Genomic DNA, 72089 nt, shown 5'->3' on the forward strand with positions numbered 1-72089 from the left:
ATAAATCCATTATAAATTTACAAACTATAGTTATTTCTCTTTATGTTAGAAAATAATATACATCTTTGCTTGAGCAAAATCTCCACCTTTGACAAAAACAAAAAAACAAAATTAGTTATTGTCAGATAAAAAAATACTCTTCCACTGGTAGTTACTTAATGTCATTAAAAATATTAAAATTACCATGATGAGAAAAACATGAAAAATCATGTAGCTGATAGCATTATCTTTACACTCTTCTTCTCATGCTGTAATCATAAAACAAAAATTTAATAAATAAAACTAAAAAATATCGTAATAAATAATTAATCAAAGAAATTCACCTTTTGATTTTTCTTTATACCTCAATTTCATTGAGTGCATCCATGTGTGGCTGAAAAAGAAATGTTGTGAAAAATTGCTACTATGATTGTGTGATATAAGTCCTCATGTAGCCAAGCACTCTTGAAACACTCATTCTTAAGTCTAGGCTAGTACCTAATAAGTTATTATAAATCCTTGTGAAGCTCTAGGCTTGTGTAGTCTACTTTGCTACTAGAAACCCCTTTAATGGTCAGGATTATGTGCCTAGTTTGTGATTGTAAATCTAAGTGAAGATGAATTTTTGTAAGTTAGTTGTTGTTGTCAATTTAGTGGCATGAACGCCCAACACCCCCCCAAGATTTCTCCTTCATTGGACCTAATAGATTGTACCAGCTCCATTTTTCTCTTGCCTACTACTCACTTCCCTTCGTTAAAAGTTGAATGCATGTTGAGTCCTTTTTAAGAAAAAATGTTAGTGGAAGCATTACTATTCCTATTGTTAACTAATTGTGGTAACAAAAATATACTCAAAGATAAAGCACTTAAATAATAAAGGAATAAGCTAAGACCCCTAGTTGATTCCCCCTTTAGATCTAATTGCATTAAGAGATTTTAAAGCTAATTATGAACATATAAACACCATAAAATAACTTAACACAAGGATTTAATGCCTCAAGAATCATCTTACCATAAATATGAAATTGACAATAATCCAATTGTGAAAAGATGCACCCTTTAAACAAAGTTTATTGTGACCATATTGAGTTGAAACCTCTCATTATCACCTCATTTGTCATGGACATAAAGCTTCTTTGTGCCTCCATGATGAGATTTCTCCCAAATCTTGTCTTTTAAATATTGACATAGTCATGCTCCTCACATTTTGCTTCCAATAAGAACTTATTACGCTTAACTTTTGTGATTTTACTAGAACTCATATGCAAATTTTGGTTTACTTCCTCTTGGCCACAGCTATGCGTGCCTCTTTTAATTAGTTTTTATGTGAACATAATCTTCTCTTTCCACAAGCACTTTTAAATAGTTTTGGATTTTCTTAATTTGGTCCACTTACCCAAGGGTGCCTATATCACCAAGACATATAACATATCAAGTGAGACGTATTGGATATATGGTATCGTAGAGCCCTGAAATATGATACATGTCTGATAAAGTGCAACACATGGTGCATACAGTATGTATCAGATCGAAAATTATTTGATATGTTACCTGATACCAATATATACTATCTTACCCACTATGTCAATTTTTTGTTGTTTCCTTTTTGTAGCATCATATCTTGGCAAAAAAAAAAAAAACACATTTCCCATACTTATGGTATTCTTGTTTGACGTTAGTTACACAAAATAATTGTGCATCAATTAGTAATGACAAACTTTATTTTGTGGCTGCTCTTTCCAACCTTATCCAATTGTTTAAGGCACAAGAAATGGAAAATTGCCATAAAGCTTAAAATTAGTATCTTCAAACAAATTTATCCAGATGACATTTCTTCATAAATTGTTACATAAACCATTTTTATGTTGTTCTTATTTTTAATTTATTATTTTATTATTATGTTAGATCCTGATACTTTAATTGTTGAATCTTAAGATTTCCCAAATCAAGTAGCAATTCTTGAACTTCTTGCTAAACTTTTTCCTTTGGTTTAAATTTATGGAAACATTTGTAACTGTTAGAAAAAAATATGAAAAAATAAAAATACAAAAGTCTTTATCCACATAGAGATATTTTTCTCTTGAATGCCATCTATTCGAAATAATGAAATGAAAAAGTTAAAAAGCCCCTTATTTCTCCTACAATAGGTATCATTGAATATCAAAGCATTTTTCCACATGAACTGGTGTTGAGACTAATCATAGGTGGTAGTTGTGATTGGCATTTGTAGAGCCTTTGAAACAAAAGGCAATGATTAATCTCATTAACGGGATTCATTCATAATTAATCCTTAAGTGAACAAATGGATAAATTATTTCCTTCTAATGCAGTTGAAATATGTATAATTTTTTTTCCAAAAACAAGCCTTTGAATATATTTTTGCAATTTTTTGTCCTAAAAATAGATTGACTAACACAATACTTTTTTTGTTATTTCAGGTCACAAACATCGGTGCATAACAAACAAAAGGTCACTCAATGTACTTTCAGCATAAACGAATCTTCACTCAGAAGAAAGACAGCATTACCAAGCTACCAGAAAATATTATTCACCATATACCCTCTTCTCTTCCATTGAAGTGTGCAATGAAGACTTCAATTCTATCTAGGCAGTGGATCAAAATGTGGAAACCCTTATGGATATACACAACTATTATAGACTTCGATGAGGAATTCACAAACAATTTAAAGAAGACACATTATGTACAAGTTGTCCACCAACTTTTACAGCTTCATACTCTAGACAAGGTTAAGAAGTTTCATATGTTCTTTTCTCCCGGTGACATGTATTCATCGAATCTCAGAGAGTGGATTGAGTTTGTCAAAGTTAGAGTTGGAGAGCTTGTGCTTGATTTGAATGGAAATGTAAGGCACTCCAACTCGACAAATGATGATGATATCAAGTGGGGGATGAATAAATTCAGAATGCCAAACTCTTTGTTCTCTTGTCTATCAATATCATCTCTCGACTTAACTTGGTGCATACTAGAGCCTCCACATGATTTAAAGGGTTACAAAGCCCTAAAAAGTGTTCCTCTCTATGGTGTGACAATTAATGGTGTTCAATTAGGTGAGATAATTCTTGGTTCCCCTCTTCTTGAGGACTTAACTATCAGTTACTATGACTCCCTAATGTCAATAAAGATTGACCATCTTCAATTGAAGAGATTAACACTAGAGTCATGTTTTGATATTGAAGAGATGGAGATAAGAACGCCAAACCTGAAGAATCTTCAGTACAAGGGTCAAGTTTGTGACAAGCCTATTTTCATTGATGTCTCCTCCATAAATGAAGCTACCCTACTGCTCAACCACGATGACCTTGACTACAAGTTGCCTCTCTGGCAGAATTTCTTGACGAAGCTTTCACATGTAAGCTCCCTAGAAGTTAAAGTCACAAGTACTCATCCGGTACGTTTCCATCTGCCCATTTCTGTTTTTGTAAAAATACATATTCTGGTTTGGTCAACCTGACTAGTTCCTCGTCTGTGATACTCCTTGCTGAAGGGTCATGTGACAACGTTCTTTTACATATTTGGAGTTGATCAAGCTAAGCTTTTCAGTTACACCCTCTTGTCCTTTTCTCCTTCAGAAAAAAAGATCTATATACAGGTGAACTTTATAAATGTCCTAGGCATGTAATCATATAATTTTGTTCCTATTTTTTGACTTCCTATTTCCACTAGCAACACATAAGAGGAGATAAATTTGGTTGTTTTCTTAAGTGGAACCCCTCATTGGCTGCTTGCTCAATTTATCACTTTTTTCTCAACCGAACACTGGAGTCATACCCGTAATACAGAAGTAGTCAATGGAGTCATCATTTTTCATTCGTTTATCAGATATCTAGATACAACGATATCACTGAATGTCATGTCACCAAGATGACTTCTGGTGCATTAGTCATGCAAATGTTTTACATTTTGTGGTAGCTAGAGCCTTCTTGAAATTTTTTTCTAGTGCCGGCATAAAGGAATCTGACCCTTTAGTATTTAACGAAGGAGAGAATTTTTCTCAAAACTGGGATAGTGAAAATCTCTACCTCTTCGTCACTCTTGCCTGATTGTGTGCATATGGTAAGTTGCAACTCTATTGTATGGTGACTACAATGTTTATGTTGTTAAATCCTCTTGAAGTTAACTATTTTTTTAATTATGCAATGCACTTTTCTTATATTCCCAGGTCCTCCAAGAACATAAAAAATAGAAATTGTCATTGGTCAAACTACTGAAGCACGGGCACTTATCTTCTAAAGGTGAAATGCATTCCTTGGACTTCTATTAAATTTAGTTCACTTGTTTTGCTATTTTTTTTGTAGATGCAGGATCACTTCCTTTTGTTGAGTTCTATTGGATTGAGAAAGTATAGATCTTCACCTTTTGTTTTGAACATGCTTTTATCGCTGGTTTCAATGATGGGAAATAGTTGAGCAGATTTCGCTTCTCCTTGTTTCAGATCTCTTCGAGATCTACTGAAAATAGAATTTGAATCTGCATTTGGGTTTTCTTTCTCTCGTCTATTTAAATCTAACTTATGTATTAAATTTTGGTTAAATCAGACTTTGTTCTCTTAAATCAAGGAGATAACGAGGAAGTAAAGATGCCATGCTGAGTTGACTTGATTGTTCTTTCTTTCTCACAGTGGAAAAAATTTTGTAGCTTTCTAGTGTGTTTGTTGCTCTATTGGCCATCATGAAGAAGAAAAGGCATCAGAGAATAAGAGGAAACAAGCTCATAATTCTATTCATCGGGTGAATGACATAGAATAGAATTTCATGGCGGGGAACAAAAAATTTAGGACCATTATTTGGTTAGTTTTTTATGTTTTTATCAGTAATTTTAGCATTCATTATTCAATCGTTTTTAGCATCAGGATCATTTTTAGGTGTTTGTAAGCAATTTATGTATTTATTACTCAAGCAATTCTGTTTTGAATCTACTTGGGTTATGATACACACATATCTCTTTTTAATAAAAAGAGACATTTTTTCCATTAAAGTCCACTATTTGAAGATTTGGTTATTTTTTAAAACCATAAGTTTTCATTTTCTTCAACAACAAGTAAAACAAATTGATGAGTCACATAGATCCAAGTTAGATTTTAATCATTTGAAGAAAAAAAAAGGTTAGAATTTCAAAAAAGGGTTATTTATGTATTTATATGATTTCATGATTTTTAATATTATATTTATTTAATAACTTACAGAGAAATTAAATATTATAAAAGTAACATTTAATTATGGGGGTATTTTGGTACTTTTATGATAATTTTTATTTGATATATTTAATTAAATATAAAACCTTATTTTAAATTTTTTATTATTAATTAAGTAGGATATAAACTATTTAACTTAAAAGTATTTTATTAGTAAATTATTTTTTTACTTTCTATTATATTTTTAAAGGGCATTCTAACACACACAAAATTATTTTCTAGTGTACTTTCACTTGAGCACATTAACACAAAAGAGTGCATTCTCTAAAGAACCCTAGATTTCGCTCTCTCTCTCTCTCTCTCTCTCTCTCTCTTTCCCTAAGGACCTGTATGGAACCCACATAAAAAAAAGAAAATAAAATAAAAGGAGAGAGAAAATTATTTTATGTTGTTTGGTAGCAAGGAATTTGTTGAAGAGAAGATATGGAAGCCTCTTACATGACTCTCACTATAAGAAGTCTTACAAATCAAAAATTTATTATGAAGGAGATCTCATAGAAGAGTTTCAGTTTAAAGGTGTTTTAGTAATATTAGTCTTCTATTTATGTTGAGTTATTTAATTAAGCTAGGACTTATCTTTAAGTGTTAGAGTTTTGGTGTAATTGGGACAAGAGTAATTTAATTGTAATTAGACTCTACTACTTTCCTCTATTATAAATAGGGGTTTATGTAATCTGATTAGCCAAAACTTATGCTGACAAAAACATATGGGATAGTTATATTGTGCACATATGTGGCCGATTCTTCAGTGTTATCCGCAATGAAAATAGTTGATGCTCCCACCTTCTAAGCACTCCTAACTTTCAGTGCAAAGTAGCAATCTTTAAGATCATAAACAAGAAAAAAGAACAATTATGAAGAAGATAAGGAGAATTCAATAAAAAAATACTGAAGTGAAGCACCTGCATACTTTCTAGGATGGCCCTGGTCTTTCCCCGGAAGGAGATGCCAAAAATGATCAAAGTCTTCACAACCCTATTGATTAACGTTCGCCTGGCAGTGTCATGATTCCCCTTCATACTTTCAGGAGGAGGTCACTCTTTAAGCTGGTTCCCGGCACCGGAAACAAGAACAAGTATAGGAAGACAAGAAAGCAGCGCCAAATCTCACGGCTACCTCAAGGAGGAAATAGATAGTGATTACACTGGTGGATGATTGATGTGACAATCGTGGTCCTTTCCCATTTTTAAATCTCTTTACTGTATACCTTCCAATGGCGTTGGGTCATCTACAAAGATGCAAAAATGTTAATCACCGAGAACAACCTCTTCCACTCTTTAAGCTGGTTCCCTTTACTGTATACTACTGACTTTTACTTTATATCTTGGGGTCAAGTCATTTTGGATAAGCCTTGGACCCAACTTTACAAACTCGATTCTCTATAGTCATTATCTCGTCAAACTGAAATTGCAACTCGGTTCTACGATTTTTTCATTATCTCTTTCGTTTCTTTCAAGATCCAAAATCAATCTGATTTTATGTTATCTCTCAGATTTTCACTCAACTCTCGTTTTGCTTAAGAGGCTGACGTGGTGAGAGGAGGGGTTACGATGTTGGTGAACTCCGATTTCCTCTCGACCTCATTCTTTTGGTATATAGATAGATCTAGATACATAAATAGATATAAATATAGATGAGGTGAGCCGTAGTTACGACTAAGACATGTAAAATACCTCAGATAGGAAGTAGTGCATCATCTCTTCAATGCAACAAACAAACCTGTTGAGGGGACAAGTTATGGAATAAATATTAATCCTAGAGAACATTCATTACTATACACTGAAAACGAAAGCAGTGAAGATTGATCATCCTCGGATGAAGAGATGGAGATAAGTAAGCCGAACCTGAAGAGATTTGGGTACAAGGGCCAAGTTTGTGACAAGTCCACTTTCAACGACATCCCTTCCTTGGATGAAGCTACTGTGACGCACACCCTTGACCTTGACTTCTACTTCGAACTATCCAGGGATGTAGTCCACTTGAACTCAAGTTTTTGCAGAGAAAATACATTGACTAACATAATATTTTTTTTGTTCTTTCATATCACAAATAGCAGTGCATAATAGACAAAAAGTTAGTCAATGGACTTTCAGCATAAGAGAACCTTCATTGAGAAGACTGACAGTATCATCAAGCTACCAAAAAATATTATTCACCAATTACTCTCTTTTCTTCCATTGAAGTGTTCAGAGATGACATCAATTCAATGGAGGCAATGGATAAACATGTGGAAACCCCTATTGATTTATAACACTATTATAGACTTGATGAGGGTAGAGTTTCTGACCAGCCAATTTTCAAAGATCCCCTCCTTGAATGAAGTTACCATGATGCTCATCCTTGACCTCGTCATCTTCTTCGATCTATCCAAGGATGTAGACCTCTTGAACTCAAAATTTTCAAATTGAATGCTCAACCCATTCAGCTACTACCTTGAACCATCATGTTTGTCAAATCGAATGCTCAACCCAACCAGTTCAGCATCTAGACTGGTTGGGTAGTGCATTTCAATTTGAAAAACTGGATAGTTCAACTTGTCAATATCTTAGGTAATGACGGAGCTCCAGTAAAATTCTTGTTAGGACTCCGTAGTGTTTACCTGTGATAAGCAAGCAAACGAACTTAAATAGAGTTCAAATGATTTAAGAAAACACCATTAAAGAAAAAAACAAAGAAAGATTCAAATAGAAATGGAGAGAGCATCAGAATTGCACATTGTAAATAGACGAACCAATGAGAAAAGGCTTACAAATGGATCGATTGTAGTATAGCAATGTTGTTCCTCATCTTTGCAGCAATTCTTTACAAAAATGCAAAAGAAGAAGAAGAAGAAGATGAAAGTAAAGACAAAACACTCTTGATTATTTGTCCCTACTCTCATCGCTCTTAAGTCTTTCCTGCTTTATATAACTCTTGGTTACACATTTCTGACCATAACAAACAACGCAGTCATTGAATGCGCTTGTAAAATTTGGTGTAACAAACCTGAAAATTAGCTATAACTTGTAAGACACCAGGAAATTGGTTGTCACAAACCTAAAGACGGGGCTTGAAAGATGTTGTTGACTTAGTAACCATTTCAGGAAGGAAACAAAAATTTAATGGCATAGAACCGAACCTGACCCTTTCGTCCTATCGTAATTGGACTAGGTAAGATTAGGTCCGGTTCGATGCTTACAAAGTCATGTGAAAAAACTCAGTTATAGCAGTTAAACAAACTGTCGATTTATATCTAATGAGACAATCAAGTATGCTATCGTGCATTGCATTGCCCATTACCGTTCGATCACAACTAACTTCCTCCAATGGTTGTTTCTTATTAGAAATATTTTAACAATTCCATTACAAAATTGCCACGGAATATAAAAGTTAAGATAAACCCTGACACTAGTAACTCTCCTAGCTCTTTCCCAACAAAACACTTGATGGCTTTTTCTATTTCTCTATAAAAATCAATATGACCAATTGTGGTCCGAATGATAGGTTCCCGAGGATTATTATAAATTAATTAATCAAGTTATAGTATTCTATTGTTATATGATAAGTTATAGCTTAAATACATATAACGTTTGTGTTTTTTGAATCCTATTAATGATCATTTAATAATAGCCAAGTCTTTAATTTATATATTTTAATAACTACCTAAAAATTATTTTGTAACATTGAGATAAGAATAACTCATCTATGAGATAATAATGTAATTATGTAATAAATTATAGTTAATAATTGATATCAACTAATTACTTGATCGATAACTCAACTAATTACTACGCAAGTCATATTACATTAACATGACTTGATCAATTTATAATGTGCATCAATATGATCATCCAAATTAATATAATTTCACTAATTAATAATTTAAATCTTAAATGAATTAGTTATGTTTAGTTTAGAGTTTAATTTTTATAATTTTTAAAGTATTTCCATCAATATACAAAGAATTTATGTGTATTTCACTAATTAATTTTATTTTTGATTTTAAGCAAATCTATAGTAAAAGTTTTTATCAAAATTATTATATATAAGGATAATTTAAAATTTTTAATAATATCAAATAAATAACTTAATTTAACTATATTAATTAATTTTTATATTATGTTAACTGAATTAACTTGATTGATCAGTTAATTATTTTTAATTAATTTAACTTAAATATTTCAATTAAATAAATTTTTTATAATACTACAAATAAATAATAATAATAATTATTGAAAATTTATAATTCTAATGCTTTTTGTTTTATTTATTTCATTGATAAAAATCTTATCTTGTTTCACATAAAAGCACTATTATAGTGGATTAAAGACTTATATAGCACTATGTTGGTAATAAGAGGAATTGTTAAATATAAAAAATGAGAATAGTGGATATTTTTTATTTTTTCCTAAATATTTCTTAGATAAATTAATTCATTGAGAATAGTATATATTTCACAAAGATTTTTAATTTCAACAGTAATAAGTATTTTTTTATTTTAATTTCCCTTACTTTTTCTTGTTGAAATTATTTCACGAAGAATAGCATATATTTTTAAGAGATTTTTAAAATTTTCAAATAATAAGTTTATATTTTTTTTCTCTAACTTATTCTTGAGGAATTATTTTGTTGAGAATAGTATATATTTCACGTTGATTTTTTAATTACTTTGAGAATAAGTGAATATTTTTATTTTTAATCTCCCCTCTTATTCTTGACTAAATAATTTTTCCAAAAATAGTAAAAAATTTTTATTAAAATTAGAATTTATTCGAGAGTAAGTGAATTATTTTTCTTTTTTCCTAACTTATTATTGACAGGATAGTTTCGACTAGAATATCTTGGTGATTTTTTAAATTTCATAGAGAATTATTGGTTCTCGCCATTTAGTGGGAATATTTTTCTCCACGACATTCAAATTTCATTGAGAAATATATATTTATCTCGAAAAAAATTATTTCATGGAGAAGAAAAAACATTGAGACACATCAATTTTCTTGTAGCATAAGAAGTTAGATCAACTCAATTGAAGATGGCTATGAACTACTTCTGACAAGCACACTCCTACTTAGATTTCATGATTTGAATGTAAGTTGAATTATGTCTAAACTTGTAGCTTTTGCATGAAGACTTGTTTACTTGAATGGGACACAATCATGTTTAAGCGAAGGGAGTAAAAAGTATATAATCAGAAAAGAATAAATCATTTTATATATTGTGTTGGTCCCAAGATCCCCATTAAGATAATTTTGATGACAATAAACAATTGAATTACTAATGATGTGTGTCAAGTATGAGGCGCATAAAAAAAACCCTTTAAAAAAAAATTTCTAGCAGCATATTCATTCGATCCACCATGGCCCATTTCAACGATCCATAGAAAAGGGAAGAAATTTCCTCATACAAGAAAGCACACCATCAACATCTAGTAGCACCATTTGACTAAAAAACAAAGGAAGAATCATTTTTTTTTTTTTTGGACACAACTAGTCCCAAAAAAAGGCAAGAAGAATAGCATGAGCAAAAGGAGATGACCATATAGGAAGAAATAAAAATTGAAGTGTCAACAGTTGAAGGAGTCAAACCCATCTATAAAAGTCAAGCATAATAAGTGAAAAAGATGAAAGCCTAGAATGAAAATACAAAATTAAGCAGTCAAGCATGTGATGAATCGGAGCACGAAGAGTTGACCCCTATGGAAGGAGTTGACCTCATGTCATGATGGAGTGAGCAAAACCATAGTGGGAGGAGTTGATCATTGTAATGAAGTGCATATAGCAAGAGTCGACAACATGGAAGGAGTTGATCCCACCTGAGTAAAAAATGGCAAAAAGGATTTGGCTCTATGCAATAAAAAGCTCTGAAATACAAAAAAATAAATTCAATGGACCCTTATAGTGTGCAAAAGAAAGAGGAGTTGAACTCTGGGGTGGAGAGGATTCAAACTGTGGAGGATTCGACTACAGAATCAAGCTATTAGAAGAAAATTTGTGAAGGCCATGTTCTAGCAATTTCATTTCCTGAATATCGGGTCCAAATCAAAAAAATTTAGGTTTCCAAATTATGTAAGTAACCTATAATATGTTCGGTAGTAAAAATAGGAACTATTGATTTTTTTTCATAATTTTTAGACCTTTGTTTTCACCTTCTTTTGCTAAATGTTGAAGAATTTGTTCTTTAACCCAAACTCTCCTCTAATGAAATTCTCTCTTCTCACAGTGAAAACCAAACCTCCTAATCTCTTGCACATGATTTAAGAAGTTTTTACCTCCTCCAAAGCTTAAAAGGTTGATAGTTTTCTTTATTGAGCTAAGAAATTATGTGTTGTTCGATTAAATACTTAAATCTCAGTTAGTTAAACATGTGCTAAGGGATTTTAAGACCATATTTGATTCAACCATTGCATTGTGAGTAGTTTTGTTATTGACAACCATTTGAAATTAGTTTTACAACCTCCTCGATTTTCATATCATATTAATGCATGCTTATATGTTATTTTGTTGGGGTTTTTGAAATAGCTTTTACTAAGTATTGAAACTTTGGAATTGAATTCGAAATCTAAGTATTTACATTTATATACTTCGAGATATATCAATGATAATTAGTCGAGTACAATGAACTAGTGCTAAGTACACTTTAAAAAATCATTCACTATAATTTATAATACTACTTATGGGCTATTGTTTGAAATTTATTATTTTTGAGTTGAATTGTTTACGTCCTGCAACTTGAAAAGCCAATCCCATATTTAAATTGAGCCAATCTTTCAAATGAACACATATTTTGCTGCCTATATTTTCAAATAAAATCATAAATGACTACTACGAGTTGTTTTCATTTTAAAATCAAGTTACTAAGGACTATTTTAAGCTACTAATTACATTGGATAGATTTACATATTTGTTTGTACCAAGATTAATAAAAAATTTCTATTGGGAGATAATTAATATCGTGTTACATTGTAACAAAGTAGTACTCCTTAGGTAAGACCATCCTCACCCCAAATTTATTCAGGAAAAAAAATTGTGGCTGAAGAATTGAAGGTGGGAAGTTGTGTTTGCAGTTGTTCGAGTCATAAAACCCCGTGTAGGTAGGTGATGCTGAAAATCTCTTTGTGGGACTAGATTGGTGTGCCTAGTGAGTTGTTGAAAATCTATGTGCTTGTCTACCTAGGCAATTGATGAAAGGAAATCAACATATAGAAAAAACTTTTAAAAATGTTTAGCAAGCAAGAGCCTGAGATTTTACTTGCAGTTTTAATGCCCGCGAAGAGTGAATTAAGCATAGCAAAAAAAAAAAAAAAAAAAAAGGAAAGAAAAAACTCAAAAAATGGGTTGGTCATTAAAAATTATAATAATGTGAAATAATATATATATATATATGTTTCTCAAAATCACCAACATAAGTTTTTCTACACTATCAAAATAATAAAAATCTACAAAAACAAAAATCAGAGTAAACAAAAAAATAGACCAAGGAAATGTGTCCCCCTCCCAAGTCTTGGAAGTCATATCTCCATTCAGAAGAGGGGGTGTTACGGTCCCGGATCTGACACATGGATTCGTAGGAGGAAGAAGAGAAAAATGAAGATCAAGGCAAAGAGAAGCTTGAAAACCCTTAGTTCTTTGAGGAGAACACACACCCCTGAGCTCGTTGAGGAGAACTCAAAACCCTTGTTTACTATAAATCAATGCTTACCTTTCTCATTACTCTTCCCCTTAAATAGGGTTCACCCTTACAAGGTTTAAGATAAAATACTACAAAAATACCCCTATAAATAAAATATTCCTAAAATACCCATGTGGCCTACTAATTTTTTAACAAGCATAAAATAAAGTAAATTAAAGAAAAATAATTAAAATAATATTTTTATTGCGTGAATAACAAGGGCAAGGCTGTCCTTCCCTAGGTAAAATCCCTATACCCTCCCAATACCATATCGAAGAGAAAGAAGGACAGAGAGAGAGAGAGAGAGAGAGAGAGAGAGATTATTTTTGGAGTATATATATATATAAAGAGAGAGAGAGAGAGAGAGAGAGAGAGAGAGAGAGAGAGAGAGAGAGAGAGAGAATTGTTTTTGTATTATTGATATAATTTCTAATAACTCTGATACCAATTTGTCTGGGGGGTACTATAATTCTTCTATAGGAATAGGTTGACAATACAATACAAATACAGAAAAATAGGGACAAGTTGATTATAACTATGGCTAAAGCAAAAGAAAGGAATAACATAAACTGGTATTACGAAGGGGTTTCTTAATGAAAGATTGATTATAACTATGGCTAAAGTAAATGAAATAACTAACATAAGAAAACAGGCTATATTCTGAAGGCTTATCCTATATAAAAAATCTTATACAGAATTGCTAAATATAGATAAATTTTTGCACACAAAATTATAAATCAAACTATAAACAGAATAAGCATACAAAATATAAAGGAAGTTCGTGGCGTTGTGACAATCAGGAACGGTCCTTGTCTTTCAATGCAGTGGGATCTGTCAGAGCTACTAGCCCTCACCCAATAGTTTCTAACCAAACAAAATATTTTTTTCTTTTAACAAACTATCAAAGCCGTAAGAATTAAAAGACTAACAATAATGATTAAACAACAAAAAGTAGTATCATAAATAAAAATAAAACCAGAGAGGAAAAATAGTAGATGTGAAATTTCCTAAAGGTACATCCTATACCTTTATTGTTTGAAAACTTATCTTTCTTTTTTCAGGTATAGAGAACCCAAGACATGACGACTTGTATGGTTTCCTAGCAATTTTGCTTCTGCCATGAGCTCCGCATTTTTTTTCCCACCAACAAAGCCCTGACGCCTCCTTTGGCTAAACGGGCGAATATATGGGACATAGGACCATGAAACATCAAAGGATCACCATAATGCTTTTACGTCATGCAGGGGATTGACTCCAGATTAGAGAAAGAAATTATGGATTCAAACAGACAGAGGTTGAGGAGTTCCCTTTAGGAAAACCCCTAAGTAAATAAAATTACTATTTTAAAAATAAGAAATTACTGGGAAACACAGTTGATGTAGGAATTATGCAGGGGATTTAGAGGAAGAGAAAGAAGCCATGGGTTTAGAGAGCAAGGTGTGCATGAACCGGGGTTTTTCATTCATATCTTCTATAACTTAAAATTGGGTATTTATAGACAAACATTTGCCGACATAGAATATATAGAGATTGTCATCCGGGTGCTCATGGGGCCCCATCGTCAATGACTTATCTCATAATCTTTACAAGTGTGCGGCTAAGGTTAAACAAAACCCAAAAACGAAAAATACAAACTTTTTACAAAGTCAAAAACAAGGTGTTAGGAAACCAGGGGCATCTTCAAACCATCATGAGCTGGAAAACTTATCTTCTCAAACCATGTGCTAAAACAGTGGGCTGGAAACTTTTATCTCAAACCATATGATGAAACCATGGGATGGAAAACCATGTGCTGAAACCGTGGGCTGAATTTTTTTTCTTCTCAAATAGGATCATGTCTATCTTTATTTTGTGTCGAAGATAGTCTTTTCATTTGTCTTTTCTAGATAATCTTCTCAGTATCCATTATCTTGAATAATAGTCTAAGTATCCATTATCTTTTTCTTTTGTAGATAATCTTCTTAGTACTTTTGTCTTGCTATTTCCCATCTAAAGTGGTCAAATTGAGTATAGCTTCTTATTCAAAGTCATAGTCTTCGTCTTCTTCATGTGAATAACACTAAAGAATCTGAGTACCAGTAGATCTAGATTTACTAGATATTTCAGATTATTGTTTCTCATAACCTTGTTCTTTAAGATATTCTTGAGAATATTCTTTTATTATCTTTTTAATATCTTCTGGATTTGTCTGCTGCTTGTCTTTCTTCTTTTCTTCTGACATTTTGGGCAAATGTCCAGCCATCAACGAATTTGATGTGTCTTAACCAACTACCGTTTGAGCTGGACTAGCTTGTGAATTATCCTCACTAGTAGGTATCTGGGTAGAAAAAGTACCTGTTAATCTTGCCTTGAGTTGTTTGTTTTCTTCTTCAATGGTGTATATGTATTTTTTCAGAAAATCATTCTTTTCCTGGAGTAACCTTCTCTTTTCATTTAGTCTTTGTATGGTCTTAGATAGGTTTCACAGTGATCACAAAAAAACAATTCTTCTAGTATCTTTGGCAATCCCATAAGATATTGTTTTAAATGCAATCGGTACCCTAGCAAGTAAAATAGAGCAAAATGTAATTTATGTTTTATAGAAGCTTGTATACCCTGCCTAAAGATTTTAGGTATCACACCAGAAGATAATAATTTGCATAACAAGATCAGTAATACAAAATTAGAAATAAAATCCAAATACATAAGACAAGAACTTTAAAAAAAAACTATAAAAGCCGTAACAATTAAATGACTAACAATAATGATAATAACAACACAAAGTAGTATCATAAATAAAGATAAAACCAGAGAGGAAAAATAGTAGATGTGAAATTTTCTCAAGGTACATCCTAAACCTTGACTATTTGAATCCTTATCTTTCTTTCTTCAGGTATAGAGAACCCAAGATATGACGACTTGTATGGCTTCCTAGCAATTTTGCTTCTGCCACGGGCTCCTCTTTTTTTTCCCAACAACACAGCCCTGACCCCTCCTTTGGCTAAATGGGCAACCTAATGGACATTGGACCGTGAAACATCAAGGGATCACCATAATGCTTTTACGTCATGCAGGGGATTGACTCCTGATTAGAGAAAGAAATTATGGATTCAAACAGACAGAGGTTTAGGAGTTCCCTTTAGGATAACCCCTAAGTAAATAAAATTACTATATTAAAAATAAGAACTTACATGGAAACACAATTGATGTAGGAATTATGCAGGGGATTCAGAGAAAGAGAAAGAAGTCATGGGTTAAGAAAAGGAGTGCAAGAACTGGGTTTTTTCATTCATATCTTCTATAACTTACAACTGGGTATCTATAGACCAACCTTTGTAGACACTGAATAGGTAGAGATTGTCATACGGGTGCTCATTGGGCCCCATCGTCAATGACTGATCTCATAATTTTTACAAGTGTGCGGCTAAGGTTAAACAAAACCCAAAAAGGAAAAATACAAACTTTTTTCAAAGTCAAAAACAAGGTGCTAGGAAACCAAGGGCATCTTCAAACCACCATGAGCAGGAAAGCTTATCTTCTCAAACCATGTGCTAAAACAGTGGGTTGGAAACTTTTATCTCAAACCATATAATGAAACCATGAGCTAGAAGACCATGTGCTGAAATTGTGGGCTGAATTTTTTGTCTTCTCAAATAGGATCATGTCTATCTTTATTATGAGTCAATGATAGTCTTTTCTGATGTCTTTTGTAGATAATCTTCTCAGTATCCATTATCTTGAATAATAGTCTAAGTATCCATTATCTTTTTCTTTTCTAGATAATGTTCTTAGTACTTTTGTCTGTCTATTTCCTATCTAAAGTGGTCAAATTGTGTATAGCTTCTTAAGCAAAGTCATAGTCTTCGTCTTCTTCTTGAGAATAACACTGAAGAGTCTGAGTACTAGTAGATCTAGATTTACTGGATATTTCTGAGTCTTGTTTCTCATCACCTTGTTCTTTAAGATATTCTTAAAAATATTCTTTCATCATCTTTTTAATATCTTCTGGATCTGTCTGCAACTTGTCTTTCTTCTTTTCTTCAGACATTTTTGGCAAATGTCCAGTCATCAATGGTTTTGATGTGTCTTTACCAGCTACCGTTTGAGCTGGACAAGCTAGTGAATTAGCCTCACTAGTTGGTATCTGGGTTGAAAAGGTACCTGTTAGTCTTGCCTTGAGTTGTCTGTTTTCGTCTTCAATGGTGTTTATGTATTCTTTCTGAAAATCTTTCTTCACATGGAGTAACCTTCTCTTTTCATTGAGTCTTTGTATGGTCTTGGATAGGGTTTCACAGTGATCACAAAAAATAATTCTTCTAGTATCTTTGGCAATCCCATAAGATACTTGGTCTTCTCTCATAAATCTTAAGAACGGGGCTATATAATAATTAGTTCCAATACTGTGCTTAGTAGCTTCTAAGGCTTCTTGTAAATTATTAAATCCTTTATAAATAGGTCTTTGAAAATCTTGAATACTTTCTATTACTTCAGTCCTGGAATGAAAAACTCTCGGAGTTTTACCTTTAAAAACTACATAAAAATTAAAACTTTTCTTTTTCTGACAAAAATATTCTGATAAACTATTAATACTGGCTAAAAAGTATTTTTGATCTTTAGGAATTCTTTGTTAAGAAAGCCATAAGTTGTCTAATAAGCATTGTTCTTCTTTGCCAACAGAAATATGGGGTAAAGTCTTAAATGTAATATTAGATTTATGAAAAACTACTAATTTTTTATTACAAAAATTTAAAAATTCTTGCCCATAATTATTGAATCTTGAAGAAGAAGATCTTGAGGACATCTGGTCTGGAGGATCCATCTGTTCAATTAACCAAGGACGAATAAAAAAATCTCCTACTTAATATATCTGCAAGACTATTATTTTTACCTTTGATATGTTCAAATTCTATCTTGTATCTATTTCCTATAATTATATCTACAAGATTTAGCCATATTCTTCTACTTATCTTATTTTCTTCGCTTCTTTGGAAATATTTTACTAATGCTTCACAATCAGTTCTTAATGTATATTCATTTTTACTAATAATGAAAAGCCGAAAAGCTTCTAAGGAGTAAATAATTGCTAAAATTTGTATATCTATGCTACGCATATTTCCTTTTTATTTTATTTTTCCACTAGCATAACTACAGATACGTTCTTATTCTTTAATACTATATTTGTGAGGTTCGGCAATAAGTACACCGCCCCATCCAATGTTGCTACCATCAGTTTCAATAATGATGTAATCAAAATCTAAGGGCATTTGTAATTTAGCTAAATTTTGGATTTTTTCTTTTTCTTTTTTTACTAAGTTTTTATCTTCTTGATTAAAAATCCTTTGTCTACTAGTGGAAGTTTTTCCATAGAGAGAGAGAGAAAAAACAGAGACGGGGGAGGGGGGCTTTTAGAAGAAGTAGTAATTTCGCATTCAAGCTAATAAATTGAAAGACTTAAGATTGCCTGGCTTAACAAAATCAATAAAAACTCTGGCGTGGAAATAAAACAAAACGGTCGTTCAATAAGAGATTTTATACGAGGTCTCATTGATGACCGGCCCCACTTTCTTCTCAGTCTTGACTGCTATCCCCCTGAACCTCTTTGCTCAACTCCTCTCCACTCTCTTCTCCTTTCTTCGCTTTCTAAACAGAGAAAATAGGCAAACAAATAATTTTTGGGTTTCAATTCATATCTTCTTCCACTTCAATGTGCACTAATATAATAAACTAAAGTATAAATGTCGGATCCGTGGAAATTTAGGTTTTTATAATATAACCATTCATGTCTGCCCGCTAAATGGCAACGAATAGTATTTTATGCTTGGAAAAATTATGAGATTCCTTCATACCTAGTGATGCTTCCCCATCTCACTTTGTTTAGAAACCTTGTACTATAACTTGTATAGAGGAGTATTTCCCTATAGTTTCTAGTTCTTCCATACTAACTTAGTCGCCAAATGATAGATAGGAATAACCTAGTCCTCTCGTATGCAGGTTGGTTCCTCATAGTTCTCCCTTTAACACCAATGGTAGATAGGAACAAAACTATTTCATAATATTCTAAACCAAACCGATATACCACTTGAGTCAGCATACAAAAACACCTTGAGACCTACTTCAACCACATGATGTAATGAGTCAACATTGAGGAGCCAAATGACTTAATCCATAAAATCTCTTGGGATTCATCAGCCTATTCTCCTTAGTATACCTTTGATCACGAGGCAAACTCTACCTTAAAACCAATCAAAAAACATATCTCTTATGTCTTCTACTCTTTCATGGTTTGGTAAGAGTCAGAATATTGGTCAAACAAATAAGCCAAATCAACATTGGGATCCTCATTAAACTAATCTTTTGGGATGTTTAATCATGCTAACCCAGTGTAATCTCTCTGAGAATGAGACTATTCATTCTTGAAGTGAGATCAACCATTTGGGACTAAATAGCTTATATTCTCTCCGTTTATAAAAGTTAATACAAAGTCAAGCCATTTTGTATACTAGGACTTACACTCTCAATTTGCCACTATGAATGATAGGTGTTCCAATCATGAAGGCCAAGATGAAGATGCAATATCTTTCATCAAAGGATAACTAGAATAATTTAAGTATATTGCAGCCTTATTCCTATAGCTACAAATTTGACCAATAGTTATAGATCCACCTTAAGCAATTGAAGTGACATTTCCATTGCTCCTGCAGATGTGAGCACCATCGGATTGACCTCACAATTTAAGTGATCATTAGAAGTGGAAGGCCATTTTCAAAGTTTTCAATATGATGGAGCAAAATATTTTGTTGGACATGAAAGCATGGTCTCTCATTGAGGAGCAAAACTATCAAGGCATTTATACATCTTATGTGACTCATAAATTCGAAAAAAAATCCTTGTAGATTTTTCAAATTGAATCACTTAGAAAAGTCCAATATAGAAACTAAGTCCAATTAAGTGAATCAATAAGAGCAAGTCCAATAAAGCAAATCACTAAAATAATTTGGACCTTCTCCAATTGAGTCATGAAATTGGACTTGCCCTAATTGATTGACGAAAACTACTTACAAATTTAGAGATGACAAAAATATCATTGGGTTGCATCTTTCATTTTAGTGGATTTTTTATCATGAAATTGGAGTGAAGGTAAGTATTTCTTCCATGGAGTACTAGACCAAACATAACAAGGTTTTGACATAAGCTAAAATATCTAACTACTCCAGTGTGCGAGTCATTTTCTCTCAGTTGTAATGTACTTAGAAAAGCAAGGATTAATAATAAAAATTCAACATGAATTCCTATCCTAAAATACTTATCCAACCTTTTCCTCTCTTTTCTCCTACTATTTCTCAATCTCTATCTCAATCTCTTCTTACACCAAAATCATGTGTACCACACTCAATTCCTTTTTGATTCTTTTACTCCATTTTACACCCTACGTTCCACTCTTCTAACAATGTCAATGGCTTTATTACTAGCTAGGGTTCGTTGTCTTAGGGTTGTTTAACCCTTTTTTGGATTCTTCAAATTATGTTTTTTAAGTGGAGCAATGTGTAGCGGGACGATAAATTAATTTTAAAACCCCAAAATTGTTGCTTTTTTTTCTGTATTTGGCACTAAAATACTAGCCTATTTTGTATAAAATTAGGATTTATTTATAAGGGTTTGAGCCTAATCTATGTTTCCAAACTAATTGGTATCAGAGTCATTCGATCCAATGCATTGGTTGAAAGAAGGACAATGCAAACTTTGTATTCTTGTCATTGCATTTTTCTCTTCTTAGTCACAAAGGAATATTTTTTTCTAGCAAAAGTTGAGAGGAAGATAAAACTCTTGAATTTCCTAACAAGAGGACCCGGATCATCACCAAAATTCTAAAAATTTGTTGAAGCAAAGAAGTTTCAATCTGCACAATGGTTCAAAATCTTGAAGTCACTTGTAGCAAATACAGAAAACATCAATGACCTCAACAAGACAATCACACTCCTAGGCGGCTTGCAATCTAGTAGCTTGCATAGAAAATACAACTCCATTTTGAGTATCTCGATGGAGAAAGTAGATACTTGAGAGAAAAAAATTATCTATTTCACATAACAAGGCAATTCAGTCAATTTCTCTTAAATTAAAGTCAATGTGTCATCCACCTCTATCATTGGCAACGTTGATAAAATATCTTTTCAAATGGCATACGCTCAACAAAGCAAGCACAATCTTGAAAAATTTACAATACGGTAGCTCAATCTGGCCTTTAATGCAAGATATATGGAAATAATATAATACCTACTATTGTGCTAATTTTCATTGAATTGCCCCCTTTTTGTTGACCCATATTATCAATTCCAAAAGGGCACAACAGATGGCTTACATCCTATTGGTTTAAATTGATTGATAAAACCATTTAAAGTTGCTTTCTTGAAAAATTAAAGACAAGACTCACCGTACTCAACATGTAGTACACATCTTAGACCATGCATATGGAGATAGAAATGTATACCAAATAAGGCAAAAGAAAATTTGCATACATATATTTTGTAGATTTTTGGATAAAGTGTCAAAGGCAATTCATCCTTCTGAGTTGGCCATAAAAACTACTAAATACAAGGAAGTATCTAATTTTCTTAATTAACCATCTAAGTCCCTATGCAAGTAAATCATGTGTACCACCGATCTAACAATATATTTACTTGTTGAATCAAATCTCCAAATCAATCTTTACGATATGGAAATTGTGGTACTTCTATATTCAAAAATTTTTGAGTGACACTTAAATACTAACCCTTCCAAATCAAACTTTAATCCACTAATTTTTTGTCAAAGTAAGATAAAAAAATCAAATGACTATGCAGTAGTTGAGGTCCCTCCTTTGGGGGTGGTTACGTGCACAAGTCTTCCAAGCGATCATAGTTTAGGAAGAAATGAACTCTATGTTACCAAATTAGTTTTAAAGATGGCTATACTTTACTTGTGAGAAAGCATTCAAAATAAATACCTTTTGGCATATGAATTTTTCTTATAGTAGTTAGCCCATATCCTTGAGGCTAAATTAGTTAGTACTCTCCAAAATAATGTAGGTAAGAAAGCTCAACTAGATATACTTGAGACAACGCATGATAAATAAATACCTTTGGGCATATTTATGTTTCATATAGTAGTTAGCTAGAACCTTTGGGGCTAAATTAATTAGTACTGACCAAAATAACTTACGTAAGAAGGATCATTTCACATGAGCAATTGGATGAATGTGCCGGTCTCAAGATCCTCATGGATATAATTTTTATGACAACATACAATTAAGTTACTTACGAGTGAATTAAGAAGAAAACAGACGACCCCATGCAACGGATCAACAACATGTGTCGCTCAAACAAGCCAAATTTTCAAAAACGATTTCAGCCCCAAAACAAGAGATGACCCTTATTTCAAAAATTCAATTTTTCAAAAAGTTAGGCCCAGATTTGGAGGTATCAGCACTCCCAAATGATCAATAAGTGACATACCAATATGTTTGTTAATAAAAAAGATTTAATATATATTTGATTAGATTTTTTGGACTTATTTTTTACCTTGTTTTTCTAAGCAACAAAATATCATTTTCTAACTGTAATGGGTTTTTTTTAATGTTGGAGAGATTTCTATTTAAGGAGATCTCTCACAAACTTGTTTTCAACATGCTACCAAAGAAAAGTTTTGAAGTGCTCATGCTCCTAGACTCAAATTTGAGGTTGTAACCATCTCAAGCTCTTAAAGAAAGTCAAAACCTGAACTTGAGTATTTCCTCCTAGAGATAATAGTATCAATGTTTTTTCTTTTAAATATTGTTTAAATACTTAGAACTATGATTGTTTAATGTGAGCCTATTGATTCAAAGATCATATTTAAATCAATACTCGATTGATTGTTTGAATGGTTACCACTCAAAACTAGTTTTGCAGCCCCTTTTTTGAGCTTCTTATTTTCTAATCACATTATACATTCTTGTGTGTTGATTTATTAGGGTATTTAAAATGGTTTTCACATAGTATTAGAAGTTTGGGGTAGAATTTCAAAATTCAAGTATATACATGCATTTACATTTAAATCTTAAATTGTATTTGGTTGAGAATACTAAACTACTATCATTGTACTTTTAAATCAATCTCTGAGGTTTAGACTACTACTACGCATGAGCTATAATTTCAAACCATTGATTCCATTGAGCAGAGTGCAACCCTTGATTTTAAAAACCAATCCAAGATTTACCTTGGACTTATATTTTTAAATCTAATGATTAAAGACTATTTGAGATTTTCTTACATAGATAGGTATATAGAATTGGTTGTGTTTATTATTTGCTCTTAGATTATAAAATCTACCAATTAGGAAGCTAGTAACCCTTGTAAATTGGGTCAAGCATTGTACATAGAATTGGTTGTGTTTATTATTTGCTCTTAGATTATAAAATCTACCAATTAGGAAGCTAGTAACCATGGTAAATTCGGTCAAGCATTGGGTAGACAAGACCATCCTAACCTCAATTTCATTGAGTGCATCCATGTGTGGCTGAAAAATAAATGTTGTGAAGCATTGCTACTATGATTGTGTGATATAAGTCTTCACGCAGCCAAGCACTCTTGAAACTCTCATTCTTAAGTCTAGGCTAGTACCTAATAAGTTATTATAAATCCTTGTGAAGCTCTAGGCTTGTGTAGTTTACTTTGCTACTAGAAACCCCTTTAATGGTATAGATTGTGTGCCTAGTTTGTGATTGTAAATCTAAGTGAAGATGAATTTTTGTAAGTTAGTTGTTGTTGTCAATTTAGTGGCATGAACGCCCAACACCCCCCCAAGATTTATCCCTCATTGGACCTAATAGATTGTACCAGCTCCATTTTCCTCTTCCTTACTACTCACTTCCCTTCGTTAAAAATTGAATACATGTTGAGTCCTTTTTAAGAAAAAATATTAGTAGAAGCATTACTATTCCCGTTGATAACTAATTGTGGTAACAAAAATATACTCAAAGATAAGGCACTTAAATAATAAAGAAATAAGCTAAGACCCCTAGTTGATTCCCCCTTTAGATCAAATTGCATTAAGATATTTTAAAGCTAATTATGAACATATAAACACCATAAAATAACTTAACACGAGGATTTAATGCCTCAAGAATCATCTTATCATAAATATGAAATAGACAATAATGTAATTGTGAAAAGATGCACCCTTTAAACAAAGTTTATTGTGACCATATTGAGTTGAAACCTCTTCTTATCACCTCATTTGTCATGGACTTAAAGCTTCTTTGTGCCTCCATGATGAGATTTCTCCCAAATCTTGTGTTTTAAATCTTAACATAGTCGTGCTCCTCACATTTTGCTTCCAATAAGAACTTATTACGCTTAACTTTTGTTATTTTACTAGAACTCATATGCAGGTTTTGGTTTACTTCTCTTGGCCACAGCTATGCTTGTCTCTTTTTATCTTTTAATTATTGTTTATGTGAACATAATCTTCTCTTTCCTCAAGCACTTTTAAATTGTTTTGGATTTCCTTAATTTGGTCCAATTACCCAAGGATGCCTATATCACCAAGACATATAACATATCAAATGGGACGTATTGGATATATGGTATCGTAGAGCCCTAAAAGATGATACATGTCTTATAAAGTGCAACACATGGAGCAGAAAGTATGTATCAGATCTAATATTATTCGATATGTTAGCTGATACCAATACATACTTGATCGTACCCACTATGTCAACTTTTTGTCATTTCCTTTTTGTTGCATCATTTCTTTGCTAAAAAGAAACACATTTCCCAGACTTATGGTAATCTTTTTTTACTTTAGTTACACAAAATAATTGTGCATCAATTAGTAATGACAAACTTTATTTTGTAGCTGCTCTTTCCAACCTTATCCAATTTTCATATCAACAAAGTTTTTTAAGGCACAAGAAATGGAAAATAGCCATAAAGCTGAAAATTAGTATCTTCAAACAAAATTATGTAGATGACATTTCTTCATAAATTGTTACATAAACCATTTTTATGTTGTTCTTATTTTAAATTTCTTATTTTATTATTATGTTAGATCCTGATACTTTAATTATAGAATCTTAAGATTTCCCAAATCAAGTAGCAATTCTTGAACTTCTTGCTAAATTTTTTCCTTTGGTTTAAATTTATGGAAACATTTGTAACTTTCAAAAAAAATATAAAAAAAAAATACAAATACAAAAGTTTTTATCCTCGTAGAGATATTTTTCTCTTGAATGGCATCTATTCCAAATAATGAAATGAAAAAAAATGAAAAGCCCCTTATTTCTCCTACAATAGCTATCATTGAATATCAAATCATTGTTCCACATGAACTGGGGTTGACACTAATCATAGGTGGTAGTTGTGATTGGCATTTGTAGAGCCTTTGAAACAAAAAGCAATGATTAATCTCGTTAACGGTATTCATTCATAATTAATCTCTAAGTGAACAAATGGACAAATTATTTCCTTCTAATGCAATTGATATATGTATAAATTTTTTGTCCAAAAAAAAGCTTTTGAATATATTTTTGCAAATTTTTTGTCCAAAAAATAGATTGACTAACACAATACGTTTTTTGTTATTTCAAGTCACAAACAGCAGTGCATAACAAACAGAAGGTCACTCAATGGACTTTCAGCATAAAAGAACCTTCACTGAGAAGAGAGACAATATTAGCAAGCTACCAGAAAATATTATTCACCATATACTCTCTTTTCTTCCATTGAAGTGTGCACTGAAGACTTCAATTCTATTTAGGCAATGGATAAACATGTGGAAACCCTTATGGATATACACAACTATTATAGACCTCGATGAGGAATTCACAAAAAAATTAAAGAAGACACATTATGTACAAGCTATCCACCAACTTTTACAGCTCCATACTCTAGATAAGGTTAAGAAGTTCCGCACGTTCTTTTGTTCCGATGATAGATACTCATCCGATCTCATAGAGTGGATTGAGTTTGTCAAAGTTAAAGGAGTTGGACAGCTTGTGCTTGATTTGAGTGGAAATGTAAGGCACTCCGACTCGACAGATGGTGATGATATCAGGTGGGGGATGAATAAATTCAGAATGCCAAACTCTTTCTTCTCTTGTCTATCATTATCATCTCTTGACTTAACTCGGTGCATACTAGAGCCTCTGGATGATTTCAAGGGTTTCAAAGCCCTAAGAAGTGTTGCTCTCTATGGTGTGACAATTAATGGTGTTCAATTAGGTGAGATAATTCGTAGGTCCCCTCTTCTTGAGGACTTAACTATGAGTTACTGTGAATCCCTGAAGCCAGTAAAGATTGATCATCTTCAATTGAAGATATTAACATTGGAGTCATGTTTCGATGTTGAAGAGATGAAGATAAGTACGCCAAACCTGTAGAATCTTCAATACAAGGGTCAAGTTTGTGACAAGCCTATTTTCAATGATGTCTCCTCCATAAATGAAGCTACCCTACTGCTCACCCACAATGAGCTTGACTACGAGTTACATCTCTGGCAGAATTTCTTGACGAAGTTTTCACATGTAAGCTCCCTAGAAGTTAAACTCACAAGTACTCATCCGGTACATTTCCATCTGCCCATTTCTGTTTTTGTAAAAATACATATTCTGGTTTGGTCAACCTGACTAGTTCCTTGTCTATGATGCTCCTTGCTGAATGGTCATGTGGACGACGTTTTTTTACATATTTGGAGTTGATCAAGCTAAGATGTCTAAGTTTTTCGGTTACACGTTATTGTCCTTTTCTCTTTCAGAAAAAAAGATCTATATACAGGTGAACTTTTATAAATGTCCTAGTCATGTAATCATATAATTTTTCTCCTTTTTTTGACTTCCTGTTTCCACTAGCATGACATAAAAGAAGATAAATTTGGTTGTTTTCTTAAGTGGAACCCCTAATTGGCTGTTTGCTCTATTTATCACTTTTCTCAACCGAACACTGGAGTCATACCCGTGATACAGAAGTAGTCAATGGAGTCATCAGTTTTCATCCGTTTATTAGATATCTAGATACAACGATATAAATGAATGTCATGTCACAAAGATGACTTTTGGTGCATTAGTCATGCAAATGTTATACATTTTGTGGCAGCTAGAGCCCTCTTGAAGTTTTTTTCTAGTGCCAACATATAGGAATCTGACCCTTTAGTATTTAATGAAGGAGAGAATTTTTCTCAAAACTGGGATAGTAAAATCTCTGCTTCGTCACTCTTGCCTGATTGTGTGCATATGGCAAGTTGCAACTCTGTTGTATGGTTATTACAATTATTATGTTGTTAAATCCTCTTGAACTTAACTATTTTTTTAAGTATGCATTGCACTTTTCTAATAGTCCCAGGTCCTCCAAGAACATGAAAAATAGCAATTGTCATTGGTCAAACTACTGAAGCACTGGCACTTATCTTCTAAAGGTGAAATGCATTCCTTGGACTTCTATTAAAAGTTCAGTTCACTTGTTTTGCTATTTTTTTTAAGATGCGGGATCACTTCCTTTTAGTTGAGTTCGAATGGATTGAGAAAGTATAGATCTTCACCTTTTGTTTTGAACATGATTTTATAGCTGGTTTCAATGAGGGGAAATAGTTGAGCAGATTTCACTTCTCCTTGTTTAGAATTTGAATCTGCATTTGGGTTTTCTTTGTCTTGTCTCTTTAAATATTACTTACGTATTAAATTTTGGTTAAATTAGACTTTGTCCTCTCAAATCAAGGAGATAACGAGGAAGAGAAGATGCCATGCTGAGTTGACTTGATTGTTCTTTCTCTCTCACAGTGGAAAAGATTTTGTAGCTTTCTAGTGTGTTTGTTGCTCTACTGGTCATCATGAAGAAGAAAAGGCATCAGAGATTACTAGGAAACAAACTCATAATTCCATTCATTAGGTGAATGACATAGAATAGAATTTCATGGCAGGGAATAGAAAATTTAGGATCATTATTAGGTTCGTTGTTTAAGTTTTTATCAGTAATTTTAGTATTTATTATTCAATCATTTTTTGCATCAGGATCATTTTTAGGTGTTTGTCAGCAATTTATGTATTTATTACTCAACCAATTTTGTTTTGAATCTACTTGTGTTGTGTTACACACATATATCTTTTTAATAAAAAGAGACATTTTTCCATTAAAGTCCACTATTTGAAGATTTGGTTATTTTTAAAACCATAAGTTTTCATTTTCCCCAATGGCAAGTAAAACAAGTTGATGAGGCACATAGATCCAAGTTAGACTTTAATCATTTGAAGAAAAAAAAGGTTAGAATTTCAACAAAGGGTTATTTATGTATTTATATGATTTCATGATTTTTAATATTATATTTATTTAATAACTGACAGAGAAATTAAATATTATAAAAGTAACATTTAATTATGGGGTTATTTTTGTACTTTTATAATAAATTTTTATTTGATCTATTTAATTAAATATAAAACCTTAGTTTAATTTTTTTATTATTAATTAAGTAAGATATAAACTATTTAACTTAAAATTATTTTATTAGTAAATTATTTTTGTACTATACATTATATTTTGAAAGAGCATTCTAACCCACACAAAATTATTTTCTAGTGTACTTTCTCTTGAGCACATTAACACAATAGAGTGCATTCTCTAAAGAACCCTTGATTTCGCTTTCTCTCTCTCTCTCTCTTTCCCTAAGGACCTTTATGGAACCCACATAAAACAAAAGAAAAGAAAAGAAAATAAAAGGAGAGAGAAAATTATTTTATGTTGTTTGGCAACAAGGAATTTGCCGAAGAGAAGATATGGAAGCCGCTTACATGACTCTCACAATAACAAGTCTTAAAAAAAAAAAATTATTACGAATGAGGTCTCATAGAAGAGTTTCAATTTAAAGGTGTTTTAGTTATATTGGTCTTCTATTTATATTGAGTTATTTAATTAAGCTAGGACTTATCTTTAAGTGTTAGAGTTTGGGTGTAATTGGGATAAGGGTAGTTTAATTGTAATTGGACTCTACTACTTTCCTCTATTATAAATAGGGGTTCATGTAATCTGGTTAGCCAAAACTTAAGCTGACAAAAACATATGGGATAGTTATATTGTGCACATATGTGGCTGATTCTTCAGTGTTATCCGCAATGAAAACAGTTGATGCTCCCACCTTCTATGCACTCCAGACTTTCAGTGCAAAGTAGCAATCTGTAAGATCATAAACAAGAATAAGAACAATTATGAAGAAGATAAGGAGAATTAAATAAAAAAATATTGAAGTGAAGCACCTGCTTGCTTTCTAGGATGGCCCAGGTCTTTCCGCAGAAGGAGATGCCAAAAATGATCAAAGTCTTCACAACCCTATTAATTATCGTTCGCCTGGGCAGTGGAGTGATTCCCCTTGAAACTTTCTGGGGGAGGTCACTCTTTAAACTGGTTCCCGATGCTAGAAATAAGAACAAGCATAGGAAGTCAAGAAAGCAACGCCAAATCTCCCAACTACCTCAAGGAGGAAATAGATAGCGATTACACTGGTGGATGATTGATGTGACCATCGTGGTCCTTTCCCATTTTTAAATCCCTTTACTGTATACGTTCCAATGGCATTGGGTCGTCTACAAAGATGCGAAAATGTTAATCGCCGAGAACAACCTCTTCCACTCTTTAAGGCGATTCCCTTTAATGTACATAACTAACTTATACTTTATATCTTGGGGTCAAGTCATTTTGGATAAGCCTTGACCCAACTTCACAAACTCGATTCTCTATAGTCATTATCTCATCAAACTGAAATTGAAACTCGGTTCTATGATTTTGTCATTATCATTTTCGTTTGTTTGAAGATCCAAAATCAATCTGATTTGATGTTACCTCTCAGATTTTCACCCAACTCTCGTTTTGCTTAAGAGGCTGACATGGTGAGAGGAGGGGTTGCGATGTTGGTGAACTCCAATTTCCTCTCGACCTCGTTCCTTTGGTATATAGATAGATCTAGATATATAAATAGATATAAATATAGATGAGGTGAGCTGTAGTTACGACTGGCACATGTAAAATACCTCAGATAGGAAGTAGTGCATCATCTCTTCAATGCAACAAACAAACCTGTTGAGGGGACAAATTATGGAAATAATATTAATCCTAGAGAAGTTTCATTACTACACACTGAAAACGAAAGGAGTGAAGATTGATCATCTTTTGGTGATGAGATGGAGATAAGTAAGCCGAACCTAAAGAGACTTGTGTACAAGGGCCAAGTTTTTGGCAAGCCCACTTTCAAAGACATCCCCTCCCTGGATGAAGCTACCGTGACGCACACCCTTGACCTTGACTTCTACTTCGAACTATCCAGGGATGTAGTCCACTTGAACTCAAGTTTTTGCCCAGAAAATACATTGACTAACATAATATTTTTTTTGTTATTTCATATCACAAATAGCAGTGCATAACAAACAAAAAGTCAGTCAACGGACTTTTAGCATAAGAGAACCCTCATTGAGAAGACTGACAGTATCATCAAGCTACCAGAAAATATTATTCACCACATGCTCTCTTCTCTTCCATTGAAGTTTGCAGTGATGACATCAATTCAATCGAGGCACTGGATAAACATGTGGAAACCCCTATTGATTTATAACACTATTATAGACTTGATGAGGGTTGAGTTTTTGACCAACCAATTTTCAAAGATCCCCTCCTTGAATGAAGTTACCAAGATGCTCATCCTTGACCTCGTCATCTTCTTCGATCTATCCAAGGATGTGGACCGCTTGAACTCAAATTTTTCAAATTGAATGATCAACCCATTCAGCTACTACCTTGAACCATCACGTTTGTCAAATCAAATGCTCAACCCAACCAGTTCAGCATCTAGACCGGTTGGGTTGAGCTTTTCAATTTGAAAAACTGGATGGTTCAACTTGTCAATATCCCAGGTAATGGCGGAGCTCCAGTAAAATTCTTGTTAGGACTCCATAGTGTTTACCTGTGATAAACAAGCAAATGAACTTAAACAGAGTTCAGATGATTTAAGAAAGCACCATTAAAGAAAAAAACAAAGAAAGATTCAAATAGCAATGGAGAGAGCATCATAATTGTACATTGTAAATAGATGAACCAATGAGAAAAGGCTTACAAATGGATCGATTGTAGTATAGCAATGTTTTTCCTCATCTTTGCTGCAATTCTGTACAAAAATGCAAAAGAAGAAGAAGAAGAAGATGAAAGGAAAGACAAAACACTCTTGATTATTTTTCCCTACTCTCATCGTTCTTAAGTCTCTCCTGCTTTATATAACTCTTGGTTACGCATTTCTGACCATAACAAACAACGCAGTCATTGAATGCGCTCGTAAAATTTGGTGTAAAAAACCTGAAAATTAGCTGTAACTTGTAAGACACTAGGAAATTGGTTGACACAAACCTGACGATGGGGCGTGATAGATGTTGTTGACTTAGCGACCGTTTCAGGAAGGAAGTAGAAATTTAATTGCATAGAACCGAACCTGACCCTTCGGTCCTATCGTAATTGGACCGGGTAAGATTAGGTCCAATTCAATGCTTACAAAGTGATGTGAAAAAAATTATTTATGGCAGTTAAACAAATTGCCGATTTATATCTAATGGGACAATCAAGTGCGCTATCGTGCATTGCATCTCCCATTACCGTTCGATCACAACTAACTTCCTCCAAAGGTTGTTTCTTATTAGAAATATTTTAACATTTATGTTACAAAATTGCCATAGAATTTAAAAGTTAAAGTAAACCCTGACACTCGTAACTCTCCTAGCTCTTTCCCAAAAAAACACTTGATGGCTTTTTCTATTTCTCTATAAAAATTAATATGACCAATAGTGGTCCGAAAGATAGGTTCCCGATGATTATTATAACTTAATTAATCAAGTTATAGTATTCTATTTTTATATGATAAGTTATAGCTTAAATACATATTGCGTTTGTGGTTTTTGAATCCTATTCAAGATCAATAATAACCAATTCTTTAATTTATATATTTTAATAATTACCTAAAAATATTTTTTGTAACATTGAGATAAGAATAAATCATCTATGAGATAATAATGTAATTATGTAATAAATTATAGTTAATAATTGATATCAACTAATTACTTGATCGATAACTCAGCTAGTTACTTGACAAGTCATATTACATTAACATGACTTGATCAATTTATAATGTGCATCAATATGATCATCCAAATTATTATAATTTCACTAATTAATAATTTAAATCTTGAAACAATTAGTTACGTTTAGTTTATAGTTTAATTTTTCTAATTTTGAAAGTATTTCCATAAATATACAAACAATTTATGTGTATCTCACTAATTAATTTTATTTTCTATTTTAAGCAAATCTATAGTAAAAGTTTTTATCAAAACTATAATATATAAGGATAATTGAAATTTTTTAATAATATCAAATAAATAACTTAGTTTAAATTTATTAATTAATTTTTATATTATGTTAACCAAATTAAGTTGATTGATCATTTAATTATTTTTATTTAATTTAACTTAAATATTTTATATAAATAATTTTAAAAACAATTCTTCAAATAAATTATAATAATATTTAATGAAACTTGAAAATTCTAATGCCTAATTTTTTTATTTATTTAATTGATAAAAATCTTATCTTGTTTCACATAAAAGCACTATTATAGTTGATTAAATACTTACATAGCACTATGTTTGTAGTAAAAGGAAACGTTAAATATAACAATTGAGAATAGTGGATATTTTATATTTTTTCCTAAATATTTCTTAGAGAAATTACTTCATTGAGAATAGGGTATATTTCGCAAAGATTTTAATTTCACCAGTAATAAGATATTTTTTTCTTTTAATTTCCTCTACTTTGTCTTGTTGAAATTATTGCACAGAGAATAGCATATATTTTAAAGAGATTTTTAAAATTTTCAAATAATAAGTTTATATTTTTTTTCTCTAACTTATTCTCAAGGAATTATTTTGTCGAGAATAGTATATATTTCTCGGTGATTTTTTAATTACTTTAAGAATAAGTGAATATTTTTATTTTTAATCTCCCCTCTTATTCTTGACGAAATAATTTTTCCAAAAATAGTATATGTTTTTGTTAAAATTTGAATTTAATTGAGAGTAAGTGAATTAGTTTTCTTTTTTTCCTAACTTATTATTGACAGGATAGTTTCCACTAGAATATCTTGGAGATTTTTTAATTTCATCAAGAATTATTGGTTCTCACCATTTAGTGGGAATATTTTTCTCCACGATATTCAAATTTCATCGAGAAATATATACTTATCTCGAAAAAAATAATTTAATGGAGAAGAAAAAACATTGAGAGACATCGATTTTCTTGTAGCATAAGAAGTTAGAGCAACTCAATTGAAAATGGCTATGAACTACTTCTGACAAACACACTCCTACTTTGATGTATGATTTGAATGTAAGTTGAATTATGTCTAAACTTGTAGCTTTTGCATGAAGTCTTGTTTACTTGAATGGGACACAATCATGTTCAAGCGAAGGGAGTAAAAAGTATATAATCAGAAAAGAATAAATGATTTTATGTATTGCGTTGGTCCCAAGATCCCCATTAAGATAATTTTGATGACAATAAACAATTGAATTACTAATGATGTATGTCAATTATGAGGTGCATAAAAAAAACCCTTTAAAAAAAATTTCTAGCAGCATATTCGTTTCATCCGCCATGGCCCATTTCAACGATCCATAGAAAAGGGAAGAAATTTGCTCATACTAGAAAGCACACCATCAACATCTAGTAGCGCCATTTGACTAAACAACTAAGGAAGAATCATGTTCTTTGGAAACAACCAGTCCAAAAAAAGGCAAGAAGAATAAAATGAACAAAAGGAGATGACCATATAGGAAAAAATAAAATTTGAAGTGCCAACAGTCAAAGGAGACAAACCCATCTATAAAAGTCATGCATAATAAGTGAAAAAGATGAAAGCCTAGAGTGAAAAAACAAAATTAAGCAGTCAAGCAAGTGGTGAATCGGAGCAAGAAGAGTTGGCCCCTATGGAAGGAGTTGACCCCTATGGAAGGAGTAGACCTCATGTCATGATGGAGTGAGCAAAACCATAGTGGGAGGAGTTGATCGTTGTACTGAAGTGCATATAGCAAGAGTCGACAGCATAGGAGTTGACCCCATCTGAGTAAAAAATGACAAAAAAGATTTGACTATGCAATAAAAAGTTCTGAAATAAAAAAAAAAATCAATGGACCCTTATAGGGTACAAAAGAAAGAGGAGTTGAACTTTGGGGTGGAGAGGATTCAAACTTTGGGGAGGATTCGACTACAAAATCAAGCTATTAGAAGAAATAGTTGTAGAGGCCATGTTCTAGCAATTCAATTTCTTGAATATTTGGTCCAAATCCAAAAAAAATAGGTTTTCAAATTATGTAAGTAACCTATAATATGTTCGGTAGCAAAAATAGGAACTATTGATTTTTTTTTAATAAATTGCAACGGAATATAAAAGCTAAAGTAAACCCTAACACTCGTAACCCTCGTGGCTCTTTCCCTCTCAGAAATACATCACAATTTTACTACTCTCTTAGTATCACATAATTACTTAGCTTAGGCCTAAAAAAACCCTTGTATGGCTTTTTCTATTTCTCTATAAAAATAAATATGACCAATCGTTGTCTGAATGTTTATACAAAGGATTTCTTTCTTTTTTTAAACTTTTTACTATTAAATAGTGTCTTTAAAACTCATGAAAGGTTCTCGAGGATTATTAATAATAACCAAGTCTTTAATTTATTTATTTTAATAATTACCTAAAAAATATTTTCTGTAACATTGGGATAAGAATAAATCATCTATGAGATAATAATGTAATTATATAATAAATTGTAGTTAATATTTTTTATTAACTAATTACTTGATCAATAACTCAATTAGTTACTTCACAAGTCATATTACATTAACATGACTTGATCAATTTATAATGTACATCAATACGATCATGCAAATCATTATACTCTCACTAACTAATAATTTAAAATCGCGAACCTAATAGTTATATTTAGTTTATAGTTTAATTTTTCTAACTTTGAAAGTATTTCCAAAAATATACAAAGAATTTATGTGTATTTCACTAATTAAATTCTGTTTTCAATTTTAAGAAAATCTATGGAAAAAGTTTTTATCAAAATGATAATATATAAGGATAATTGATCATTCAATATTTTTTATTTTATTTAACTTAAATATTTTAATTAAATATTTTCTTAAAATACAACAAATAAATTATAATAATATTTAATGAAAATTTAAAATTCTAATGTGTAATTTTTTTATTTATTCCATTGATAAAAATCTTATCTCGTTTCACATAAAAGCTCTATTATACTCGATTGATGACTTACATAGCACTATGTTGGTAGTAAGAGGAAATGTTAAATATAACTATATGAGAGAATAGGTGATTAATTATTTGTGATTATATTTTTTCCTACTTATTCTTGATAAAATTATTCCATCTAGAATAATATCTATTTCTTGATGATTTTTGAAATTCGCTGAGAATAAGTGAATATTTCTCTGTAATTTTTTTGTTTTTCTACTTATTTTCATTGAAATTGTTTTACCAGAATTTTTTAATTTTATCAAGAATAAGTAAATATTTCTCAATTAACTTTTGTTGTTAATGTTTCCTACTTATTCTTGGCAAAATTATTTCGTTGACAAAAAATATATTTCTCAATGATTTTTTTTCATAGAAAATAGTGAATATTTTTTTTTCCTATCTATTTCTAAGAGAAATTACTTCACTAAGAATAGTATATATTTTGCAAAGATTTTTAATTTCACCAGTAATAAATGATTTTTTATTTTTATTTTCCTTTCTTTTTTTTGTGAAATTATTTGACCGAGAATAGCATATATTTCTAAGTGACTTTTAGAATTTTCCAATAATTAGTTTTTTTTTTTTTGTCTTTCTCTAACTTATTCTCGAGGTTTTTTTGTCGAGAATAGTATATATTTCTCGGTGATTTTTCAATTACTTTGAGAATAAGTGAATATTTTAATTTTTAATTTCTCCTCTTATTCTTGGAGAAATAATTTTTCAAATATAGTATATTTTTTTGTTAATCTTTGAATTTATTTGAGATTAAGTGAATTAGTTTTCTTTTTTTTTCCTAACTTATTATTGACAAGATAGTATCGACTTGAATATCTTGGTGATTTTTTAATTTCATTGAGAATAATTGGTTTCTCTCCATTTAGTGGGAATCTTTTTCTCGACGACATTCAAATTTCATCGAGAAATATATACTTATTTCAAAACAAATTCATGGAGAAGAAAAAACTTTGAGAAAAATTAATTTTCCAGTAGCATAAGAAGTTAGAGCAACTGAATCAAAGATGGCTATGAACTACTTCCAACAAGCGCACTCCTACTTCTGTTGTTTGATTTGAATGTAAGTTGAAATATGTCTTAACTTGTAGTCTTTGCATGAAGTCTTGTTTACTTGAATGGAACACAATCATGTTCAAGCTACGGAAGTAAAAAGTATATAATCAGAAAAGAGTAAATGATTTTATATATTGTGTTGGCCCCAAGATCCCCATTAAGATAATATTACTAATGATATATGTTAAGTATGAGGCGCAAAAAAAAGCCCTTTAAAAAAAATTTCTACCAGCATATTCGTTCGATCCACCATGGCCCATTTCAATGATCCATAGAAAAGGGAAGAAATTTGCTCATACTAGAAAGCACACCATCAACATCTAGTAGCACCATTTGACTTAAAAGACAAAGGAAGAATCACTTTTTTGGAAACAACCGGTCCAAAAAAGGCAAGAAGAATAAAATGAGCCAAAGGAGATGACCATATAGGAAGAAATAAAAATTGAAGTGCCAATAGTCGAAGGAGTCAAACCCATCTATAAAAATCAAGCATAATCAGTGAAAAAAATGAAAGCCTAAAATGAAAAGACAAAATTAAGGAGTCAAGCATGTGGTGAAATCGGAGCAAGAAGAGTTGACCCCTATGGAAGGAATCAACCTCATGTCATGATGGAGTGAGCAAAACAGTAGTGGGAGGAGTTGATCATTGTACTAAAGTGCATATAGTAAGAGTCGACAACATCGAAGGAGTTGACCCCATCTGAGGAAAAACAAAAAAAAGGATTTGACTCTATGAACTATAAAGTTCTGAAATAAATAAAAAAATCAGTCGACCCTTATAAGGTGCAAAACCAAGATGAGTTGAACTCTACGGTGGAGAGGATTCAAACTTTGGGGAGGATTCGACTACAGAATCAAGCTATTACAAGAAAAAATTGTGGAAGCCACGTTGTAGCAATTCAATTTCATGAATATCGGGTCCAAATTCAAAAATTATATGTTTTCAAATTATGTAACCTATAATATGTTCGGTAGTAAAAATAGGAACTATTGATTTTTTTCATAATTTTTAGACCTTTGTTTTCACCTTCTTTTGCTAAATGTTGGAGAATTTGCTCTTTAACCCAAACTCGCCTCTAATGAAATTCTCTCTTCTCACAGTGAAAACCAAGCCTCCTAAGTTCTTGCACATGATTTAAGAATTTTTTGCCTCCTTCAAAGCTAGCTTAAAAGGTTGATAGTTTTCTTTATTGAGCTAAGAAATTATGTGTTGTTCATTTTAATACTTAACTCTCAGTTAGTTAAACATGTGCTAAGGGATTTTAAGACCATATTCGATCCAACCATTGCATTGTGAGTAGTTGTGTTATTGACAACCATTTGAAATTAGTTTTAAAACCTCCTCTATTTTCATATCATATTAATGCATGACTATTTGTTATTTTGTTGAGGCATTTGAAATGGCTTTTACTAAGTATTGAAACTTTGGGATAGAATTTCAAATCCAAGTATTTACATTTATATACTTTGAGATATATCAATGATAATTGGTCGAGTACAATGAATTGGTGCTAAGTACACTTTGAAAAATCATTCACTATAATTTATAATGCTACTTATGGGTTATAGTTTGAGATTTATTATTTTTTGAGTTGAATTGTTTACGTCCCCCGACTTGAAAAGCCAATCCCATATTTAAATTGAGCCGATATTTTCAAATGAACACATCTTTTGCTGCCTATATTTTCAAATCAAATCATAAATGACTACTATGAGTTGTTTTCATTTTAAAATCAAGTTACTAAGGACTATTTTAAACTACTAATTACATTGGATAGATGTACCTTTTTGTTTGTACCAAGATTATAAAATTTTCCTATTGGGAGATAATTAATATTGCGTTACATTGTAACAAAGTAATACTTACAATTAGGTCAAGCCTTCCATAGGTAAGACCATCCTCACCCCAAATTTATTCAAGAAAAAAAAATTGTGGCTAAGGAATTGAAGGTGGGAAGTTGTGTTTGAAGTTGTTTGAGTCATAAAACCTTGTGTAGGTAGGTGATGCTGAAAATCTCTTTGTGGGTCTAGATTGGTGTGCCTAGTGAGTCGTTGAAAATCTATGTGCTGGTCTACCTTGTCAATTGATGAAAAATATCATTGTGGGTCTAGGCATGTATGCCTAATTAGTTGTTAAATCTGAGGGAGTACCATTGTAAGTTGGTTGTTATGGTCAATTGAATTGCATGAGTTCATTTGTGGGCAAAATTGAAATTGGCTTTCAAGGTGATTTCCTTTATATGTTTTTGGGCAAGCCAAGATTTGTGGCTCCTTAAGATTATGAAACATCTTGAGGGGTAGATTTGCAATCAGCGAGAAGGACTTCAAACCACCCTAAAAATCCTGTGTACTTTGTATATAATTGCTTCTACGAATGTCATTGCTCATTGTGAACATGAACTTTAAAATTGACCTTGGATTTTGAATTAATTAAAATCACATAGGAACGAAGTAAAAGCAGTTAAAGTTAAGAATCAAAGTGAAAAAACCTACCTTCTTATCAGACTATATATACCTTAATTTTAGATCATCCATATATTGGATTACCAATTAGTAAAATAGGAAATCAACATATAGAAAAAAATTTTAAAAATGTTTTGAAATCAAGTCCAAGAAAAGTAGCAAGCAAGAGCCTGAGATTTTACTTGCAGTTTTAATTCCCGCTAAGAGTGAATTAAGCATAGAGAAAAAAAAGGAAAGAAAAAAACTCAAAAAATGGGTTTTCATTAAAAACTATAATAATGTGAAATAATATATATATATATATATATATATATATATATATATATATATATATATATATATATATATGTTTCTCAAAATCACCAACATAAGTTCGTCTACACTATCAAAATAATAAATATCTACAAAAACAAAAATCAAAGTAAACAAAAAAATAGACCAAGGAAATGTGTCCCCCTCCCAAGTCTTGGAAGTCGAATCTTCATTCAGAAGAGGAGGTGTTACGGTCCCGAATCCAATACATGGATTCGTAGGGAGGAAGAAGAAAAAAATGAAGATCAAGCCAAAGGGAAGCTTGAAAACCCTAGGTTCTTTGAAGAAAACACACACCCCTGAGTTCGTTGAGGATAACTCAAAAACCTTGTTTACTCTAAATCAATGCTTACCTTTCTCATTACTCTTACCCCTTTAATAGGGTTCACCCTTACAAGGTTTAAGATAAAATACTACAAAAATACCTATAAATAAAATATTCCAAAAATGCCCCTGTGACCTATTAATTCTTTAACTAGCATAAAATAAAGCAAATTAAAGAAAAATAATTAAAATAATAATATTATTGCGTGCATAACAGGGGCAAGGCTGTCCTTCCCTAGGTAAAATCCCTATACCCTCCCAATCCCATATCGAAGAGAGAGAAGGGATTTTGGAGTATAGAGAGGGGGAGAGAGAGAGAGAGAGAGAGAGAGAGAGTTTTTTTGGAGTGTATATATATATATATATATATAAGAGAGAGAGAGAAAATTGCTTTTGTATTACTGATATAATTTTTCTAACAACTCTGATGCCAATTTGTCTGGGAGGTACTATAATTCTTCTATAGGAATAGGTTGACAATACAGTACAAATACAGAAAAATAGGGACAAGTTATTTATAACTATGGCTAAAGTAAAAGAAAGGAATAACATAAACTGGTATTAAGAAGGGGTTTTTTAATGAAAGATTGATTATAACTATGGATAAAGCAAATGAAATAACTAACATAAGCAAACAGGCTATATTCTGAAGGCTTTTCCTATATATAAAATCTTATCTAGAATTGCTAAAAATAGATAAATTTTTGCACACAAAATTATAAATAAAACTATAAACAGACTAAGCATACAAAATATAAAGGAAATTCATGGCGTTGTGACAACCAGGAGCGATCCTTGTCTTTCAATGCGGCGGGATCTGTTAGAGCTACTAGCCCTCACCTAGTAGTTTCTAGCCTAATAAACTACTTTTTTTTTGACAAACTATAAAAGCCGTCAGAATTAAAAGACTAACAATAAAGATTATAACAACAAAAAGTAGTATCATAAATAAAGATAAAATCAGAGAGGAAAAATAGTAGATGTGAAATTTCCTAAAGGAACATCCTAAACTTTTACTATTTGAATCCTTATCTTTCTTTCTTATGGTATAGAGAACCCAAGACATGACGACTTGGATGGCTTCCTAGCAATTTTGCTTCTGCCACGAGCCCCTCTTTTTTTTCCCAACAACAAAGCCCAAACACCACCTTTGGCTAAACGGGTGAACATTTGGGACATAGGACCGTGAAACATCAAAAGATCACCATAATGCTTTTACGTCATGCAGAGGATTGACTCCAGATTAGAGAAAGAAAATATGGATTCAAACAGATAGAGATTTTTTTAAGAAAACGCCTAAGTAAATAAAATTACTTTTTTTAAAAATAAGAACTAACTTGGAAACACATTTGATGTAGGAATTATGCAGGGGATTCAGAGGAAGAGAAAGAAGTCATGGGTTTAGAGAGCAAGGTGTGCAAGAACTGGGTTTTTTCATTCATATCTTCTATAACTTACGACTTGGTATTTATAGAAAAACCTTTGCCGACATGGAATAGATAGAGATTGTCATACTAGTGCTCATCGAGCCCCATCGTCAATGACTTATCTCATAATCTTTACAAGTGCGCGGCTAAGGTTAAACAAAACCCAAGAAAAAAAAATACAAACTTTTTACAAAGTCAAAAACAAGGTGCTAGGAAACTAGGGGCATCTTCAAACCACCATGAGCTGGAAACCTTATCTTCTCAAACCATGTGCTAAAAATGTGGGCTGGAAACTTTTATTTCAAATCATATGATGAAACCATGGGCTGGAAAACCATGTGCTGAAACTGTGGGCTGAATTTTTTGTCTCCTCAAACAGGATCATGTCTATCTTTATTCTGAATAAATGATAGTCTTTTCAAATGTCATTTCTAGATAATCTTCTCAATATCCATTATCTTGAATAATAATCTAAGTATCCATTATCTTTTTCCTTTCTAGATAATCTTCTTAGAACTTTTGTCTTGTTTTTTCCCATCTAAAGTGGTCAAAAATTGTATAGCTTCTGAGTCAAAGTCATAGTTTTCGTCTTCTTCTTAAGAATAACACTGAAGAGTCTGAGTACCAGTAGATCTAGATTTACTGGATATTTCTGAGTCTTTGTTCTCATAACCTTGTTCTTTAAGATATTCTTGAAAATATTCTTTCATCATCTTTTTAATATCTTCTCGATCTGTCTGCTGTTTGTCTTTCTTCTTTTCTTCTGACATTTTTTGGCAAATTTCCAGCCATCAACGGATTGGATGTGACTTTACCAGCTACAATTTGAGCTAGACTAGCCAGTGAATTACCCTCACTAGTAGGAATCTGGGTTGAAAAAGTACATGTTAATCTTGCCTTGAGTTATTTGTTTTCTTCTTCATGGTGTTTATGTATTCTTTTTGAAAATCATTCTTTTCCTGGAGTAACCTTCTCTTTTTATTGAGTCTTTGTATGGACTTGGATAGGGTTTTAGAGTGATCACGAAAAAGAATTCTTCTAGTATCTTTGGCAATCCCATAAGATACTGTTTTAAATGCAATTGGTACCCTAACAAGAAAAATAGAGCAAAATGTAATTTATGTTTTATAGAAGCTTGTATACCCTGTCTAAAGATTTTGGGTATAACACTAGAAGATAATACTTTGCATAAAAAGATTAGTAATACAAAATTAGAAATTAAATCCAGATACATAAGAAAAAAACTTTAAAAAAAATTGTATAAACCGTAAGAATTAAAAAATTAACAACAATGATTATAACAACACAAAGTAGTATCATAAACAAAGATAAACCCAGAGAGGAAAAATTTTAGATGTGAAATTTTCTAAAGGTACATCCTAAACCTTTACAGTTTGAATCCTTATCTTTCTTCCTTCAGGTATAGAGAACCCAAGACATGACGACTTGTATAGCCATCCAAGCAATTTTTCTTCTACCACGCGCTCCTCTTTTTTTTTTTTCCAACAACAAACCTCTGATGCCTCCATTGGCTAAACGGGCGAACATATGGGACATAGGACCGTGAAACATCAAAGGATCACCATAATGCTTTTACATCATGCAGGGGATTGATTCCAGATTAGAGAAAGAAATTATGGATTTAAATAGACAGAGGTTTTGGAATTCCCTTTAGGAAAATCCCTAAGTAAATAAAATTATTTTTTAAAAATAAGACCTTACTTGGAAACACAGTTGATGTAGGAATTATGCAAGGGATTTAGAGAAAGAGAAAGAAGTCATGGTGTTAGAGAGCAAGGTGTGCAAGAACTGGGTTTTTTCATTCATATCTTCTATAACTTACAACTGGGTATTTATAGACAAACCTTTGCCGACAAGGAATAGATAGAGCTTGTCATACGGGTGCTCATTGGGCCCCATCGTCAATGACTTATCTCATAATCTTTACAAGTGTGCGGCTAAGGTTATACAAAACCCAAAAAGGAAAAATACAAACTTTTTACAAAGTAGTAGGTACAAGGTGCTACAAAGTAAAAAACAAGATGCTAGGAAACATGGGGCATCTTCAAACCACCATGAGATGGAAAGCTTATCTTCTCAAACCATGTGCTAAAACAGTGGGTTGGAAACTTTTATCTCAAACCATATGATGAAACCATGGGCTGGAAAACCATGTGCTGAAACTGTGTGCTGAATTTTTTGTCTTCTAAAATAGGATCATGTTTATCTTTATTCATGGTCAATGATAGTCATTTCAGATGTCTTTTCTAGATAATCTTCCCAGTATCCATTATCTTGAATAATAGTCTAAGTATCCATTATCTTTTTCTTTTCTAGATAATCTTCTTAGTACTTTTGTCTCCCTATTTCCCATCTAAAGTGGTCAAAATGTGTATAGCTTCTGAGCCAAAGTCATAGTCTTCGTCTTCTTCTTGAGATTAACACTGAAGAGTCTGAGTACCAGTAGATCCAGATTTACAGGATATTTCTGAGTCTTGTTTCTCATAACCTTGTTCTTTAAGATATTCTTTAAAATATTCTTTCATCATCTTTTCATATCGTTTGGATCTGTCTGCTGTTTATCTTTCTTTTTATTTTCTGACCTTTTTGACAAATGTCCACCCGTAACAGATTTCATGTGTCTTTACCAGCTACCGTTTGAGCTGAACTAGCTAGTGAATTACCTTCACTAGTAGGTATCTGGTTTGAAAAAGCACCTATTAATCTTGCCTTGAATTTTTTGTTTTCTTCTTCAATGGTGTTTATCTATTCTTTCTGAAAATCATTCTTTACCTGGAGTAACCTTCTCTTTTCATTAAGTCTTTGTAGGGTCTTGGATAGGGTTTCACAGTGATCACAAAAAACAATTCTTCTAGTATCTTTGGCAATCCCATAAGATACTGTTTTAAATGCAATTGGTACCCTAGCAAGTAAAAATAGAGCAAAATGTAATTTATGTTTTATAGAAGCTTGTATACCTTGCCTAAAGATTTTAGGTATAAAACCAGAAGATAATACTTTGCATAAGAAGATCAGTAATACAAAATTAGAAATTAAATCCAGATACATATGAAAAGAAATTTAAAAAAAATAATAATTGCCATAAAAATAAAAAGACTAACAATATTGATTATTACAACACAAAGTATTATTATAAATAAAGATAAAACCAGACAGGAAAAATAGTAGATGTGAATTTTCTAAAGGTACATCCTAAACCTTTACAGTTTGAATCCTTATCTTTCTTCCATCAAGTATTGAGAACTCAAGACATAACGACTTGTATGGCTTCCTAGCAATTTTGCTTCTACCACTGGCTCCTCTTTTATTTCCCAACAACAAAGCCCAAACGCCTCCTTTGGCTAAACGGGCGAACATTTGGGACATAGGACTGTGAAACATCAAAGGATTACCATAATGCTTTTACGTCATGCAGGGGATTGGCTCTAGAATAGAGAAAGAAATTATGGATTCAAATAGACAGAGGTTTAGGAGTTCCCTTTAGGAAAACCCCTAAGTAAAAAAAATTACTTTTTTAAAATAAGAACTAACTTGGAAACACAGTTGATGTAGGAATTATGCAGGGGATTCAGAGGAAGAGAAAGAAGTCATGGGTTTAGAGAGCAAGGTGTGCAAGAACTGGATTTTTTCATTCATATCTTCTTTAACTTACAACTAGGTATTTATAGAAAAACCTTTACTGACACGGAATAGATAGAGATTGTCATACGGGTGCTCATTGGGCCCCATCCTCAATGACTTATCTCATAATCTTTACAAGTGTGCGGCTAAGGGTAAACAAAACCCAAAAAGGAAAAATACAAACTTTTTACGAAGTCAAAAAACAAGGTGCTAGGAAACCAATGGCATCTTCAAACCACCATGAGCAGGAAAGCTTATCTTCTCAAACCATGTGCTAAAATAGTGGGTTGGAAACTTTTATCTCAAACCATATGATGAAACCATGAGCTGGAAAACCATATGCTGAAACCGTGGGTTGAAGTTTTTGTCTTCTCAAATAGGATCATGTCTATTTTTATTCTGAGTCAATGATAGTCTTTTCAGATGTCTTTTCTAGAAAATCTTCTCAGTATCCATTATCTTGAATAATAGTCTAAGTATCCATTATCTTTTTCCTTTCTAGATAATCTTCTTAGTACTTTTGTCTTGGTATTTCCCATCTAAAGTGGTCAAATTGTGTATAGCTTCTGAGTCAAAGTCATAGTCTACGTATTCTTCGTGAGAATAACACTAAAGAGTGTGAGTACCAGTAGATCCTGATTTACTGGATATTTCTGAGTCTTGTTTCTCATAACCTTGTTCTTTAAGATATTCTTGAAAATATTCTTTCATCATCTTTTTAATATCTTCTGGATCTATCTGTTGTTTGTCTTTCTTCTTTTCTTCTGACATTTTTGGCAAATGTCCAGCCATCAACGGATTTAATGTGTCTTTACCAGCAACCATTTGAGCTGGAATAGCTAGTGAATTACCCTCACTAGTAAGTATCTGGGTAGAAAAAGTACCTGTTAATCTTGCCTTGAGTTGTTTGTTTTCTTCTTAAATGATGTTTATGTATTCTTTCTGATAATCATTCTTTTCCTGGAGCAACCTTCTCTTTTCATTGAGTCTTTGTATGGTCTTGGATAGGGTTTCACAGTGATCTCAAAAAACAATTCTTCTAATATCTTTGGCAATCCCATAAGATACTGTTTTAAATGCAATTGGTACCCTAAAGAGAAAAATAGAGAAAAATGTAATTTATGTTTTCTAGGAGCTTGTATACCCTGCCTAAAGATTTTAGGTATAACACCAGAAGATAATACTTTGCATAACAAGATCAGTAATACAAAATTAGAAATTAAATCCAAATAAAAACGAAAAGAGCTTAAAAAAATGTAAGAGCCATAAGAATTAAAAGACTAACAATAACGATTATAACAACACAAAGTAGTATCATAAATAAAGATAAAACCAGAGGTACATCATAAACCTTTACTGTTTGAATCCTTATATTTCTTTCTTCAGGTATAGAGAACCCAAGACATGACGACTTGTATGGCTTCCTAGATCTTTTGCTTCTACCACGGGCTCCTCTTTATTTTCCCAACGACAAAGCCCTGACACATCTTTTGGCTAACTGGCGAACATATGGGACATAGGACCGTGAAACATCAAAGGATCACCATAATGCTTTTACGTCATGCAGGGGATTGACTCCAGATTAGAGAAAGAAATTATGGATTCAAAGAAACAGAAGTTTAGGAGTTCCCTTTAAGAAAACTCCAAAGTAAATAAAATTACTTTATTAAAAATAAGAACTTACTTGGAAACACAGTTGATGTAGGAATTATGCAAGGGATTCAGAGGAAGAGAAAAAAGTCATGGGATAAGGGAGCAAGGTGTGCTAGAACTAGCTTTTTTCGTTCATATCTTCTATAACTTACAACTAGGTATTTATAGACAAACCTGTGCCGACACGGAATAGATAGAGATTGTCATACAGGTGCTCATTGGGCCCCATCATCAATGACTTATCTCATAATTTTTACAAGTGTGAGGCTAAGGTTAAACAAAACCCAAAAAGGAAAAATAAAAACTTTTTACAAAGTCAAAAACATGGTGCTACAAAGTCAAAAATAAGGTGCTAGGAAACCTGGGGCATCATCAAACCACCATGAGCTGGAAAGCTTATCTTCTCAAACCATGTGCTAAAACTGTGGGTTGGAAACTTTTATCTCAAACCATATGATGAAACCATGGGCTGGAAAATCATATGATGAAACTGTGGGCTGAATTTTTTGTCTTCTCAAACAGGATCATGTCTATCTTTATTATGAGTCAATGATAATATTTTAAGATGTCTTTTCTAGATAATCTTCTCAGTATCCTTTATCTTGAATAATAGTCTAGGTATCCATTATCTTTTTCTTTTCTAGATAATCCTCGTAGTACTTTTGTCTTGCTATTTCCCATCTAAAGTGGTCAAATTGTGTATAGCTTCTGAGTCAAAGTCATAGTCTTTGTCTTCTTCTTGAGAATAATACTGAAGAGTCTGAGTACCAGTAGATCCAGATTTACTGAATATTTTTGAGTCTTGTTACTCATAACCTTGTTCTTTAAGATATTCTTGAAAATATTCTTTCATCATCTTTTTAATATCTTATGGATCTGTCTGATGTTTGCCTTTCTTCTTTTCTTCTAACGTTTTTGAAAAATGTCCAGCCGTCAACGGATTGTCTTTTACCAGCTACCGTTTGAGCTGGAATAACTAGTGAATTACCCTCACTAGTAGGTATTTGGGTAGAAAAAGTACCTGGTAATCTTGCATTGAGTTGTCTGTTTTCTTCTTCAATGGTGTATATGTATTCTTTCTGAAAATCATTCTTTTCCTAGAGTAACCTTCACTTTTCATTGAGTCTTTGTATGGTCTTGGATAGGGTTTCATAGTGATCTCAAAAAACAATTCTTCTACTATCTTTGCCAATCCCATAAAATACTATTTTAAATGCAATTGGTACCCTTGCAAGAAAAATAGAGCAAAATGTAATTTATGTTTTATAGAAGCTTGTATACCCTGCCTAAAGATTTTAGGCATAACACCAGAAGATAATACTTTGCATAACAAGATTAGTAATACAAAATTAGAAATTAAATCCAGATACATAAGAAAAGAACTTTTTAAAAAAAAAACAAAAACTATAATTGCCGTAAGAATTAAAGACTAGCAATAATGATTATAACAACACAAAGTATTATCATAAATAAAGATAAAACTAGAGAGGAATAATAGTAGATGTGAAATTTTCTAAAGGTACATCCTAAACCTTTAATGTTTGAATCCTTATCTCTCTTTCTTCAGGTATAGAGAACCCTAGACATGACGACTTGTATGGCTTCCTAGATTTTTTGCTTCTGCCACGGGCTCCTCTTTGTTTTCCCAACAACAAAGCCCTGACGCCTCCTTTGGCTAAACGGGCGAACATATGAGACATAGGACCGTGAAACATCAAAGGATCACCATAATGCTTTTACGTCATGCAGGGGATTGACTCTAGATTAGAGAAAGAAATTGTGGATTCAAACAGACAGAGGTTTAGGAGTTCCCTTTAGGAAAACCCCTCGATAAATAAAATTACTTTTTTAAAAATAATAACTTACTTGGAAACATAGTTGATGTAGGAATTATGCAGGCGATTCAGAGGAAGAGAAAGATGTCATGGGTTTAGAGAGCAAGGTATGCTAGAACTGGGTTTTTTCATTCATATCTTCTATAACTTACAACTGGGTATTTATAGACAAACCTTTGCCGACACGGAGTAGATAGAGATACGAGTGTTCATTGGGCCCCATCGTCAATGAATTATCTCATAATCTTTACAAGTGTGCGGCTAAGGTTAAACAAAATCCTAAAAAGGAAAAATACAACTTTTTACAAAGTCAAAAAACAAGGTGCTAGGAAACCAGGGGCATCTTCAAACCACCATGAGCTAGAAAGCTTATCTTCTCAAACCATGCGTTAAAACTGTGGGTTGGAAACTTTTATCTCAAACCAATGGGCTGGAAAACTGTGTGCTGAAACCGTGGGCTGAATTTTTTGTCTTCTCAATCAGGATCATGTCTATCTTTATTCTGAGTCAATGATAGCCTTTTCAGATGTCTTTTCTAGATAATCTTCTTAGTATCCATTATCTTGAACAATAGTCTTAGTATCCATTATCTTTTTATTTTCTCGATAATCTTCTTAGTACATTTGTCTTGGTATTTCCCATCTAATGGAGTCAAATTGTGTATAGGTTATGAGTCAAAGCCATAGTCTTCGTCTTCTTCTTGAGAATAACACTGAAGAGTCTGAATAGCAGTAGATCCAGATTTGCTGGATATTTCTGAGTCTTGTTTCTCATAACCTTGTTCTTTAAGATATTCTTGAAAATATTCGTTCATCATCTTTTTAATATCTTCTGGATCTGTCTGATGTTTGTCTTTCTTCTTTTCTTCTGACTTTTTTGTTAAATGTCCAACCGTCAACGGATTTGATGTGTCTTTACCAGCTACCATTTGACCTAGAATAGCTAGTGAATTACCCACACTAGTAGGTATCTGGGTAGAAAAAGTACCTGTTAATCTTGCCTTGAGTTGTTTGTTTTCTTCTTAAATGGTGTTTATGTATTCTTTCTGAAAATCATTCTTTTCCTGGAGAAACCTTCTCTTTTCATTGAGTCTTTGTATGGTCTTGGATAGGGTTTCACAGTGGTCACAAAAAACAATTCTAGAATCTTTGGCAATCCCATAAGATACGGTTTTAAATGCAATAAGTACCCTAGCAAGAAAAATAGAGCAAAAAGTAATTTATGTTTTATAGAAGCTTGTATACCTTGCCTAAAGATTTTAGGTATAACACTAGAAGATAATACTTTGCATAACAAGATCAGTACTACAAAATTAGAAATTAAATCCAGAGACATACGAAAAGAACTTTAAAAAAAAACTTTAAAAGTCAAAATAATGAAAAGACTTACAATAATGATTATAACAACACAAAGTAGTATCATAGATAAAGATAAAACCAGAGAGGAAAATAGTAGATGTGAAATTTTCTAAAGGTACATCCTAAACCTTTACTGATTGAATCCTTATCTTTCTTTCTTCAGGTATAGAGTACCCAAGACATGACGACTTGTATGACTTCTTAGCAATTTTGCTTCTGGCACATGCACCTCTTTTTTTCCCATCAGCAAATCCCTGACGCCTCCTTTGGCTAAACAGGCGAACATATGGGACATAGGACCATGAAACATCAAAGGATCATTATAATGCCTTTACCTCATGCAGGGAATTCACTCCAGATTAGAGAAAGAAATTATGGATTGAAACAGACTGAGGTTTAGGAGTTTCCTTTAGGAAAACCCCTAAGTAAATAAAATTACTTTTTTTAAAATAAGAACTTACTTGGAAACACAGTTGATGTAGGAATTATTTAGGGGATTTAGAGGAAGAGAAAGAAGTCATGGGTTTAGAGAGCAAGGTCTGAAATTCATTGATATCTTCTATAACTTACAACTGGGTATTTATAGACAAATTTTTGCCGACACAGAATAGATAGAGATTGTCATACAGATGCTCATTGGGCTCCATCATCAATGACTTATCTCATAATCTTTACAAGTGTGTGGCTAAGGTTAAACAAAACCCAAAAAGGAAAAATACAAACTTTTTACAAAGTCAAAAACAAAGGTGCTAGGAAACCAGGGGCATCTTCAAACCACCATGAGCTGGAAAGCTTATTGTCTCAAACCATGTGCTAAAATAGTGGGTTGGAAACTTTTATCTCAAACCATATGATGAAACCATGGGCTGGAAACCATGTGCTGAAACCGTGGGCTGAATTTCTTTTCATCTCAAACATGATCATGTCTATCTTTATTCTGAGTCAATGATAGTCTTTTCTAATGTCTTTTCTAGATAATCTTCTCAGAATCCATTATCTTGAATAATAGTCTAAGTATCCATTATCTTTTTCTTTTCTAGATTATCTTCTTAGTACTTTTGTCTAGTTATTTCCCATCTAAAGTGGTCACATTGTGTATAGCTTCTGAGTCAAAGTCATAGTCTTCGTCTTCTTCTTGAGAATAACACAGAAGAGTCTGAGTACTAGTAGATCCAGATTTACTGAATATTTCTGAGTCTTGTTTCTCATAACCTTGTTCTTTAAGATATTCTTGAAAATATTCTTTCATCATCTTTTTGATATCTTCTGGATTTGTCTGTTGTTTGTCTTTCTTCTTTTCTTCTGACATTTTTGGCAAATGTCTAGCCGTCAACGGATTTGATGTGTCTTTACCAGCTACCTTTTGAGCTAGACTAGCTTGTGAATTACCCTCACTAGTAGGTATCTAGTTAGAAAAAGTACCTGTTAATCTTGCCTTGAGTTGTTTGTTTTCTTCTTCAATGGTGTTTATGTATTCTTTCTGAAAATCATTCTTTTTCTGGAGTAACTTTCTCTTTTCATTGAGTCTTTGTATGGTCTTGGATAGGGTTTCACAGTGATCACAAAAAAACAATTCTTCTAGTATCTTTCGCAATCCCGTAAGATATTTGGTCTTCTCTCATAAATCTTAAGGATGGGGCTATATAATAATTAGTTCCTATACTGTGCTTAGCAGCTTCTAAGGCTTCTTGTAAATTATTAAATTCTTTATAAATAGGTCTTTTAAAATCTTGAATACTTTCTATAACTTCAGTCCTGGAATGAAAGCTCCTAGAGTTTTACGTTTAAAAACTACATTAAAATTAATTTTTTTTTGACAAAAATATTCTGATAAACTATTAATACTGGATAAAAAGTATTTTTGATCATTAGGAATTCTTTGTTAAGAAAGCCATAAGTTGTCTAATAAGCATTGTTCTTCTTTGCCAACAGAAATAATGGGTAAAGTGTTAAATGTAATATTAGATTTAGGAAAAACTACTAATTTTTTATTACCAAAATTTAAAAATTCTTCTCCATAAATATTGAATCTTGAGGAAGAAGATCTTGAGGACATCTGGTCTGGAGACCTGCTGGGCTGAATAATACCCTGTGCTAACATCTACTCGCACTGCCTTTCAATCTCATCCTTTTGTAAGTGAGGGTAACGATACGGACGTACCACTACCGGCTCAATACCCATTTTTGAACGGATACGGCGATCACAGTGCCTAAGTGGCGGTAAGGCGGTACGGTCTTGAAAGAGATCTTCAAATTTTGTAAGTAAGTGAGATAACTTACATGTGTTTGTGGACTGGACCTGGGCAACCTGTAGTGCGCGGGTGAGTGGTGCTTGTGTGCCATGCAATATAATCTGATGTTGGTCCTCTATAAAAGACATGGTTAGAGCTTGGAAATCCCATAGTATTGGTCCCAACAATTGTAGCCATTTAATTCCTAGCACCAAATCGAATCCTGATAGTGGAATCACTAGAAAATCTGCAACAAATTCATATCCCTCAATATCAAAGTGTGTGGCTGGTGATATGCCTACACTAGTAATTTAAGCCCCATTGGCTACTGATACAGAAAGACCATTCTGTTGTTGTACTACTAACCCAAGTTGTTCTGCCGCCTACTGACTGATGAAATTATGTGTACTACCCGAGTCAACTAAAGCCAGTAACTGTAAATGATGTAATTGGGCTTTAACCTGCATTGTGCTTGCACTGCGTAGACCAGTCATTGCATGAAGGGAAATCTCTAGACCTTCTTGGTCAGTTTCCACAATTTCTTCCTCTGGTGGTATTTCTTCTCCATCCTCCCACAGACATATACTGAATAATCGTTTGCAGTGGTGACCAAAGACATACTGTTCATCACAGTTAAAACAAAGGCCCTTGGCCTTTCTCTGGTCCATTTCCTGTCTAGTAAGTTTTTTGAAGTAAGGAGCAGGTGGAGCCGAATTAGAGATATCTGAGCGTGGGGCTGCACTGTCTCTAAATCTTGGAGGTCCATAGGAAGGGTTTGGCGAAGAGGCATTGTGCCTCCCTGGCCAAGCTGGTTTTCTGACCAGTGACTCCTTTAGAACACGCTGTTTGTGCTCAATTGCCCTGGCTAAATTCATAGTGTGGTCTAAATCTGTAGGAGCATGTAATTCAACTTCTAAACGCAGAGCTTCTGTCAAACCAGCAGTAAAAATATGGACATACTGTGTGTGGCTAACAAACTGGTTTGTTCGGGCTAACAAACTGGTTTGTGACCCCAAAGTGCATATAGCAAGAGTCGACAACATGGAAGGAGTTGACCCCATCTGAGTAAAAAATGACAAAAAGGATTTGACTCTATGTAATAAAAAGTTTTGAAATAAAAAAAAATCAATGGTCCCTTATAGGGTGCAAAAGAAAGATGTGTTGAACTTTGGGGTGGAGAGGATTCAAACTTTGGGGAGGATTCAACTAAAGAATCAAGCTATTAGAAGAAAAAGTTGTGGAGGCCATGTTTTAGCAATTAAATTTCTTGAATATTGGGTCCAAATCCAAAAATTTTAGGTTTCCAAATTATGTAAGTAACCTATAATATGTTCGGTAGTAAAAATAGGAACTATTGATTATTTTTTACAAAATTGCAACAGAATATATAAGCTAAAGTAAATCCTAGCACTCGTAACCCTCGTGGCTCTTTCCCTCTTAGAACTACATCACAATTTTACTGCTCTCTTAGTATCTCATAATTACTTAGCTTAGGCCTAACAAAACCCTTGTATGACTTTTTCTATTTCTCTATAAAAATAATTATGACCAATCGCAGTCCGAATGTTTATACAAAGGATTTCTTCTTTTTTTTTTTTAACTTTTCACTATTAAATAGTGTCCTTAAATTTCATGAAAGGTTCCCGAGGATTATTAATAATAACCAAGTCTTTAATTTATTTATTTTAATAATTACCTAAAAAAAATTTCTATAACAATGGGATAAGAATAAATCATCTATGAGATAATAATGTAATTACATAATAAATTATAGTTAATATTTTGTATTAACTAATTACTAGATCAATAACTCAATTAGTTACTTCACAAGTCATATTACATTCACATGACTTGATCAATTTATAATGTGCATCAATATGATCATGCAAATTATTATACTCTCACTAATTAATAATTTAAATCGCGAACCAAATAGTTATATTTAGTTTATAGTTTAATTTTTCTAACTTTGAAAGTATTTCCATCGATATACAAAGAATTTTTGTGTATCTTACTAATTAATTTCTATTTTCCATTTTAAGAAAATCTGTAGAAAAAGTTTTTATCAAAATGATAATATATAATGATAATTGAACAAATTTAATAATATCAAATAAATCACTTAATTAAAATATATTAATTAATTTTTATATTATGTTAACCAAATTAAGTTGATTGATCATTTAATTGTTTTTATTTAATTTAACATAAGTATTTTAATTAAATATTTTTTTAAAATACAAAAAATAAATTATAGTAATATTTAATGAAAATTTAAAATTCTAATGTTTAATTGTTTTATTTATTCCATTGATAAAAATCTTATCTCATTTCACATAAAAGCACTATTATACTTGATTAATGACTTACATAGCACTATGTTGGTAGTAAGAGAAAATGTTAAATATAACTATATGTGAGAATAGGTGATCAATTATCTGTGATTATATTTTTTTCCTACTTATTTTCGATAAAATTATTCTATCTAGAATAATATCTATTGCTTGATGATTTTTCAAATTCGCTGAGAATAAATGAATATTTCTCTGTAATTTTTTTGTTTTTCTAATTATTTTCAATGAAATTTTTTTATCGAAAATAGCATATATTTACCAGAATTTTTGAATTTTATCAAGAATAAGTAGATATTTATCAATTAATTTTTGTTGTTAATGTTTCCTACTTATTCTTGGCAAAATTATTTCATTGAGAAAAAATATATTTCTCAATGATTTTTTATTTCAAAGAGAATAGTGGATATTTTTTATTTTTTCCTAACTATTTCTTAGAGAAATTACTTCTCTGAGAATAGTATATATTTCGCAAAGATTTTTAATTTCACCAGTAATAAGTGATTTTTTATTTTTATTTTCCCTTCTTTTTTTTGGTGAAATTATTTGACCGAGAATAGCATATATTTCTAAGAGATTTTTAAAATTTTCCAATAATTAGTTTATATTTTTGTTTTGTCTTTCTCTAACTTATTATCGAGCTTTTTTTTTTTGTCGAGAATAGTATTTATTTCTCGGTGAGTTTTTAATTACATTGAGAATAAGTGAATATTTTAATTTTTAATTTCCCCTCTTATTCTTGGCGAAATAATTTTTCAAAAATATTATATATTTTTTTTAATCTTTGATTTTTTTGAGAGTAAGTGAATTATTTTTCTTTTTTCTCCTAACTTATTATTGACAGGATAGTTTCGACTAGAATATCTTGGTGATTTTTTAATTTCATTGAGAATAATTGGTTCTCCCCATTTAGTGGGAATCTTTTTCTCGACGACATTCAAATTTCATCGAGAAATATATACTTATCTCAAAAAAAAATCATGGAGAAGAAAAAACTTTGAGAAACATTAATTTTCCTATAGCATAAGAAGTTAGAGCAACTCAATTGAAGATGGCTATGAACTACTTCCGACAAGCACACTCCTACTTAGGTTGTTTGATTTGAATGTAAGTTGAATTATGTCTAAACTTGTAGCCTTTGCATGAAGTCTTGTTTACTTGAATGGGACACAATCATGTTCAAGCTACGGGAGTAAAAAGTATATAATTAGAAAAGAGTAAATGATTTTATATATTGTGTTGGCCCCAAGATCCCCATTAAGATAATATTACTAATATTATATGTTAAATATGAGGCGCATTAAAAAAACTCATTAAAAACATTTCTAACAGCATATTCGTTTGATCCACCATGGCCCATTTCAATGATCCATAGAAAATGGAAGAAATTTTCTCATACTAGAAAGCACACCATCAACATCTAGTAGCACCATTTGACTTAAAAGACAAAGGAAGAATCATTTTTTTGGAAACAACCGGTCCAAAAAAGGCAAGAAGAATAAAATGAGGAAAAGGAGATGACCATATAGGAAGAAATAAAAATTAATGCGCCAATAGTCGAAGGAGTCAAACCCATCTATAAAAATCAAGCATAATCAGTGAAAAAAATGAAAGCCTAAAATGAAAAGACAAAATTAAGGAGTCAAGCATGTGGTGAAATCGGAGCAAGAAGAGTTGACCCCCATGGAAGGAATCGACCTCATGTCATGATGGAGTGAGCAAAACAGTAGTGGGAGGAGTTGATTATTGTACTAAAGTGCATATAGTAAGAGTCGACAACATCGAAGGAGTTGACCCCATCTGAGTGAAAAACAAAAAAAAGGATTTGACTCTATGCACTAAAAAGTTCTAAAATAAAAAAAAAATCAGTCGATCCTTATAGGGTGCAAAAGTAAGAGGAGTTGAACTCTTGGGCAGAGAGGATTCAAACTTTGGGGAGGATTCGACTACAGAATCAAGCTATTAGAAGAAAAAATTGTGGAAGCCATGGTGTAGCAATTCAATTTCCTGAATATCGGGTCCAAATCCAAAAATTATATGTTTTCAAATTATGTAAGTAACCTATAATATGTTCGGTAGTAAAAATAGGAACTATTGATTTTTTTCATAATTTTTAGACCTTTGTTTTCACCTTCTTTTGCTAAAATGTTGGAGAATTTGCTCTTTAACCCAAACTCGCCTCTAATGAAATTCTCTCTTCTCACAGTGAAAACCAAGCCTCCTAAGTACTTGCACATGCTTTAAGAATTTTTTGCCTCTCTCAAAGCTAGCTTAAAAGGTTGATAGTTTTCTTTATTGAGCTAAGAAATTATGTGTTGTTTGTTTTAATACTTAAATCTCAGTTAGTTAAACATGTGCTAAGGGATTTTAAGACCATATTTGATCCAACCATTGCATTGTGAGTAGTTGTGTTATTGACAACCATTTGAAATTAGTTTTAAAACCTCCTCTATTTTCATATCATATTAATGCATGACTATTTGTTATTTTATTGGGGCATTTGAAATGGCTTTTACTAAGTATTGAAACTTTGGGATAGAATTTCAAATCCAAGTATTTACATTTATATACTTTGAGATATATCAATGATAATTGGTCGAGTACAATGAATTGGTGCTAAGTACACTTTGAAAAATCATTCACTATAATTTATAATGCTACTTATGGGTTATAGTTTGAAATTTATTATTTTTTGAGTTGAATTGTTTACGTCCCCCGACTTGAAAAGCCAATCCCATATTTAAATTGAGCCAATATTTTCAAATGAACACATCTTTTGCTGCCTATCTTTTCAAATCAAATCATAAATGACTACTATGAGTTGTTTTCATTTTAAAATCAAGTTACTAAGGACTATTTTAAACTACTAATTAAATTGGATAGATGTACCTATTTGTTTGTACCAAGATTAATAAAATTTTCCTATTGGGAGATAATTATTATTGTGATACATTGTAACAAAGTAATACTTACAATTGGGCCAAACCTTCCATAGGTAAGACCATCCTCACCCAAAATTTATTCAAGAAAAAAAAAATTGTGGCAAAAGAATTGAAGTTGGGAAGTTGTGTTTGCAGTTGTTCCAGTCATAAAACCTTGTGTAGGTAGGTGATGCTGAAAATCTCTTTGTGGGTCTAGATTAGTGTGCCTAGTGAGTCATTGAAAATCTATGTGCTAGTCTACCTTATCAATTGATGAAAAATCTCATTGTGGGTCTAGGCATGTATGCCTAATTAGTTGTTAAATCTGAGGGAGTACCATTGTAAGTTGGTTGTTTCGGTCAATTGAATTGCATAAGTCCATTTGTGGGCAACATTGCAATTGGCCTTCGAGGTGATTTGCTTTATATGTTTTTGGGCAAGCCAAGATTAGTGGCTCCTTAAGATTATGAAACATATTGAGGGGTAGACTTGCAATCAGCTAGAAGGACTTCAAACCACCCTAAAAATCCTATGTGTACTTTGTATGTAATTGCTTCTACGAATGCCATTGCTCATTGTGACATGAACTTTAAAATTGACCTTGGATTTTGAATTAATTAAAAGCACATAGGAACGAAGTAAAAGCAGTTAAAGTTAAGAATAAAAGTGAAAAAACCTACCATTTTATTAGACTATATATACCTTAATTGTAGATCATCCATATATTGGATTACCAATCAGTAAAATAGGAAATCAACACCTAGGAAAAAAAATTAAAAATGTTTAGAAATCATGTCCAAGAAAAGTAGCAAGCAAGAGTCTGAGATTTTACTTGTAGCTTTACTGCTCGCGAAGAGTGAATTAAGCATAGCAAAAAAAAAAAAGGAAAGAAAAAACTCAAAAAATGGGTTGTTCATTAAAAACTATAATAATGTGAAATAATATATATATGTTTCTCAAAATCACCAACATAAGTTCTTCTACACTATCAAAATAATAAATATCTGCAAAAACAAAAAAAAAGACCAAGAAAATGTGTCCCTCTCCCAAGTCTTGGAAGTCGAATCTCCATTTAGAAGAGGGGGTGTTATGGTCCCGGATCTGATACATGGATTCGTAGGGAGGAAGAAGAGAAAATGAAGATCAAGCCAAAGAGAAGCTTGAAAACCCTAGGTTCTTTGAAGAGAATGCACACCCCTCAGCTCGTTGAGGATAACTCAAAAACCATGTTTACTCTAAATCAATGATTACTTTCACATTACTCTTACCCCTTAAGTAGGGTTCACCCTTACAAGGTTTAAAATAAAATACTACCAAAATACCCCTAAATAAAATATTCCAAAAATGCCCTCGTGGCCTATTAATTTTTTAACTAGCATAAAATAAAGAAAATTAAAGAAAAATAATTAAAATAATAATATTATTGCGTGCATAACAAGGGGCAAGGCTGTCCTTCCCTAGGTAAAATCCCTATACCCTCCCAATCCCATATCGAAGAGAAAGAAGGGATTTTGGAGTATATATATATATAGAGAGAGAGAGAGAGAGAGAGGGAGAGAGAGAGAGAGAGAGAGAGAGAGAGAGAGAGAGAGAGAGAAAGAGAGAGAGAGAGAGAGAGAGAGAGAGAGAGAGAGAGAGGGAGAGAGAGAATTATTTTTGTATTACTAATATAATTTCTAATAACTCTGATACCAATTTGTCTGGGGGGTACTATAATTCTTCTATAGGAATAGGTTGACAATACAATACAAATACAGAAAAACAGGGACAAGTTATTTATAACTATGGCTAAAGCAAAAGAAAGGAATAACATAAACTGGTATTAAGAAGGGGTTTCTTAATGAAAGATTGATTGTAAGGATGGCTAAAGAAAATGAAATAACTAACATAAGCAAACAAACTATATTCTGAAGGCTTTTCCTATATATAAAATCTTATACAGAATTGCTAAAAATAGATAAATTTTTGCACACAAAAATTATAAATAAAACAATAAACAGAATAAGCATACAAAATATAAAGGAACTTTGTGGCGTTGTGACAGCCAGGAGCGATCCTTGTCTTTCAAAGCAGCGGGATCTGTCAGAGCTACAAGCCCTCACCCAGTAATTTCCAGCCTAATAAACTACTTTTTTTTAACAAATTATAAAAGTCGTAAGAATTAAAAGACTAAAAATAATGATTATAACAACAAAAAGTTGTATCATAAATAAAGATAAAACCAGAGAGGAAAAATAGTAGATGAGAAATTTCCTAAAGGTACATCCTAATCCTTGACTGGTTGAATCCTTATCTTTTTTTCTTCAGGTATAGAGAACCCAAGACATGACAACTTGTATGGCTTCCTAGCAATTTTGTTTCTATCATGAGCTCCTCTTTTTTTTCCCAACAACAAAGCCTTGACGCCTCCTTTGGCTAAACAGGCGAACATATGGGACATAGGACAGTGAAACATCAAAGGATCACCATAATGTTTTTATGTCATGTAAGGGATTGACTCCATATTAGAGAAAGAAATTATGGATTCAAATAGACAGAGGTTTAGGAGTTCCCTTTAGGAAAACCCCTAAGTAAATAAAATTATTTTTTTAAAAATAAGAACTTACTTGGAAACACAGTTGATGTAGGAATTATGCAGGGGATTCAGAGGAAGAGAAAGAAGTCATGGGTTTAGAGAGCAAGGTGTGCAAGAACTGGAGTTTTTCAATCATATCTTCTATAACTTACAACTGGGTATTTATTGACAAACCATTGCCGACACGGAATAGACAGAGATTGTCATCAGGGTGCTCATTGGGCCCCATTGTCAATGACTTATCTCATAATCTTTACAAGTGTGCGGCTAAGGTTAAACAAAACCCAAAAAGGAAAAATACAAACTTTTTACAAAGTCTTGTTTCTCATAACCTAGTTCTTTAAGATATTCTGGAAAATATTCTTTTATCATCTTTTTAATATCTTCTAGATCTGTCTATTGTTTGTCTTTCTTCTTTTCTTTTGACATTTTTTGGCAAATGTCCAGCAATCAACGGATTTCATGTGTCTTTACCAGCTACCGTTTGAGCTGGACTAGCTAGTCAATTACCCTCACTAGTAAGTATCTAGGTAGAAAAAGTACCTGTTAATCTTGCCTTGAGTTGTTTGTTTTCTTCTTCAATGGTGTTTATGTAATCTTTCTGAAAATCATTCTTTTCCTGGAGTAACCTTCTCTTTTCATTGAGTCTTCGTATGGTCTTGGATAGGGTTCACAGTGATAAAAAAAAACAATTCTTCTTGTATCTTTGGCAATCCCATAAGATACATGGTCTTCTCTCATAAATCGTAAGGACGAGGCTATATAATAATTAGTTCCTATTCTGAGCTTAGCAACTTCTAAGGCTTCTTGTAAATTATTAAATCCTTTATAAATAGGTCTTTGAAAATCTTGAATACTTTCTATTACTTCAGTCCAGGAATGTAAAAGTCCCGGAGTTTTACCAATAAAAACTACTTAAAAATTAAAACTTTTCTTTTTCTGAAAAAAATATTCTGATAAGCCATTAATACTGGCTAAAATGTATTTTTGACCTTTAGGAATTCTTTGATAAGAAAGCCATAAGTTGTCTAATAAGAATTGTTCTTCTTTGCCAACAGAAATATGGGGTAAAGTCTTAACTGTAATATTAGATTTAGGAAAAACTACAAATTTCTTATCACCAAAATTTAAAAATTCTTGTCCATAATTATTGAATCTGGAGGATGAAGATCTTGAGGACATTTGCTCTGAAGGATCCATCTGTTCAATTAACCAAGGACGAATAAAAAATCTCCTACTTAATGTATCTACAAGACTATTATTTTTACCTTTGATATGCTCAAATTTTATCTTGTATCCATTTCCTATAATTATATCTACAAGATTTAGCCATCTTCTTTTACTTTTCTTATTTTCTTTGCTTCTTTGGAAATATTTTACTATTGCTTCACAATAAGTTCTTAATGCAAATACATTTTTACTAATAATGAAAAGCCGAAATTCTTCTAAGGAGTAAATAATTGCTAAAATTTCTGCATCTATGCTACTCAAATTTCCTTTTTCTTTTACTTTTCCACTAGCATAACTACAAACACGTTCTTCTTCTTTAATACTATTTTTTTGGGGTTTGGTAAAAAGTACACCGCCCCAGCCAATGTTGGTACCAACAGTTTCAATTATTAGTTAATCAGAATCTAAGGGCATTAGTAATTTAGTTACATTTTGGATTTTTTCTTTTACTTTTTTTACTTAGTTTTTATCTTCTTGATTAAAAAACCTTTGTCCATTAGTGGAAGTTTTTCCATAGAGAGAGAGAGAGAGAGAGAGAGAGAGAGAGAGAGAGAGAGAGAGAGAGAGAGAGGGGTGGGGGGGGGGGGGGGGGGGGGGTGGGGGCTTTTAGAAGAAGCAGTAATTTCGCATTCAAGCTAATAAATTGAAAGACTTAAGATTGACTGGCTAAATGGCAACTAATAATATTTTATGCTTGAAAAAATTATGAGATTGCTTCATACCTAGTGATGCATCCCCATCTCACTTTGTTTAGAAACCTTGTACTATAACTTGTATACAGGAGGATTTCCCTATAGTTTGTAGTTCTTCCATACTAACTTAGTCGCCAAATGATAGATAGGAATAACCTAGTCCTGTCACATGCAAGTTGGTTCCTCATAGTTCTCCCTTTAACACCAATGGTAGATAGGAACAAAAATATTTCATAATATTCTAAACCAAACCGATATATCACTTGAGTTAGCATACAAAAACACCTTGAGACCTACTTCAACCACATGATGTAATGAGTCAACATTGAGGCGCCAAATGACTTAATCCATAAAATCTCTTGGGATTCATCAACCTATTCTTCCTAGTATACCTTTGATCATGAGGCAAACTCTACCTTAAAACCAATCAAAAAGCATATCTCTTATGTCTTCTACTCTTTCATGGTTTAGTAAGAGTCAGAATATTTGTCAAACAAATAAGCCAAATCAATAATGGGATCCTCATTAAACTAATCTTTTGGGATGTTTAGTCATGCTAACCCAATGTAATCTCTCTGAGAATGAGACTATTCATTATTTAAGTGAGCTCAACCATTCGGGACTAAATAGCTTATATTCTCTCCGTTTATAAAAGTTAATACAAAGTCAAGCCATTTTGTATACTAGGACTAACACTCTCAATTTGCCACTGTGAATGATAGGTGTTCCAATCATGAAGGCCAAGATGAAGATGCAATATGTTTCATCAAAGGATAACTAGAATAATGGAAGTATATGGCAGCCTTATTCCTATAGCTACAAATTTGACCAATAGTTATAGATCCACCGTAAGCAATTGAAGTGACATTTCCATTGCACCTACAGATGTGAGCACCATCGGATTGACCTCACAATTTAACTGATCATTAGAAGTGGAAGGCCATTTTCAAAGTTTTCAATATGATGGAGCAAAATATTTAGTTGGATATGAAAACATGGTCTCTCATTAAGGAGAAAAACTATCAAGGCACTTATACGTCTTATGTGACTCATAAATTCAAATAAAACATCCTTGTTGATTTTTCAAATTGAATCACTTAGAAAAGTCCAATATAGAAACAAAGTCCAATGAAGTGAATCAATAAGAGCAAGTCCAATAAAGCAAATCTGTAAATTAATTAGGACCTTCTCCATTTGATTCATGAAATTGGACTTGCCCTAATTGATTGACTAAAACTACATACAAATTTAGAGATGACAAAAATATCAATGGGTTGTGTCTTTCATTTTAGTGGATATTTTATCATGAAATTGGAGTGAAGGTAACTATTTCTTCCATGGAGTACTAAACCAAACACTAAAAGGTTTGGACATAAGCTAAAATATCTAACTACTCTAGCGTGCAAGTCATTTTCTCTCAGTTGTAATGTACTTAGAAATGCAAGGATTAATAATAAAAATTCAACACGAATTCCTATCCTAAAATACTTATCCAATATTTTCCTTCTCTTTTCTCCTACTATTTCTCAATCTCTATCTCAATCTCTTCTTACACCAAAATCATGTGTACCACACCCTATTCCTCTCTTCTACTTTACTCTCTTCTAACAATGTCAATGGCTTTATTACTAGCTAGGGTTCGTTGTCTTAGGGTTGTTTAACCCTTTTTTGGATACTTCAAATTATGTTTTTTAAGTGGAGCAATGTGCAACGGGATAATAAACCCCAAAATTGTTGCTTTTGTTTTCTATATTTGACACTAAAATACTAGCCTATTTTGTATAAAATTAGGATTTATTTATAAGGTTCTGACCCTAATCTATGTTTCCAAACTAATTGGTATTAGAGTCATTCAATCCAACGCATTGGTCGAAAGAAGGACAATGCAAACTTTGTGTTCTTGTCATTGCATTTTTCTCTTCTTAGTCACAAAGGAATATTTTTTTCTAGCAAAAGTTACGTGGAAGATAAAACTCTTGAGTTTCCTAACAAGAGGACCCGGTTCATCACCAAAATTCTAAAAATTTGTTGAAGCAAAGAAGCTCAACTCTCCACAGTGGTTCAAAATCTTGAAGTCACTTGCCAATACTTTGTAATGTAGTCTTTTTCTGCTACATGTGCAAATGGTTCTGGCAATTTTGCATAAAAGATAGACAGATACGGTTTCTGGTCTTCTTTTTGCAGTTTATAGAAGTAACTTGCAAACTCGCAGTAATACTTCTCATAAAAACAAATGTTAAAGATTTGTAACTTGTTTAATTTCTGAAGAGTTTTTAAACGTTTTCTTTGTTTAGTACTCTCATTGTAGGCTTCTAGGGTTGGATGTATTCCTAGAAATTCCTTTGATATCTTAGCCACTAATCCTTTCAAGATATTGGCTATTGATATTGAGGTATTAGCTCGTTTTTGGTCTTCGGGAAGGTTGTCCCACCAAAGAGCTACATTACCCTGTAAAGCATGGGTAAAGAAATTAAATGCTGATTCTTGGCTCCAAGATTCATGCATATTTGCAGCATTGCTCATGCTTCTTTCCCAATCTTTAAGGACTTTTTCTCCATCCTTGGGGCAATCCAAGTTGAGGTAAAATCCAAAAGGGTTTATGCTATCTATGGTTCGGTGTCCCTTAATAGCATTTGAAGGATCGACATTTGTGTATTTTATCGAATACCTTTGTCCTCCCAGGGATATTTTGGAGTGGGAGAAACTTTCTCGTTCTTGCGGATGAACCGCAGTACGGTTTCGAAAGTTATCTTGAAAGCTATCTTCCATGTGGTTATCTCGTACCCTTGAAGTTTTTGCTTCAAAATGGTCACTACCACGAAGCATTCAAAACCTTTTACCAAGATCATCTGCCTTTTTGTCTTTAGCAGAGTAGTCTGTTTTCTTGGTATTTTCTTCTGCAACTTCATCAGATTCCCAGGCTTCTGGTTCACTATCATGTTGCTCTTGTTGTTTACTAGAAGTAGGTTTTTCTTCTTGAACATAATAAATCGGTTGACGACCGAAGGTATTATATTCTGCGTAAACTTCATCATCAGTGGAGGATGATGCTTTTGAAGCGATCCTAAAAGTAGGTGGTGCTGGATCCTTTCTTCTAGATGCTATGCAAGGTGTTGCAAAGTACACTAGGTTTTTAAGCCATCCGGTAATGTCAGGAAAGCCTAATGGTAATGGAGTTTCCATATCCATTAAATAGAAAAACTCTGTCATAGAGCTAATTCTTGAAGCTTCCGTTGAAACTTTTTAATCAGATACCATAGTAGAATTTCTCTACGGGTTAATCTCCACCATTCATTCAGATATGCCTGATAAGCTATATCGGTGTCCTAGGGAAGAGGGCAGCGGAACTAAAATCCTAGGGACTTCTACCTGCCAGTCTCGAGCTACGGGCAGAGGATGACATCTACGGGCAGTGGAAATCAATAATGACTCACACAATACTATTCCCTAGTCACACTTCGTCCGTCCTATCAGTTTACCATTAGGCTACTTTCCTGCTTCCTACCACATGTCACCTTTATGTACTCGTTTGTGTCTATTTCATAGCTATCTAATAGGCCCAACATGACTTCTGCTGCTACCTAGAACTTCTTCGGGGTTTGACCCTATTCCTGCTGGCTTACCACCACGTGGGCAATTCCGTCAATGCGGTCCTCACGGTCTTCAGAGGGCCCCGAGCCGTTCCTATTAACCGTTGCGGCTCCATGGCTGCTTCAGCAGGGTAGAGCACAGCTCCGTTTTGTTTTCTACCTCGGAGCGTAGCCGAATAATTCTAAGTCTCTAGCGTTTGTCCTATTTGGCACTATTTCGATACTATTTCTTTTTTACGAGTGAACAGTAAACATGAATAGTAATCATGAATAGTAACCATGAATAGTAAAAATGAACATTACTTTTGAAAAGTAACTTTGGAATAGTAAAAACAAACACTGTGGAGATCAATACATATAGATGCGGAACATGAACAGTAATAACAGTTACTGTGGAGATCATATTTATAAATATGGAACATGAACAGTAAAAACAGTTACTGTACGAATCACAATATTACAAACATGCGGAAATATAAAAAACATTGTCTAAAAACATAAAATTATATACCCTTAAAAAAGGAAAAGATAAACTACTTATCTACATAACTCCCGAATTTACCAACCGTGGCACCGGTCGGTTCCCTCTTTTCTACTCAGCCATTACGGCTGTTAAGCACATACCGTGCTTGAGGAACTTGCCGGAGAAAGATCGCCGAAAATCGCCTTCTTCTTCGGAACTAATGCTCGTCTATTGGTGAGTTGCTCCAAGTTTCGATGTCTCAACCTCTGGAGGAGCATCGTATGTATAGCTGAAGATTTTTCAGCTCTTCCACCTTTACCCTTGATTGTAAGGTGTGCGTTTAAAGACAAAGGGTAACTTTTGTCTTTTTGGCATGTCTCTTTTGCCCTTGCATTATTACCTTTCGGCGCCGAAAGTAGGGGTAGAAATGTCTTTTTGACTTGTGACGTCATGATGATGACGTGTAGGAATCTTTTTTAGCCTTCTTTGTTGACTTGGTGTAGTCGTCATTGATGACTTTTTGTGGCCGCCATTACGGACTTTTGAGCCGCCTTTGCTGACTTTGTTTTCGTCGTGGGCCTAGTCTGCTGACGTGGCTGCTGACTAGTCGGTTGACGTGGCTGCTAACTGCTCATTCGGACAGCTACCTTTCTGTGCACAGTTTACAGGTGTGCTCCTCAGAAAAAGTCTTCTGGGCCATCTGGCAGAAGCTTTCCTTTGTTGTTTTGCTGAAGGGGATATTTCCTCCAAGGAGTTTCTTCAGCGTAACTTCAAGACTGGTCTGGACGGAGGCCAGAGTCTCTTTATAGCTTTTAGAGATGATCGTCAATGGGAGGGAGGTCTTGTAGACGAAGCTTCTCTTTTTCTGAATCAGCTGCTTCATGAGCTGTATCAGGTTTTTGAGCCCGTGGATACGCCTGGTTGGCCAGACTGCTTCTGGGCAAGGCTTGGCTTTTGGAACATGTCTGGGATCATATTCCATGTTGGCGTCACCTTCTTTGATGCATTCAATAGTCACGACGGAAATGCTTGGAAACATTTTTGTGTCAGTAACAATTTCAGCAATACAGGAAACGAATTGTAGTCGAATTCCTTTACTCTTCGTTATGGAGATAAAGCTTTTGCAAGCCTCCATAATTTCCTTTGGCATTTTCTCCAATACTGATAAGTCGGTGGAGGGCAATACCATTTGTTTTATGAATCCATATGCATAAAGCATGGATGCATATTTTGAGTCTATTTCATGACTCAGATTCACTTGATTCCAACTGTTGCTGGGCTCAGTGGTGAAGAAGGGAGTGTTCATCCCTTGTCCAATTTGTTCATTCCATCTCTGGAATTGAACAGTATGATCGGATTCGATCTTTGAATGAACGTTGTCCACCTATTGAGGGCGTAGCGAGGGTTCTTCAGACATAATGTCCGAAAGTTTTAAAGGTTTAAATTTCTTTAAAAACTCAAACTCATTAAAACTAGGTTCATCTGGTTTATTTAGGCTTTTCACCCTTGTAAACTCAGAGGGGGTAACCAATTTTGTCTTGAATGATTTCTCATTCTGAGACAAGTCCGTTTCCATCAGGGATGGATCCGTTAAGACTTCCTTTTCAGTTATAGACGGACAGGTAGAAGTCCCTGATTCCGATTTCAACGAAATTGTTAAGGTTTCCTTTCCAGCTCTTGACTGGTAGGTAGAAACCCCTGATTCCCCTATCTTCAGAGAAGATTGGGTTGTGATTTCCTTCTCATGCCTAGCATGACTGGTAGAAATCCCGGGTCGACCTGTGTTTATCAAAACACTAAAGTCATCCGTCTGCTAAATAGCTGACGTTGTGGCTTCCTTTTCTCGCAATGGAGATCCGGTAGAAGTCCCGGAGGAGCTTGGCATTTCATGCCGTAGAGTGAGTTCTTTTAACTCTTCGGTTAATTCTTTAACCTTGGGTTGTAAGAGTTCTCCACTTAACCCGTAACGGGCACAATTCTCATGTATGTCTCCTCGTTCTGAAAGAACTAAAAGACTGTCGAATAGTGACTGTAGGGTTGAGAGCAATACCGTGAGTGCAGCAATTGCTGCTGCTAGGTCCGTCAGGGTGCTGCTGAGGGGATCCATTTTACCTGTCTGTAACACAAGAAAATTCTCGAGTAAGAGTGTCAGGTAAATAGTTTTTATCTCCTTTAATGTGTTCAACAGTAAAAGAGAATTGAAAGAACCATTGCTGCCAACGGAGTAACCTACCGCGACAAAGTAAATATTCTAAATTTCTTGTCATAAAACCGACAAAATTTTTACAGTCAGTTCTTACCAGAAATTCTTTGGGAGCGAGATAAATTTAAAACTTTTTTATCCCATTCTTTACTGCTAAAATTTCTTTTTCATACGAATGATAGTTTGTTTCAGCAGATGAAAATGTTCCTGATGTATATTTGCATATTCTTTCAGAATCATTGATTTTGCATTTTAGGACTGCTGCCCAAGTGTGATCAGAGGCGTCAGTTTCTAAAATCAGATTTGCATCTGGATCGGGTAGAGTTAACACCGGGAGGTGTTTCATCATTTGTTTGATCCGGATTACTTCAAGACTATCAGTGGGTGTCCATTCCCATTTGACGTCTTTCTTTAGTTTCTTTTGAAGGGGTTTCCTAATTTCTGCTAAATTCTGTATGAATTGTTCAGAATATGTTAGGTATCCTAAGAAACGTTGAAGTTGTTTTATATCTTCAATTTGATTCGGAAAAGCAGCTAGTTTTTCCAGAATATGGTTTTGAAGAATGATTTCTCCTTTTGAGATGTTTAGACCTAAGAAATCTATCTTGGTTTTAAACAACTCTGATTTCTTTTTGCTGAGTGCTATCCCAGCATTTTTTAAGGCATTTAAGACCTTCAGTAATTTCTCTTTATGTTGATCCTTGGTTTCTGAAAAGACTAGGATATCATCAACATAAACTAGGCAAAACTTAAAGAATGGTTTGAGGATATCATCCATTCTTCTTTGAAATATGTTGGGTGTTTGTTTTAACCCAAAGGGCATTACAAGCCACTCATAATGTCCTGAAGGACAACTGAATGCAGTTAGGCGAATAACTCTTTCGGTTAGACGAATTTGCCAAAACCCAGATTTGCAATCAAATTTTGAAAACCATTGTTTTCCTCTTATGGCAGCTATTAATCTTTCTTTGTTAGGAAGATAGTAGCCATCCATTTTTGTGGCTTCATTAACTTTTTTATAGTTAATGACCATTCGAGTTTTGCCTCATTTTATCTTTGCGTGATTCCTTACCAGGAAAGCAGGAGACGTATGTGGAGAATGACTTGCGTGGATTAAACCTTGAGCCAGCAAATCATTTATCTGTGTTGAGAATTCTTCAACATCAGAAGGAGTATAAACCATAGGTTTCTCTCGGATTTCTTTTTTAGGATCAAGAAGTTCGAGGTTGGCATATGGTTTTTGTTTATGCCACCATTCTAAGGGTTTCTCAGAACAAGTGGATTCTAGAAGTTGCTGAACTTCAGATTCATAGGACTCAGCGAGGAGTAGAGTTTCTAAGGGAGGAATCTCATCACCACGCTTGCTGCGTTTTTTGAAGACCTGATGGAGGACAGCTCCATTGCCAGAAATGGCATAGGCTTCAGTGGATTTTACTGCGTAGACAAAGACAGCAGTATTATCGATTTCACGTCGAGTGCGACATCAATGTTTATAGTAGGCTGGTGTTTGCTCTACAGGGGCATGAAACATGAGCCATTCATTTCCTAGGACTAAATCTGGTCCGGAATTTATGTTTGATCCTAAACTAATGAGTTTTGGAATCATAAACTTTTCACCTCCAATGTCGAGATGAATGTTGCGGGCTTCGGGAGGAAGAGAGATAGTTTCTCCGGAGCCAACTGTTACTTGAAGAGGTGCTTCATGTGGTTTCCGTAGATCTGTGGGAAGTAGATTTTGTCTAGCGAGACAATATGAACTTCCAGTATTTACAAGAGTGTGTATATGGAATTTGATATATCCGGGTAGATTAAGCATGACCGTGGTATAAGAATTTCCAGATGCAACATGCTCTACGTTTATGCGGACACTCATTCAGAGAAGGAGCCTGAAGAGTCTGACATGTTCTCTGAGTTTTTCGAGGAGGAGGACTCAGTTTCGAGATGAAGTTCATACACTTCATCTTCTGACTGGATGTCATCGTAATGGATGATTTCCAATCCATTTTCTTCGGCTAGTAACATGTATGTACTGTACCGCCGTTGTTGTTGTTCATTTGGACAATCTCTGGCGAAATTTCCTTCTTTCTGGCATATCCAGCATTAGCATTTGCTTGGGGTTTTCCCCTTTGGGCAGTATGCAATTGACCCTTTACTGGATGTGGTAGGGCCAGAATTTGTTCTTTTTCGAAAGTATCTCTTTTTAGGAGTATACCTTGTTGTAGAACTTTTTTGTATCCTAAATTTTTTCTGTTGAAATTTCTTAGGATATTTTCGTTGCTTATGGGAGGTGGTTTTGCAACCATAAGCTCCTACATTCTTGTTCTGGTTTGAACAACATAATGTTTTTTTATTTGCCTAACTACTTTTCTTTTGTAGTTTTTGGGCTTCACAAAGATTTGCCAACATGTCTTGTACAAATCTATGTCTTCTTCCTAAAGTATCAATGTTTAGGAATATATCCATGGTTAAAGTACCAAGTTCTGGATTGTTTTGCCAATACTTTGTAATGTAGTCTTTTTCTGCTACATGTGCAAATGGTTCTGGCAATTTTGCATAAAAGATAGACAGATAAGGTTTCTGATCTTCTTTTTGCAGTTTATAGAAGTAACTTGCAAACTCGCAGTAATACTTCTCATAAAAACAAATGTTACAGATTTGTAACTTGTTTAATTTCTGAAGAGTTTCTAAACGTTTTCTTTGTTTAGTACTCTCATTGTAGGCTTCTAGGGTTGGATGTATTCCTAGAAATTCCTTTGATATCTTAGCCACTAATCCTTTCAAGATATTGGCTATTGATATTGAGGTATTAGCTCGTTTTTGGTCTTCGGGAAGGTTGTCCCACCAAAGAGCTACATTACCCTATAAAGCATGGGTAAAGAAATTAAATGCTGATTCTTGGTTCCAAGATTCATGCATATTTGCAGCATTGCTCATGCTTCTTTCCCAATCTTTAAGGATTTTTTCTCCATCCTTGGGGCAATCCAAATTGAGGTAAAATCCAAAAGGGTTTGTGCTATCTATGGTTTGGTGTCCCTTAGTAGCATTTGAAGGATCGATATTTGCGTATTTTGTCGAATACCTTTGTCCTCCCAGGGATATTTTGGAGTGGGAGAAACTTTCTCGTTCTTGCGGATGAACCGCAGTACGGTTTCGGAAGTTATCTTGAATGCTATCTTCCATGTGGGTATCTCGTACCCTTGAAGTTTCTGCTTCAAAATGGTCATTACCACGAAGCATTCGAAACCTTTTACCAAGATCATCTGCCTTTTTGTCTTTAGCAGAGTAGTCTGTCTTCTTGGTATTTTCTTTTGCAACTTTATCAGATTCCCAGGCTTCTGGTTCACTGTCATGTTGCTCTTGTTGTTTACTAGAAGAAATTTTTTCTTCTTGAACATTATAAATCGGTTGACGACCGAAGGTATTATATTCTACATAAACTTCATCATCGGTGGTGGATGATGCTTTTGAAGTGATCCTAAAAGCAGGTGGTGCTGGATCCTTTCTTCTAGGTGCTATGCAAGGTGTTGCGAAGTACACTAGGTTTTTAAGCCATCCGGTGATGTCAGGAAGGCCTAATGGTAATGGAGTTTCCATATCCATTAAATAGAAAAACTCATTCATTTTTACAAAGCTAGGAGGTTTAGCTTTTGTTTGATTTTGTCGATCTTGCATCGAAATAGATGGATGCGATTCGTATACATTTCCCAATGGAAATTGTACATTTCCTTGGCTAAGGTAGTACCATCTTCTAGTTGAAGCATATTTCTTAGCAAGAGAGTGAAGGCTAGACCTTCTCTCTTTTGGTGCAAACGATCTAATAGTTTTTGCCGATAGATCATCTATTTTTAGGATGCTGTCCAGGCTTGTTCAGCATCGTCCTTTGTCCGTAATTTTCTGTGAGAATTTCCGGGAAATCCTATGACTTGAGCTTGGGCTTCTTCCCAGCTGTCATATATTCCTGTTGCTCTTCCTATGAAGACAACATACCAGTATTTTGTTTTTTTTTTGTTTTTCGTATGTACTTGTAGAGGCTTCTCCTGTTGAAGCGGTGTCTACAAGTTGAGATACGGTTTCTTCATGGGTCATTCTGTAGATTTCTCTTTGCAGAATGATTACCAAATCTTCTAAGAATTGCTTAGATAGCATATTCTTGAAGTTCAAGTTGTTCAATCCTGATTTGGTGTTTCAGGTCTTTGATAACTTGTTTTAATCCAACTGGACCGAGTCCTAAGAATCGTCCATCTCGGATTATTCTTCTTCCTTCATTGTTATAATCTACAACTAAAGGATTTTCTTCGAGCTCTTTGAGTTTGGCTTGAACTCGTGTGAGTTGATCTTTTAACTGTCGAATCCAGACCCTCTGGAATTCGATTTGGTTATCATACCTTCTGGTCATGATATATTCTCGCAGTCGCGAATAATTTATAAGTCTTATCTCTGGATTAGACCTATTTTGTTCCATAATGGACTTTTGGTTTTGTACATTTGTTCTTTACAAATGTTACTTGGGATGTGACCGGTATGGGTCGTAACTATTTGGGAGTATGTATATCTAAACAGAAAGAATCAAAGATAAGCTTTGA

At 33.0% G+C, this 72089-nt stretch overlaps 2 protein-coding genes across 2 annotated transcripts; both read left to right on the forward strand.

Moving 5' to 3' along the window:
• The first annotated feature begins 2456 nt into the window (after positions 1-2456).
• On the forward strand, positions 2457-5982 carry LOC137938267 (F-box protein At5g03100-like). The gene is made up of 5 exons (XM_068783254.1): positions 2457-3389; positions 3486-3590; positions 3821-3872; positions 4676-4728; positions 5875-5982. Exons 1-5 carry the CDS (start codon positions 2457-2459, stop codon positions 5980-5982), a joined length of 1251 nt encoding a protein of 416 aa, XP_068639355.1.
• Positions 5983-25458: 19476 nt separating this feature from the next.
• On the forward strand, positions 25459-26211 carry LOC137938268 (F-box/FBD/LRR-repeat protein At1g13570-like). Its single transcript, XM_068783255.1, has one exon. The coding sequence runs from the start codon at positions 25459-25461 to the stop codon at positions 26209-26211; it is 753 nt and encodes a 250-aa protein (XP_068639356.1).
• The last annotated feature ends 45878 nt before the right edge of the window (positions 26212-72089 follow it).

Source organism: Aristolochia californica, unplaced genomic scaffold, assembly GCF_029961685.1.
Source record: "Aristolochia californica isolate CCGP_79_NKW_82.1479 unplaced genomic scaffold, dmAriCali1.0.hap1 SCAF_8, whole genome shotgun sequence".
Lineage (NCBI taxonomy): Eukaryota > Viridiplantae > Streptophyta > Magnoliopsida > Piperales > Aristolochiaceae > Aristolochia > Aristolochia californica.

What these genes read in the sequence shown, in the direction of transcription:
- LOC137938267 (XM_068783254.1), top strand. Translation starts at nt 2,457, where the DNA reads ATGTACTTTCAGCATAAACGAATCTTCACTCAGAAGAAAGACAGCATT. An exon ending in TGTCACCAAGATGACTTCTG is followed by an intron (nt 3,873 to 4,675) that starts GTGCATTAGTCA and finishes GCCATCATGAAG; the next exon opens with AAGAAAAGGCATCAGAGAAT. An exon ending in CTCATAATTCTATTCATCGG is followed by an intron (nt 4,729 to 5,874) that starts GTGAATGACATA and finishes TAATCTGATTAG; the next exon opens with CCAAAACTTATGCTGACAAA.
- LOC137938268 (XM_068783255.1), top strand. Translation starts at nt 25,459, where the DNA reads ATGGACTTTCAGCATAAAAGAACCTTCACTGAGAAGAGAGACAATATT.